The sequence below is a fragment of the Protomyctophum parallelum genome, assembly GCF_964188405.1.
Source record: "Protomyctophum parallelum genome assembly, chromosome: 22".
Taxonomy (NCBI): domain Eukaryota; kingdom Metazoa; phylum Chordata; class Actinopteri; order Myctophiformes; family Myctophidae; genus Protomyctophum; species Protomyctophum parallelum.
The window spans coordinates 17,012,809-17,063,278 of NC_139714.1; the positions used below are offsets into that span (position 1 = coordinate 17,012,809).

The 50,470-nt window shown below is 42.9% G+C and overlaps 1 protein-coding gene across 1 annotated transcript; it reads left to right on the forward strand.

Annotated features, from left to right (window-relative positions):
* The first annotated feature begins 4,527 nt into the window (after positions 1-4,527).
* On the forward strand, positions 4,528-46,945 carry ttll12 (tubulin tyrosine ligase-like family, member 12). Its single transcript, XM_083757509.1, has 14 exons — positions 4,528-4,699; positions 5,656-5,825; positions 6,500-6,698; positions 11,062-11,221; positions 17,507-17,640; positions 20,105-20,181; positions 24,223-24,339; positions 26,544-26,738; positions 34,186-34,297; positions 39,478-39,629; positions 40,806-40,887; positions 41,225-41,293; positions 43,167-43,305; positions 46,384-46,945. The coding sequence occupies exons 1-14, from the start codon at positions 4,544-4,546 to the stop codon at positions 46,533-46,535; spliced, it is 1,914 nt and encodes a 637-aa protein (XP_083613635.1). The 5' UTR covers positions 4,528-4,543; the 3' UTR covers positions 46,536-46,945.
* The last annotated feature ends 3,525 nt before the right edge of the window (positions 46,946-50,470 follow it).

Here is a 50,470-nt window from a genome sequence, read left to right on the forward strand (position 1 = left end):
TGTCTACACTAACTACTGCCCTAACAAAGATTTACAAAAAGTACGCACCCATACGCCGTTATATATTATATTATATACTATATATATCTCTATATATATATATAACTATAACATCAGTTGTATCTTTAACTCAGAAATTACAGAACACTATATATTATATTATATATTATATATCTCTATATATATATATATAATTATAATATTAGTGGTAGCTTTAACTCACACAGATCACACAGAACACAGTATATGGCTCAGGGGACTCCACACAGGTTTAGCCCCTGGCCTATATGCTTTAAACACTGGTTTTAACCTCAAGCTTTAAGCTCCTACACGGACAGAGTACTGCACAGTATGAAAGACTGAGAGACAATGCCAACGAGTGCATGTCACAGGTGCTGTTAAGTAGGGCTCCCAGGCTGGTCCTCTGAGAGCGGATTGGTTCCTGGTGACGAGGGGGTGGGTAGACAGAAGGGAGGTTGATGGTTCGTCTCCGCCTCCACGCCCCACAGCAGACCTGTGACTTGAAAGGACTAATCAGTACTCTATTCATAATGTACCCTACTCTTACTCGTTGTATCCTAAATAATATATATATATATACATATAACCACGTTATCATATACCATACACATATATATATATATACTTGAACACTATAATATATATATATATATATACATAACCACGTTATCATATACCATATACATATATATATAAACATAATCCCCGATTATGTAACAACAAGTATCCAGAGGGAGATTTATAATCAGAGTCAGACAAATAAATATATTAATCTGTGAATAATGTGGCTTGAAAACTCTGCATGCACCTTGTGAAACATCATATTGTCCCTTATATACTGCCTCAGCGACTGTTTCATGTGTTCTTATTGGTTTTCCAGCATGTTGACCTGGCTAGGTATATCTAGTTTCATCAAAACCCCTTCTCAATCTTCCCAAATGTGAATCTCGATTTTCCTCTGCAAGAATTGAGATCATTCTCTTTTTTTTCATGGAAATATTTGTCTTTAGTCTGTAGTTGCTGAACATTACAACATTCAAAATGTGGCACCTGGATCCAACTACTGTGGTTTTAAAGTTAAACAGACAACATCAAAGTGCTTGACTTAAACCTCTGTTAAAGACTCTCTCTTGTAGAAAGAACATAAAGAGTAACTCAAATGAATTGGCCAGCTGCACGATTCTGGCTCAAATGCATTATAAGATCGCATAGGTGCCTGAATCTAGATTGCAATCTTTTTTCGATTCATTTTGCAGCACTACTAGTAGGCTATGTCCCTCGTCCTTCCAATCTAGCGCAAACCTTAAAAAACAAAACCCAAGTCTCCACCTAAAATGTAGGCAAAGGCGGTGATCACACTGAAATGCTTCAGGGCAGGTGCAGATGCTTCATAAAAACACCTCGAAAACTAAGCAGACAAATAATACAGTGTGCACTGTACTGTACAGACAGACAGGCATCCAGTATTCTGTCCTGCTGGGCTTGGTGTATCAACACAGCAGCTTGAACACAACAATGCACTCCACCAAGTGCACCAACAGCTGTTTGAGCATCACACACACACACACACACACACACACACACACACACACACACACACACACACACACACACACACACACACACACACACACACACACACACACACACACACACACACACACACACACACACACACACACACACACACACACACACACTCTCACACTCTCACACGGTAAGTGTCCATTCTCTTCGTGGCCCGTCTTGATTCACTCCCGGAGGCAGCAGCCATGATGATTGTTCTCAGCTAGGTTTGTGGTGAGGTTTTGTGGTGGAGTCAGTGGGTCACGTGTTGTCTGCAGAGAGAATACACATTATACTTTTACATCTGGTTACACAGTACATTTCATCAGCTTTTTTTTAAAATCACCTTTTGATAACGGTCTTTAATTCAGTTCAGGCTGAGCATAGTGAAACGAGGTTGTATTGTGGTCAGACGTGTTGTGTCGCGAAAACAGCCGATTGACACCTGGGAGACGACATCAAAGGAGATCTACCTACAATGGTCCCTGCTGGACCCCGCCTGCGTCCTGGGGTCGGCTGCTTCAAATCACCAATGAAGAAGACAGTGCAGCGAGCGAGTGCAATGAGCATGAGCAGATCTCATCATCACCACTTGTCAACCTGTGTAGTGCTGCACGATTCTTGCTCAAATTTCCTCCAGAAGAATTGGGATCACGATTCTCATTTGTCAATTGGCAGGTTCTTTGCGATAGGTGCTGGGTAATTAATCACACCACCTGCCAATTGTGTGACCCAAACTTTTGTGTTTCCCTGGTCAATTGGTGATGACGTCTGCGGTAAACAGGACGTATTTGTAAAATCAGTTTATCGATTGTTCCGGCCCCCCTCGCCCGGAGAGAAAGATGTCCGTGTGCATCTCTTGAAAACGTGGAGATAATTGACTAAATACACGTTTTGTGCCAGAACTTTCACATGGATATAAAACTAGATGACCATATTTCACTCCACGTCTTTGGAATTATTTAATGGGTGAGTAAAAACGGAGCATTTATCACATTTATGCCGCACATGTTTCATTTCTACCAGGACCTGGTGCAAGCAATCTATGCCTGTGATACATGAAAATTTACGAAGTATAATTAAATGATCACAGGCATTCTAGGTCTACAGTGTGACACTGATGTATAAACAGGGCTTACGTGGTTAATAATACTCTCGGATGGCTGATGGGCATTGTTGAGGCATCCTTCAAATTATGTAATTATTTATATATTCATTCATTCAAATACATTGTGTGTGTGTTCAAATACATTGTGTGTGTGTGTGTGTTACTACGTACACTTTCAAGATGTTCAATAATAAATATTTAATACGACTATAGTTTATAGTCATTGATTGGATACTTAACATGTGAATGTACAGTACGGTAGTACCAGTTTCTAAATTTATATCTCTTTATATACATTTGTTATACTTCATTATACTCGCCATGCAACTCCTTACAACATGCAACTACTCGTACTCGCAACCGCATTAGCCCTAATGGCAATTGCAAGGAGTTGCATTGGTGCGGTTGGCCCAACTGTTTTGTTGCAAGGAGTTGCGACAGCATTTAGTGCGGTTTGGGCTTGAGTTGGGATGAGTGAGAGTCCCATCAGTGAAATGCTTAGCCGCAATTTGCAACTCTAGATTTTTTTACAATCTGTTGAATCTAGAGTTGCAACACCCTCCATCCACTTCCTATTCATGATTTTCGGTTTCTGATCTGCTGGTCTTAAATTACGTTAAACTCACCAACATGGCAGCTGTAGTCCAAGCTTGAATTATCCTCTTTCAATCTGCCGAGCTTGTTTTTCATAAAAATCCCCCGTAGACATGTTATGAGTTACTTTCTGTCCAAAATATTCCAAGAGTGACATTTCCGAGCCGCCATTTGTATTTTTGCAACGTGCAGTAAAACAAGATGTGAGGGGGAGCGCTTGTTTAATAGAATCTTACCTGCGCAGGTAAGACACCCAAAGAAGAGGCAGACACAGTGCGACGCCCCATCACACACAGCCTTCTATTAAACAAGCGCTCGCCCTCACATCTTGTTTTACGGCACGTTGCAAAAATACAAATGGCGGCTCGGAAATGTCACTCTTGGAATATTTTGGACAGAAAGTAACTCATAACATGTCTATGGGGGATTTTTATGAAAAACAAGCTCGGCAGATTGAAAGAGGATAATTCAAGCTTGGACTACAGCTGCCATGTTGGTGAGTTTAACGTAATTTAAGACCAGCAGATCAGAAACCGAAAATCATGAATAGGAAGTGGATGGAGGGTGTTGCAACTCTAGATTCAACAGATTGTAAAAAAAATCTAGAGTTGCAAATTGCGGCTATGAAATGCTGGCCATATGAGAAGGGAGCGGCTTTCTGGCCTTCAAGTTCTCCCCCTATAGCAGCTGGGTGAAACTGGGTGAAACAAGATTGATTGATTCAATACTTACTTTTGTGTTGTACCGTCCATGTACTTATTTGCAAACTGTTAATAAAGAAATCAATCAATCAGTCAGTCAGTCAGTCAGTCAGTCAGTAAGTCAATCCTTTTCTAGGACCAGTTGCAGACAGGTGCTGGTTTTAATTAGTTAGGGGTCCGTCATCTGCGGCAATCAATTTGGGGGTCCTTGGACCTTGACATGAAAATGTCTGAGAACCTTAAAACCATCCATGTATTGTATATTAACTAGATCATATATTCAATCCCCCACAGTGCAGTGCGCACACAGCTGTCAACCAGCCTAGAGTAATCTAGCGAGAGTGGCGACATATTATGCTATGGGCTATATAGTTCCAAACATTGGAACTATTCCATTGAGATCGCGTGAATGAGCACTTCCGCATTCCATTGTTACATATTAATGGGATTCAACGCTAGTGTGTCGACTCACCACTCTCTTCCTCTGAGCCACTAAACTCTGAGCCAGCCACACTTCCTGGCCACCACCATGCCACACGTGAGTTCATACAAGATGACAACAACACACTCAGAAACAGTTCTCAATGGAGACGAGGAGGAGGAGGACGAGGAGTTCACCGCGTTCCTCGCTGAGCACGTCGCGTCACTGCGGGCGTCCAGAGTGCCTCCGACGTACTGGAAGAGTCTCTACTATAAAATTGTCAACGAGGTATAATAATATAACGTGGATTCTATTCTGTGTTACTGTTGGCTAACTTGCTATCGTGTTGTGTTTATAAGTTTTCACTTGGAATATCCTGTTTTAGAGCGGATACGGAAACTACCTGTGTGTAGGGGTGGAAACGAACGGATATCGGTAGGCGGACTTTAGACCGGAGACGAGCACTGAACAGCGAATAGAGACACAACCAGACCAGGCTGGAAGAAGAGGCTGTTTGTTTGACACACTGTTGTTTTTGGCAGCACATTTTGATTTTAGTTTTAGTCATAGTCTTTTGAATAGTTTTCATTTAGTTTTAGTCACATTTTAGTCACCTGGAATGTGTTGGTGTTAGTCTAGTTTTAGTCGACTAAATGTCATAATATTTTAGTCGACTAAATCTACAGGTGATTTAGTCGACTAAAATGTATTTTGGCAGGTCTTGATGCCGTCGTAATGAGTGTTTTTACACTTGCTGAAAATAACTGATCTACAATCTGTTTTGCATGGTGAGCTTGGTTGCATGTGAGCATGCAACCAAGTGTAAAATGACTTATACTGGATCTCTTGTCCACTAGTCCCTTCCTAACATTTTAGTCTAGTTTTTATTTGTCGACGAAATTGTCAGTATATTTAGTCTTAGTTTTAGTCATCGTAGCTTCGTTTTCATTTAGTTTCCATCTGTTTTTGTCAGTGAAAATAGGTAGTCGACGAAAAAATAGTTAGTTAGTTAGTTTTAGTCGACGAAAACAACACTGGTTTGACAGCCCCGCCACATTGTGAATAAATGCATAGATGACATAACATGATGACAATGGGAACATAAATCACAATTTGTGCTCATCATCATGTAATCTCGGAATTCAACTTGTCTATATTAGTACAAATCCGGCAAAACACCACCTTGTAGACTAGTGACTTGCACGCAGCTATTAAATGGGTGAACTCGTATGTGTCCTAAATAGATATATGATGCCGGGGAGGTGTTTGGAATCATGCAAGTCCAACGAGGCAGTGGTCGTGAGGAGGAGGAGGAGATCACAGAGGAGAACCATGGTGGGTCTGTGCCTGTGGTGGTCTCCTGTAAAGTCGTGATCACACGAGAGAGTGGGCTAGACGCATCAGACCCAACCAGGTGAGGGCGCTAGTGTTCTAAAACACGCGCACACACACACACACACACACACACACACTTTTTGATTGATTGATTGAAATATTTATTAACAGTTTGCAGAATTACAGTACATTTCAAGCACAAACTCAATACAAAGACTGTTAGCTGTGAGTGGACGACCCAATTAAGCATTACACTTGTTTACAAGAGGGTCCACCATGTTCAATTCATCAAAACAATTAGAGACGTACAAATATAGACACTTCTATATAGACAAAGAACAGAACAGGAATTCATCATAAAGGAAGCAAAAAGGGAAAAGACACACACACACACACATACACACACACACACACACACACACACACACACACACACTCACTCACTCACTCACTCACTCACTCACTCACTCACTCACTCACTCACTCACTCACTCACTCACACACTCACACACTCGCCAGGCAGAGACTTGGACAGAGTTTGGGCTGTTTAGTTGGGCAACTACCTGGACTGGTCCTTTTTTTTTTTTAAACAAAAGACATTCGGGGCTTTAGTGAGCCTGTGGGCTGGCTATTTAATAATAATAATAAAGTAATACATTTGAAAGTTAAGCTAAGCAGTTAAACAAGTGGTCACAAATGAGAGCTACTGAACTGAAGTAGAGTTATGAGAGTTATGCTCTTCCACCTTCACAGTGTATTCCTGGTGGACCACGCATGGACCTATCGGGTGGAACATGCTCGCCAGCAGCTAGAGCAGATCCCCGGGCTTCTGCCCAGAATGGCTTCCCTCATGGGGATAGACTTCCACGGAGAGTTCCCCGACCCCGACACGGTGGAACTGGTGCTGGAAGACATGTGGAAGTACAGCCAGACCTACCACCTGGCCCAAGGGGTGAGAAAATCCATCAACCCATTTTGACCTGAGATCAGATTCATTCATGGTGAACCGATCAACCAGGTATGTTCGTACAAATACCTAGGAGTAGTAATAGACCATCTTTTGTCATGGAAAGATCAGATTGATTCAGTGTGTAAGAAAACAAAGCAAAGAATCTACTTCCTTCGCCGTCTAAGATCCTTCGGTGCTAGTAGATGGATTCTTCTTTTGTTTTTCACTTCTGTTATTATGAGTGTTCTCCAGTACTGTAGTACCACCTGGTATGGATGTCTGTCTGCAGCCCTAAAGTCACAACTGCTGCAACAACTGAACATTTGTTCAAAGATTGTTGGACAACAACTTCAGAAACTTTATACATCCACATATGATAACAACATCCTATGGTTAGCAAGGAATATCACCTCTAATACTAAGCATGTGTTGTATGGAGAATATAGGTTGCTACCTTCAGGAAGGAGATATGGTGTACCAGCATACAACAAGGTCAGACTAAAGAGGTCCTTTGTCCACCAGTCGACCTTGAGGCTTAATCAGGAGATGTAGTAGCCACAGGATAATCTAAGCGGTGGATATTGCTCATGTCTTTATTTATGTAAATTGTCTTGTTATTTGTGTTTTGTATTATGTGTTTCTGCATACTTGGCTGCTGTGTCGCAAGACAAATTTCAGTGTGAACTGAAAAGTACTATATCCTATATCATATCATATCTCCTCCTGCCTGCATCTGGGCTCTCTCAGGCAGAAACGATGAACCCGGAAGCAGCGGGACAAAAATCTGATATCTCCATAATAATTTCGAGTTGTAGTTCTTGTTAGGTTGAGTTTACATTAGAGTTGTAGTCCTGTTAGGTTGAGTTTACATTAGAGTTGTAGTCTTGTTAGGTTGAGTTTACATTAGAGTTGTAGTCTTGTTAGGTTGAGTTTACATTAGAGTTGTAGTCTTGTTAGGTTGAGTTTACATTAGAGTTGTAGTCTTGTTGGGTTGAGTTTACATTAGAGTTGTAGTCTTGTTAGGTTGAGTTTACATTAGAGTTGTAGTCCTGTTAGGTTGAGTAACTTGAGTTTACATGCGTGAATTCCGTTTGTGTCCCAGCATAGGCATGGTAATGCCCCGCCTGCCTGTGATTGGCCTATACTGTCCTCCGAGCTCCGTCCGATGTGGATATGCCTGGAAGTAGTATGGTATGATACAAGAGAACGCTAACTTGTACTTTTATTTTTGTAGAAGAGGCAAACTAAACTAAACTAATTGTTTATGCCGTTTGCTTTGAAGGAATAATTGATTGAACATGCACATGTTCTAAAATAAAGAGTTTGTGTTGAAACATTTTTGTACTATAAAAAGGTATATTTTCCCTTCATCTTTATCCTTTTTTAGTGTAATAGTATTAGTATTAGTATTAGATTAATACACGATAATCAACACTTACACTTTATTTACCCAAATCAAATCATAGTACAACATACGTAATCAATCAAAGCAAACGGCATAAACAATAAGTTTGCCTCTTCGACAAAAAAAAACGTACACGTTAGTTACAGGGCTGCATTCTGTCGTGTGTGCCAAGCTGTCGTTCTCTTTTTTTTTTTTTTTTATATTCTTTTGCGGCTTACGCCTTTTATTGATTTTTGAAGGGACAGACAGTAGGCTGATAGGAAACGGGAGAGAGATGGGGGGGATGACATGCAGTAAAGGCCGTGTCGGGCTCGGGAGTTGAACCCGCAGCTGTCGTTCTCTTGTTGTATTATTTATTTCTCAATCTTGATTGATTGATTGAAAAATGTATTAACAGTTTGCAGAATTACAGTACATTTTAAGCACAAACTCAATACAAACTAAGACTGTTAACTGTGAGTGGACGACCCAATTAAGCATTACACTTGTTTACAACAGGGTCCACCTTGTTCAATTCATCAAAACATTTAGAGACATACAAATAGACACTTCTATATAGTTAAAGAACAGAACAGGAATTCATCAAAAAGGAAGGGAAAAGATACATATACAGATTTTACAGGGGCCAGTTTCGAATTGCAGCCGTCCGTAGGTGCCCTTTGAGAGCGGTTTTAAAGGAGTCAAGGGATTCACATGTCTTAATGACTGTTGGTAGGGCGTTCCACATTTTGGTGGCATAGGAGCGAGTAGGTTACAGAGTAACCTTGCGTCTTGGAGCACAGTCAAGACAGGCAGTGTCAGTAGACCAATCACAGGCAGGCGGGGCGTTACTTACCATGCCTATGCTCGGACACAAACGGAATTCACGCTGTTTACATGTGTGCTGTGGCACAGCTTCAGTATGTCATAAGTCTCGCGTTGATCCAAATGCAAAATGTCCAGCAGGGGGAGTGGTTCTACCAGGCTAGTTATATTTAGCAGCTATAGAGCTGTCTCTGAAACACTACCAAATGTTTACTGAAAAGTTGACTCCAGTCGTTCCAAGCGCTTTGAGCACTTGGAAAAGCGCTATAAAAATGCATTTCATTAGTGTTGCAGTGGAATCAGTCAATGCAAAACCTACAACCCTGATTTGTGGACTGTGGTTTGATTGATTGATTGAAATATTTATTAACAGTTTGCAGAATTACAGTACATTTCAAGCACAAACTCAATACAAAGACTGTTAACTGTGAGTGGACGACCCAATTAAGCATTACACTTGTTCCACCATGTTCAATTCATCAATTGGTTGTTAGGCTATGTGCGATCCTCTGGCCCCTTTTCCACCAGTTGGTTCCCAATGTGAACCGGTTCAGTTCTTTTTGGTTTTTAGTCCATGAGCCAGAGCTCCAAAATTGGAACGTTAATTATGAATTGAGTAGGCAAAACCATACCTATATTAGATTGTTATCACCATGAAACTTCCCCAATTGAGTACTTACATGAAGGCAATGATTTATTATATTACAAATTTTACATTTTTAAATATGCAAATGCGGCATTATGTAGGAAAATATGCAAAATAATCAAAAATATGAAAAAGGTACTACTGTGGAAGGGTTATCATGTATTAATTTACTTGTATTGATCCAATAAACAATTTAATATAGCGTTTTCCCACACGTTTTCCCACACATTTTGGAGCTCTGGCTCATGGACTGAAAACCAAAAAGAACTGAACCGGTTCCCATTGGGAACCAACTGGTGGAAAGGGGTCTCTGTGGCCATGACATATTGTCACATTGTCTGTGGTGTTTGTGGCTAAAGGGTTTTGCTGAGTTCAGAATCTGTTAGCCAGGTTGGTGTATACAGGTTGGCTCAGGAGTTAGAGCTGGTCGTCCAATTCAGTATTTAAGTCCGAAGTCATTTTGTAGTGCTACGTTACGTCCGGGTCCAAGTGGCACCAGCTCCCGTCCGCATCCCATTGTAAATAGAATATCTAAAAACGCGTGAATCTTTTTAAATTGACGTTATTTTTCAGAAAGGAAGCCATAGAGGGTTAAAATGGGTCTTAATGCTTCCAACTCGAGTAGAATTATTAATGTTTTGTACAAGTGTCCATGACAACAAAGTGTGGAGACAATAAAGACTATTATTATCATTATTATTGAAGGTCCATTTGCTCGGTAAAATATTTCGGGGGATATTTACAATGTGTGCAGGCTTGAGTATGTTGAATCTAGTTTGCATTAATGAGGATTTAGTTGACACAATCAAATAAAATGGCGATAGTATTCCATGTGGGGCAGACGGCCTGTCACAGCCAGATTTTGGAGAGCAGCGCAGCTTTGTTGTTGCGAGGAAAGCGGTAAAATGAGACTTTCGTGGTTGTTTTCGTCTCAGATTTAGTCCGACGGAGCGTCACAGTATAACTCCATGGGGACACAAAAGCGACACAAAAGTAGGACCCGGAAGTATCTCAGGAGGGGGCGCTCATGTCACAGCTAAAATACTGAATGATCCCTGGGTCGGCAGTTCGAATCCCGGCTCCTCCTATCCACATGTCCAAGTGTCCTTGGGCAAGACACTGAACCCTACACTGCCTCCAGTGAGTCGGTCGGTGTGAGCTTGCCACCGTCGGTGTGTGAATGTGGGAAGTGAGGACGCTGGCGTCGACTGTTCGCCGCTTCACCTCCCAATGTATGAATGAATGAACCGTTGTAAAGCGCTTTGAGTACTTGGAAAAGCGCTATAAAAATGCAATTCATTATTTCATTACTGGCAGCCGTAGACTCCATTGGTGTAGACTCCAAAGTATTATTGTAGTACCAAGAAAGGCCAGAACAGACAGAGAGGGAATCGTCTCTCTTCGATATTGGTTCTATATGGTGTTGATAATGATCAAAAATAACTGAAATGCATAAATAACGTGAAAAGCCTGATTGACCTGAACTTCCTCCCCCTCCACCCCTCCACCAGTCGGCAGAGGAGAAGGTCCCGGTCTGGTACATCATGGATGAGTTCGGCTCCCAGGTACAGCACTCTGACCAGCCCAGCTGTGGCATGGCTCCCTTCTACTACACCCAGGGGGAGCTGGCCTACACCGTGCTCTGGCCCCTGGGCGACCTGCAGGAAGGAGGTAACTGAAATGTGTGTGTTTGTACGTGTGAAAACAACGGGCGGATGGACAAACGTAACTAGACCACACAAAAGTCTGTCTGTCCGTCCCATGTCGTGTGGCACACAAAGGGTGTGCACAGTGAGTGTTTGTGTTGACTTCAGCCTTTATCCAAGGCGCTTTACATAGATTTTGCATTAAATTCACCCATTCACACACACATTCATACACCGATGGTGGCGGAAACCATGCAAGGCACCAACCTGCACATCAGGAGCAATTAGGGGATCAGTGTCTTGCTCAAGGACACTTCGACACTAACTTTGGGGGAGCCCACAGGGATCGAACTGGCAACCTTGTGGTTACCATCCAGCCACTCTACCCCTGAGCCACCATGTGCGTGAGCACACAGGGGTCAGTGGGTCTGTGAGTGAACCAAATGCAACCCCACTCCTGCTAGATAGATAGACAGACATACAAACTCGGTCACTCATTGGAGTGGTTTGGCACCGCTCAAAAACAGTTCAACAGAAGGTCAGAGGAGATTTGGTGAGGGAGGGCATGGGTGGGGGATGTATGTGTGTGTGTGTGTGTGTGTGTGTGTGTGTGTGTGAAGAGAGAGGGTTAAACAGCTGGTCAAACCAGTTTGGATGATGCCGTCTCTGTGGAATTCCGTAAGATAATTAATGGCACTTATGCGTAGCTTTTCCTGGGTCTCAGACTGGAACTCCTTCTGTCACTGTCACTGTTCATTTTCTCCTGGCGCCTCTCTGTCGAACATAAAACCCCCGTTCTGGGATAGTGCATTGGCGTGGGACCGGACCGTGGGTTGGTGTTGCTGTTTCCTGGGATTTCTGAGATGTGGCCCCTCCTGTCTCTGAATGTCCTCCTTGACCCTCCCCCCCTTGAGTATAATGAGGGAGGGTTGTTATCAAACCTTTTTTATTGTTTGATCTGTTCTGTTGGCAGTTTGTCAGTGACGGTTTATGGCCTCCTATCAGTTGGTAAGGAGGGGTCCGGGCTTTACGAGCGGAAGCATGCACGGGGGAGGGCTGTACTGTGGAGGGGGAAAGCCTCTGATGTACGTACTGTAGTAGAGCCCAAATCTAAATCTGTGAATATACAAAGACCCTGATTGTTATTTCTTCCCTCTCTCCTTATCACAACTACAGTTCACATCCTTGTAATCTGTAGTGTAGTGTTGGGGTCAGTGAGGACTGAGGGTAGGCCCTTTGACCTCTCAACTCAACTTGATTCTTCCTTTTCTTTAGCACATCACACCAACATCTTTTTTTAGCACATCTACATTCAGTACAAGCTTTGAAGTAGGGAGTTCCTGGCGTCGAGGCCAGTGTCTTAACTGCTCAAGGTTTAAGGTTTCTTTATTTTGTCTCCCAAAGGAGAAATTTGTCTTGGACCCCGAGGACCCCGAGGACCCAAGCTATAAATAGTGGAACTGCGGTGGGATTCATAATCACGCCCCAATGACATATTTATGAGCGTAGATAATTGAGCAACACTTTGCTATCGTAATAATAATAATAATAAAGCTTTATTTGTATAGCACCTTTTAAGAACCAGTCACAAAGTGCTTTAACAGAGAGACATATATAAAGAGACATAGCAAGGAGGCACACAATAGAATAAAATACATTGTCAATAATGCACAAAATCACAACAACAACAGAAGAAATCAATTAAAGAAATCACAAATCACATGGGTAGGGGGTTGAATGCAGCTTTGAAAAAATGAAACCTTGAGTCGTAGCCTTGGAGAACATCCAAATGTAACTTATCCATTCTTTATCTCCCCATATTAGTTAGACGTGGTATTGAATGCGTCTGCTGCAGATCTCAGTGTGCCAAAAGCTGACTAGACTAGACAACACCTGCTGTTGACATGGTATCGGAACCTGTTTCAGAATGTCAGACGTGACGTTATTAGGAGGGTAACCGAAGATGTTGTTGACAAAGTCACAAATTGACACGTCGGAACCAGTAGATTTTAAACACATTATGGTGCTAGTAAAGTCCGGTAGAGTGTGTTGCTACTGTTGTTTTATGGTCGTTTGAGTTCATTAATTTGTCACGACTCACGAGTTGTCTACCTTTTCTGTAATCGTATAATGTTAAAACACTCAATTCAACCACTCTCTGCAGCTACTGTGCTTGATTCTGGTCTCTGTCTGGTGTCTTTGCCTGAAACCAAGATGGTGTGGTTAGGCGAGTGGTTCCCAAACGTATTCGTATCAAGGACCCCCAAATCAACATTTATTAGTCCCCCCATTTGAAAACATATACCAGTGACCCCGATAAGGGAGGATTTTTACGGCTCTAGCAGTGATTCCGAAACACATTAATTTTATGGACCCCCAAATTCACACACATTATGCTACGGACCCCTGATTTAATGTCATTTCTATCTCTGGGACCCCAATTTATATTGTAAAACCACTGTTAATTTAACTCAGTGTACAAATGTACCCCGGACCCCACTTTGGGAACCTGTGGGTTAGGTACTATCTCACGGTCTCCACTAACTCATACATGTTCTTTTGCTGCGTCGTGTGCGTTCGGTTGGCTGAACTCCTGCTCTGTTCATGTCAGCTGAGTCTCTCTACTCCTGTCTTTTGTGCAGGTTTTGGTTCTCCTCCATATTTTCTTTCTTAATTTTTGTTTCCCATCGTACCTGTCCGCCTGCTCCTGTCAGTAATATGATTGTTGATTGTTTATTTATTTTCGTGTCATGCACACCTTGTGCCCAACCCTCATGGGTTTATAAGACACCGTTTCACATTTGCAATTACGGCATGTTTTACATTACATAATTTATGCATTTTACAGCATGTTTTACATTACATAATTCATTATATTACACCTCAGATGTATACAGAGTACTCTGTCTTCTTTCCCAAGCTTGACAGATAAAATCTGCTACAACGAAAGTCCCTTTGGCAAAACATATCTCCATTTTTACATAGTAATTTAAATCTAGGAAATCCCCACATATAGAAGACATCTTATTAACCAAAATATCCCTTAAGTCGTCGTATTTAGGGCAGTGAAAACAAGTGAACTTCGTTTTCAATTTCATCTAGATCACAGAACAGACAATCTCTCTCATCTTCAGGGGTGGCATTAAACCTGCCAGTCTCCAGTGCTAATGGTAATGTTCCTGACCTTATTTGAGCACAAAGAGATCGTTGTCTTTTGTTTATACTTCACATAAGGTTCTACAGTGTATATGTCCTTTATAAGGCACATTTTGAGTGACTGCCTCTCTGCTGACTCCTGAAGAAGTGTGTGGTTAGGAAGTGGTTGTGAGTTGTGAGTCAGTGGACCGCATTCCTTTGGCAGTGCGTAATGCAGATCAGATCATAGCAACAGCATTGCCTCTAGCTCGGAGGCAATAATGTGGTTGCTATGGAAAAACCTTACCTTTCACCCAGTTAACAGCACTTAATATTCAGTTGCGCACTGTCTCTACAAGTTCACAAGGCCTCATGAGCATAGGCTATTCTTGGTGTGTGACAGATTAAGTGTTCACATCGAAAAGCAACACAGCAGACAATAATGTGTTGTTGTCTTCTGTTATTTGCCAGAAGCGATTACTTTACAAAGGATCTCAGACAGTCATTCAGAAATGGTGTTCATGAGCTGGTCACTGAGCTCTCATTGACTCCAGTGTTCATGAGCTGGTCACTGAGCTCTCATTGACTCCAGTGTTCATGAGCTGGTCACTGAGCTCTCATTGACTCCAGTGTTCATGAGCTGCTCACTGAGCTCTCAATGGGCCTGATTCTTCAACGCGCTTCCGCTTATATATTGACGTGACGCTAGCGGAAAGGCATTTACGTGGATTTCCCACATTAATTTGGAATTCATGGAAATGGCCGTGAACTTGACGCTGACTTTGGTTGATCGGAAATTCCGCTAAATCCTGCGGGACCTCTTTAGGTGGCGGAGAAATTTGCGGAAGCATACACTTGCACATAGATTTATTCAGAAGGCTTTAGTCTTCATGCTGAATCAATAAATTGTTCCCAAATCTCAGATAAAATATGTAGGCATGTGTCCCCAACATATTGGTCGATCAGCACATAAAAAAACGATATATATATATATATATAAAAGCCGAGTGCACTTGTATGCCTAAATGCATGCATTCTAGAGGCAAGTTAGCCTATAGAGTCCCATAAGGAAACTGCCCCTGCAAGCCCCGACACCTTTTTATTTATTTATTAGGATATTTCTATAGCATGCCATGCGCGATTGCGCTGCTCACTTGACAGCCTTCTCTAGGCTACTCGCAGTGCAACGCGTTGTAGATCTTGTAGATCGGCTCTCGCGGACTGCATGTTAAAAAACAAACTCACAATTATAATAAGAACATAGGCCTACACTTATCTGCATTTTGCACTGTACGAATCTAACGTTGTTTAGTGTGTATAGTGTATTGTTTAGTGAGTCAGTTCTCTTGACTGTCGGTGTGTGTGTGTGTGTGTGGGGCGGACAGCAGCATGCTGCCGCTGAACCGAGTCCAATCTGGGTGAAATTTCATTGGAAAATTAATATAACGGCGCGGTGAGCCCGGCCAGGACAGAACACGGCCCGGCCCGACTGGCATTCTATGCCGGTCTGACAGACAGACAGCAGTCACGACGGCTAATTAGCCCTATAAATCCACATTATGGCATCAGCGCGTGCAATTTGGTCAGTCAGTTTTAAGCCAGCTCACCTTAATTCATTATAATATGGGCAACGTTGTAGCTGTGTAGGCTGTAGGCTACTACATTGATCTCATCATGAGATCAATCAAGTTTGCCAAGTGTCCCGACTCCTGCAAATCATTTTAATATGAGGACATCATGAAATGAACCATGCACTTACATCTGACAAAGAGGATAGGCTACCCGCTGTATATGGTTGAAATTCTAAATAGCTATGCCTACATGTCCATGCTCAGAACAAATCCATTCTCCACATATGCATTCAGACAGCTGACAGTGAGATGATATTAATCTATTCCCTGAATGAATCAATGCAGCTCTGATTATTATCTCTTTACTTCTGCAGGTGCCTTTCTTTTTTTATAACCCTGCAGTGCATTCATCCTGTCAAAATTAACTACTCTACAAGCTCATCGCGCTGTTGTATAGAATTGAAATCCTCTGTGCAGGCTATGATGACGTATTTCGAGATTTCCTGTTGCCCTTATATGGTGTAGAATGGGCGTGGATGTTCCAACTAACCAGGCGACACCAGGCGAATCGCTTGGGAAAAATGCAGAAAGGATACACTCGGCGATCCGCACAAATGAAGTGATTACACCAGCTTCCCTGAATAACACGTCCTCTCAACGTAGGATGATCGGACGGATAAAAAATTTCGTTTTTGAAGAATCAGGCCCATTGACTCCAGTGTTCATGAGCTGGTCACAGAGCTCTCATTGTCTCCAGTGCATTCCACCAAACTTCCGGTGTAGTTTGGCTGCCATGGTGCGACGAATCTGCCGTCTGGAATGGAGTGATAGCGAAAATGACGTTGGTGACCTTACCTCCGGTTCTGTGCCTTTTTTGCACACACTACCCTCACTCCAGACCAGAGTGACCGTTCAAATAAAGATCTTTACACCTCGAGAAAACGACGAGTAAAACATCTGAAATTGTGCTTGTGAATATTTAGCATATTTTGCATTATTCATATTGTTGATAGGCTAGCTGCTAGCACATGCATACAGTTTGATGCTTTTCATGCTAAAAATCGACCTTGTTAAGATAAAAGAAAACATGACATAGATTTATCGGTGTGTAATCCTCACCCTCATGACACAAACTGAAAGAAATTTCTAAATAGCAGATCGTGAAAATGTGGCGCAAATCCTGACAGAAAACTGTCAAGATTTAGAAGACATTTTATAAATTTCGACGTCAGGCCTAAATGGGTTAAAGAAATGGTCTGAAGTAATGTCAGATGATGTGAACTTCAACTTCTTGTTTATGAAACAAGGATTGAATTGTATATAGTGGTTTTGTAGCAAGTGTGGAAATATTAGACCTTAATTGTAAAACTTTCAATTATTATACTTAAGCAAACCAGGAGACAATTTTCCACATATTTTGGACCAAATAGCCAATTTTACGTTGAGGAATTTGAGGTTCCCACTCTTCCTGATGGATATCGGGTTATATTTTGGGCCTGTGCCCAAATATAAAGGCCAATCGGTAGAACCCACAAAACAAACACGACTTGGAAAAATAAAATACCATGGATTAACGACTTCCCAATTATGTATTTTTGTTGCAGATGAAATAACACGGGATTACGCATACGGTGAGACGAAGCCTCTAGTCAGACAGTGCCGTCTGCTGCCCTGGGTCCCTGTTGACCTGGAAGGTGTCAGCACCGTGACCCCTGAACCAGATGACCTCTACTATGAGGTGAGTCCCAGCCACAAACACATTGCTCTCTCTCTTCTCCTTTTGTATATATTAAATAGGCCTATTCATGATTCTGCTTCAGTGCTTATAGAGAAGTAGCCTATGTTAGTTTGTTTTATGGAAACAGTTGTTTGTGTTGAATGTGCTAATTGCACAGAATTATTCAAAAGAGAGAAAATGGGCAAGGCATAAAATAATGCACATTGCACTTGTCGTTTCATACGTCATGTGGAAATAAGGTTAAACAAAAAATAAATATATATATATATATATATATATACACATCCCCCCCCCCCCGTATATCTAGGTGTGCCCTGAGATTTTTAGGCTATGAAAAGTGTTCCCTGGGACAAAAAAGGTTGGGAAACACTGGCCTAGTGCGCTAGTGTTTTCCAAACAGTGGGTCCAGTAGGATCCATTTTCGTGGGTAGCAACTAAATCAATTCATTTTATTTTTAGTTTCCTTATGATTCATTATTATTATTTTTAAAGGATTTTTAAAAGATTTCCCCCCCAAAAAAATCACACAGTTGAAAACAAACACTTTTCTAAAATAATTTCATGAATAAAATAAAAAAGAATCAAAGAATTTCCCTAAATTAGTAAACAAATCTTTAAGAAGTAGTGAAAATAGCAGATCCACATTAGCTCGCCATTTTCACTAGTTTGGGACCCAGGCAAACAACTTATTTCTCTTTGGGGTCTTTTGGGCTAAAACTAGTGCACTTTTGGCAAAAGGTCGGCTAGAATTGGCCTTACCAACGATAATATCTGGCCCGGCATATTCGTTTGTAAATATTTTTCAATATATGCCTGGCAGCCCCACATTTAGGCTATAATAACCAACCTGTACTGGAAGAACACTTAATATTTTACTTTATATATACTTTCATCCATGTGAAATTGTATAACATTGTTTCACAGTTTATCTAGACCTTGAACGATGCAAGCTTTCCTGTTCTATGAAAGAGCCCGGGTGTGTTATCTCTGTTTTGAAAAGGAGTAGGAGTAGGACTGTCTCCAGTTGAAATGAGCTTTTGTAATGTTTTTATGAACTAAAATGTTCTCACATTCAAGGTTGACTCTTCTTAGTAAGTCTTCGTAAAAAAGGTAATTTTATAAAACATATTTATGCCGAAATGTGCCTTTTTTGGTAGGGTCAAGAAAGACTATGGTCGAGAGAGCATCGGATATAGTGAGTGAGGGAGCATATAGCGTTGACTTGGTGAGACGAGAGAAGACAGAAGTGTGTGTGGTGTGCAGCTGCTAATGTTTTACCTGGTATTCTAGTCTAGTGTAGCACACCCTTTGAAGTGTCTGAATAGCTGGCCCTTTCTTAAAATGGCTCTCCTCCAAACAGACTGCTGCAGATTACTACAGACTGGCAGTCGAATGAAGTTTGGGAGATCAGATCAGTCGGTTGGAAGGTGTGAAAAGAAAAAGGTGGCTGACGCCACCTGAGAGAGAGACAGACGGCTACTATGGTGCTAAGTTAGCCTATGGCTTGATGTCTTTTTCCAACACAAGCCCGCTGCTGTCTGTCAGTCGAATTATTATCTGCCTTATCTACCTTTATCTGTTCTTCAAGCAGAAACTTAACTCGCACCTCCCTCACGCCTTGTCAGATCCCATGGCCTATGTCTTTTTCCTCTTCACACATGCGTGTTTAAAGACCCAAATTAACCCGGGGTCTGATCATGTAGATAATGGTATATTTGGACCGTAACCGATTAAGACCTGGGGCCAATTCTACAAATGTTTTCTGAGAAACGTATGTTGCTATCAGTGGTGCTCAAACATTTTCATGCCAAGGACCCCAGAATTATTACCGGACCCCCTCAAATTCTAACATAATGTGTCTGGGTAGCTCAGTCAGTAGAGCTCTCGCCTTTGGACCACAAGTTCATGGGTTTCATCCCGGGCAGCGCCAACTCAGCATATGAGTCGTGTGGAAGCTGATGGTAGGTGTGGCGCTCCACCTCAGAAATCACCCCATCCAATGAGGGGTCTAGCACATTGTAACGGGGATGGACTCCATCTCCTAGGGGTCTAGCACATTGTAACAGGGACAGACTCCGTCTCCTAGGGGTCTAGCACATTGTAACGGGGACAGACTCCGTCTCCTAGGGGTCTAGCACATTGTAACGGGGACAGACTCCATCTCCTAGGGGTCTAGCACATTGTAACGGGGATAGACTCCATCTCCTAGGGGTCTAGCACATTGTAACGGGGATAGACTCCATCTCTTAGGGGTCTAGCACATTGTAACGGGGACAGACTCCATCTCCTAGGGGTCTAGCACATTGTAACGGGGATAGACTCCTGTGTGTTACCGGCTGATGCCGACAATAAGCCACTCACAACCTGCTTCTTATTCTTCGACATAATGCTTGTACGCCTTTCTCAACACTGTTCTTATAACTGGTCTGTTGAACTCTGCCCCCCCCCCCCCCCTCTCCTCTAGATCATATCACAGGAGAACAAAGAACAGTTACCTTTGGATATCCAACCCTACACTGTCCCCAGTGACAAAATCCTGAAGTAAGTCTTCTTCGATAGCGCTTTGTTCCTTGTCTGCTGTGGTGGACAGGTATAACAGGTATGATCTGTGTACCTGTTTGATGGGAGAGAATGATGTAGGGTTGAAACCCACTGTCATAAATGAGGGTCAACCTAGGAGAAACCACTATAGACGAATCCAGGAACGGGTCTCATGGTCGCAGCTTACGTATTTCCTGTAGGCGGACTCGACGTAGCTGCGGGGTTTAAACCCTCACCAGGCGCACCTCTTCTACTACAGTGAACGGCAGAGTGACTGATGTTAGTCTGCCTCAAATGTTACTCTTTTACCTGCTTTTTACTAAACACTAACATAGTTTATGGCTGCTCCAACAGTAGTGGCAACATTAAAAAAACTAAAAAAACTGAGCCATAGAGTAATGGTTGAGACAAAGCAGTGAAAGGTCCTGAAAGATACATAACGTCAGTCTTACCCAATACCCAATATTTCTGTTTTATGAACACAAGGCTGCTGTACTTTATACCTCATACTTTAAATGCTTAGTATGAGGTATAAAATACAGCAGCGACCATGAGTCCCGTTCCTGGATTCGTCTATAGTACAAAGGGAAATTGAGGGGTGATTGTCGGGTCACAGTTCATGACCTTTGACCCTGAGGGTAGAGCCGACCGGCTCGAAACAGCCCTTTTTTAATGGTGGTAGTAAACCCATTACCATTGGTGCATCTTCAGTGCGGTCTCTATTTTTATAGCACGAATCACGTCGGAGCATCTGTCGCAACACGTGAGCTCGTATGTCGGTTATTTTCAGCGAGAGGTTTGGTGTAGAGGGGGAAAAAGAGGAGGCCACAATGAAGCATAATGGGGTTAAAGGCATAATGTGGCATACAGGAAGGCATACAGCATAATTAATAAAACAATTACAGGGGACTGCTAATGACTGCTAATGGCCACTGAAGACATTAGACAATTTAGGCATTTAGCAGTCACTCTTAATCTTTACATTAAGCAAGAACAAAAAGCATGGGAATACATCACATAAAAAGCATTTATCATGAAACATGTGTAAGCTAAGAACGTAACAGTGGAATATCTATATAATGAAACTACATATAAACTATACATCTATACTACTATGCTATACATCTGTACTATGACGTGCTATGACTACATGCAATGCAATTATAGTGCTGTCTACATAACATGCTATAAGTCTGTATCAAATGCTATCCAAGTCTACAGAAATGCTATCTAAGGTGGTAGGGTAAGTGCTATGGGCCATGATGGAGTCTGAAAAGGTGGGTTTTCAGACTACGGCGGTAAGATTGGGAGTGATGCTGCAGTTCTGACTGCGATGGGAAGTGCATTCCACAGTTTTGGAGCCAGAAGGGAGAAGAGTTTGGGACGTGTGGAGCGTTGTCCCAGTGCTAATGTACAGACGCCATGTTTCTGTTCTCCAAGTAGGGGAAAGGTCCCTCTTATTACTCTTGTGTGGGACAGAGAACACCATACAATTTGAACTTTGGTTCTATCACAAGTATTTCATAATCGCCTGATATCACCCAAATGTTCTTTCTTTTGCGCGATAATACTCACAGTAATATAATCCGTGGTGACGATAGAAAAAGTGTTTCGGTGGCGTGGGGTGAGGAGAGGATATGATCATGTACGTATATAATAGTGTACGTGACTGAAAACCCAAATCTGCTACTTTCACGGAACCTATTTTTGCCGAATGTTCACCGAGTATGACGTGCTCGGAATGTGTGTGTGTGTGTGTTGTTCACCCTGATTGGTCAGATGGTGTCCATGCAGAGTGCACTAGTGCAAAAGGTGACAAACATTTCAGAATCAGAATCAGAATCAAACTTTATTGTCACATCACATTACAAGTAACATGGGTGAAATTCTTGTTTGTGCAGCAGCTCATCATTGCAGTTAAAAAGAAAGAAAGTGCATAGTACATGACTAAACTACATGGTACAATATGTATGCATGTATAAAAAAGAATTAAGTAAAGTGATGTAGCCTAGTAGTATATATATATATATATATATATATAGTATTCTCTACTAAAAGGAGACCAGTTCAAACTGTCCGGCGTCACCAGTCCTAGTTCTTGTTCAGCAGTCTAATTGTTGACAAGTAGAAACTGTTCAAGAGTCTGGTGGTGTCAGTCCATCAAACATCATCACATTGTGTAAGCATCATGGTTTAACAACGTTTTAAATGTATTTTGTTATTTAACTTCTGGCCGTACATCACTATAAAGTATAAACCTTCTCAGCAGTCCTCTCTACTACCCTATCACCATCTGGGTTTATGACTTATCTTTCTTGTCTTAATCCATTTTGGGGCGGGAACCCCTTTTGGTGTTAGCATTATGCTATGCTTTAGCTATTGAAAAATAGCAGATCTACAAGCTCATAGCGTACGAGCTTGTAGGTCTGCTATTTTTGAAAAATCGAAGAACGACTGACATAGAAACATAGCTTTTTCAGAAAACTGTCAGGATGTAGAAGACATTTTTAAAGTTCTAAACATGGCGTCTGATGTTGGGAATGTTTGTCTCTTTTGATGGTCGACCAGAACGCCCCCTGTTATTGGCAGAGCTCCTCCTCCTCGTGTGTGTGTGTGTGTGTGTGTGTGTGTGTGTGTGTGTGTGTGTGTGTGTGTGTGTGTGTGTGTGTGTGTGTGTGTGTGTGTGTGTGTGTGTGTGTGTGTGTGTGTGTGTGTGTGTGTGTGTGTGTGTGTGTGTGTGCGTGCGCGCAGAAATACACTCTCTGCCCTCAGCCCTGCTCTGCCTCTTTCTGTGTGTGTTTTTGAAGAATCGTGAAAAGTGTCATGAAAGTGTTTGAGAACGACTGACATAGAAAAACTGCTTTTTCAAGAAAACAGTCAGGATTTAGAAGACATTTGCAGAATCGTTCCCAGGTCAAAATGGGTTAAGCAATATATCATATGTACTTTTCTCCAGGAGGTCCAGATGTACTGCATGATTGTAAGAAGTACCTCAAGGACTCATTTTTTTTCCGGTCTTTTGGCATCACACAGGAAGATTGTGTTACAGTTATATTATTACAGAAGATGGGTTGCATCACAGGAACTGTCATAGTCTTGTAATGCTTGCCCATTTTAGGTCGGCAAATAAACTGTAGATGTGACTGCACATTTATTTGTAGATTTCCAGGGGGGGAAATGCACACTATGAAGCGCTTTTGAGAAAGGCGCTACAGTATATAAATTAATGCACAATTTTCCATTTGTGTTTTGACAGAAAAGTGAGGCAGCAGTGTTTTGTCTTGTTCACATGTGGGAGGTTTTAATTGACTGAAATTAACCCATTTTGGGGCGGGAACTGATAGGGAATATATTGATTCTCTTAGATCTGTGTAGGTCTGTTCACAAACACTTTAAGGATTAGTTCATATATACACTTTAAATTTGCTTTGACATGTTTAATCTTCTAAGCATCAGCGTGTTTACAATAGGAGAGAAGGTGTGTGACCCAGCATTCCTGTTCGCACATAGCAGGGCTGAGTCACTCCCTTTTCTGCTCTGTTGGACACCCAAGGCCACGAGAGGCTTTGCCCGTCTACTAAATCTCTGGTTGAAGCCTGGTGACTCACTGGCCAGTCTGGACAGTGAGATCCACCTCGCATTTTTCCTCATGTTATGACGATCTCTCCTTCTGAGTGGTCGTGATCTCATCAAAGTCGACTTTCTACTTTTATTCAATAAACGACTACTCATGAGGCCAAACCTGCTGTCGGATACAACTTTATTTCACCCTGTGCCAAATAATTCCCCAACAGAACCCATTTTGGTGTTAGCATTATGTTATGCTTTAGCTGTTGAAAAATAGCAGATCTACAAGCTCGTAGCGCACCACTCGGTGGCGCGCTATGAGCTTGTAGATCTGCTATTTTTGAAAAATCGAAGAACGACTGACATAGAAACATGGCTTTTTTCAGAAAACTACAGGATGTAGAAGACATTTTTAGAATCTGATCTCGGGTCAGAATGGGTTTTAATGAACAGAATGTCTTTATTTGCCTCCAGAGTCTTTACAGACATGAGACAAGTCCGAGACAACCTGACGCATCCCCGTTTCCAGATGGCCGACACAGAGGAGGACGCAGACATCCTTTGGACCTACACTCACATCAGGGACTACAGGTGCATAACGGACACGACACACACACACTTGCATGACAGTTTCTGGACACTCTGGACACTCAAAAGTAGGCATGTAATGATATACACCTGGGAAAAACTGAATCCATCCTCTTCGGATCAAATAGTAAACTCAGCAAGGCAGATGGCTTCTTGGTTAGAGTGGGTGACAATATTATCACACGAAAAGATGAAATTACCTACCTAGGTTCCATCCTGGAGGCCAATCTTTCCGGTGATAAAATGGCCACCAACGTAATCAAAAAAGTCAATCAAAGAACAAGATTCCTTTACAGGATCTCCTCACTGGTCAGCAAAAACACCTTGAAGACCTTAACAGGAGCCCTTGTACAAGGTTTCTTTGACTATGCATCCACCTCTTGGTACCACAGCACCTCAAAGGCCCTTAAAACAAGGCTCCAGACCTCTCAAAACAAACTGGTCAGGCTCCTACTTGGCCTCACCCCCCGAACCCACCTCACCCCTGCCCACTTTGACAGGCTGGGATGGCTTAGGGTCGACGACAGAGTACAGCATCTTGCAATGGGTCTGGTCCACAAGATTCGATACACCACCAAGATACCCATGTACCTGTCTAAATACTTCCTTAATGTAAACGAAGTCCACACCCACAACACCAGAGGGAGTGCAACAAACCATGTACAACCCAGATTCGGCACAAACAAGGGACTAAATTCTTTTCGCTCCTATGCCACCAAAATGTGGAACGCCCTACCAACAGTCATTAAGACATGTGAATCCCTTGACTCCTTCAAAACCGCTCTCAAAGGGCACCTACGGATGGCTGCAATTCGAAACTGGCCTCTGTAAAATCTGAATCCCCCCCACCCCCCCACCCCATTTTCCCTCACTGTATATAGTATCTTTTCCCTTTTTTGCTTCCCATATGATGAATTCCTGTTCTGTTCTTTACCTACAGAGAAATGTCTATTTGTATGTCTCTAAATGTTTGTATGTCTTTAAATGTTTTGATGAATTGAACAATGTGGACCCTGTTGTAAACAAGTGTAATGCTTAATTGGGTCGTCCACTCACAGTTGACAGTCTTTGTATTGAGTTTGTGCTTAAAATGTACTGTAAATTCTACAAACTGTTAATAAAGATTTCAATCAATCAATCAATCAATCAATCAATCAATCAATCAATCAATCAATCAATCAATCAATCAATCATATATCGTATATCGATATTAATCCTGACTATTATGGAAAAAAAAAAGAAACATATTTTTTCCCCTTTTTTTTAGGGGGGCTATTGTGTGATGTCAAATGTGATGTGTCATATTGTGTGGTGTGTCATATTCCATCATATTCAAGTGCTTTTGGAGAGAAATGAGAGCACTGTAGAGGGGAGCTGTGTGTGTCTGTGACTGTAGATGGGAGCTGTGTGTGTCTGTGACTGTAGAGGGGAGCTGTGTGTGTCTGACTGTGCCCAGGTGATGATGGTCGTTGATGCTCATCAAGGAAGGCAATTATGTTTCTGCACTGTCAAAAGTAATGCTACTTCTTTTGCAATGTAGTTAAATAAAAAATCTCAGGGGGGAAGATAAATTATATAAAATAAAAAAACGGTAATCTTTCTTTAAAATATATATTCTTTTTAATATCGTGAAAAATCGTATCGTGATACGAATCGTATCGTGAGTTGAGTGAATCGTTACATGCCTACTCGAAAGCATTGCAGACTATTTCAGACTATGCTAAAACAGGTTTCTGAGGGGCACTGGACATTTCTAGGCTTTCTCTTGGCGTGTTGGTTCGGGTTAGTGGTGGTTGTTGGTCGCCAGGTGCCAGGAGATGCTTAGCCACACTGCCATATGCAGTTCATTATTTTGGGCGTTTGGGGACCCTTGATCTACTGTGAGTGGGGAGTGTTGGCTGATGAATGAATATCAACATGCTAATGCATCCTAATACTGGGGGGTCAAATTATGACAGGCAATTCCTCTTGTCAAAATATGACCCCCCCCCCCCAGTCAAAAAACACTTTGTTTGAAATAGACACTCATGCTTTCCAAGGTGTGATTTGGGGTGCTAAGGATGAATAAAAAATGAATATCAACATCTTAAAACCAAAATGTTGAATTGTGGGGTTTGAGCTCACATGCCCTTTTGATGTAAATCATAAGGGGGGGTAACTACCTGAAATAAATCCCAGCTGAAAGGAGGTTTGTCGTTCCCCAACAGGAAGATGAGCGAGGAGCGTCCTCACGTCATGACCAACCAGTTTCCCTGTGAGACCATCGTCACCGTGAAGGACTGCCTGGCCGCCGTCTCCAGGAGGGCGCGGGGAGGCCGGGGGGCGGAGTGGCTGCCCGAGACATTCAACCTCCAGACGGAGATGCCCCAATTCATCAGGCGTTATCGACAAAGACAGGAGAGGTTAGATTCTCTTTGGAGTTTCTTTTGTTTGTTGCTTTTGTTGTATTTGCTTTTTACTCTTTTTGAGTGGTGCAACCACTCCTATAGACAGCTCTGTGTGTGGCTGTGTCCCTGGGTCTGTCCCTGTGTCCCTGGGTCTGTCCCTGTGTCCCTGGGTCTGTCCCTGGGTCCCTGGGTCTGTCCCTGTGTCTGTCCCTGGGTCCCTGGCTGTGTCCCTGGCTGTGTCCCTGGGTCCCTGGCTGTGTCCCTGGGTCTGTCCCTGGCTGTGTCCCTGGCTGTGTCCCTGGGTCCCTGGCTGTGTCCCTGGGTCTGTCCCTGGGTCTGTCCCTGGGTCCCTGGCTGTGTCCCTGGGTCTGTCCCTGGGTCCCTGGCTGTGTCCCTGGGTCCCTGGGTCTGTCCCTGGGTCCCTGGCTGTGTCCCTGGGTCTGTCCCTGTGTCCCTGGGTCTGTCCCTGTGTCCCTGGCTGTGTCCGAGCACGGAAATAGTGTTATAGTGTTTGTTCACCACCAAGTGTCACTGTTGCACAGCCTAACACACAAGCCAGGGAGGAGGGCTAGTACAGTACAGTACAGTACAGTACAGTACAGTACAGTACACATTTCTGTGGTGTCACTGTCGTAAGCATCTGACTCTCATACCAGTGGGAGGAGGTAGAGCAGGGGTGGGCAACTGGCGGCCCGGGGGCCACATTGCGGCCCCCACCTTCACTGAATGCGGCCCCGCATGTTAATATCAGAATACTGATATTGATATATAGTATTGATTTCAGCTGTTACAATTCCAACCTCGCTTTAATTACGATTAATGTTGATTAATGTCAGCATCTGGATGGTCGTGTGAAAGAATACAGTGAAGGGATTGACATTTGACATAGGCTATGCATTGCAAGAGGGGGGAGGGTGAAAGAAGAGGAGACTGAGGAGGATGGCGTTCAGAGACGTGAGAGACAGTTTGTTATGTTTGGAGCTCCCGTTCCAAGGTCTGTTGTGTCCTCTGGCTTTGTTTTGGACTCTTATCTCCTGTCCTTGGTGGAGGTGGCCCTGATCGGTGACGCAGGAAGCATGTTTTACCACATGAATTGTCTAGTTTGTAGATGGTCCGATTCCCTCCACAACATCCAGCATGTTGTGGTGGGAGTAAATTAGCTCCACAGCTGCACACTCGACTGTTTTGGCAGTCGTGTGGGGGGGGGGGGGGTCCCAACATTTGTAAAATATTTTCTCTCATAATGTGCTGATCTATAAGGTTGATCTGAAGTTGTTGGTGTATTTCCAACACAGACGAAATGGCCAGTTGATGCGAGCTTTGTTTGACACAACACCATTCCAATCCTGCAACAACACCATTCCAATCCTGCGTCTGGATAACAGATGTGCTTATGCCACGCAGCAGCGCAGCTCTCCCTCTCTCTAACAGGAGAGAGGGTTATGGAGAGAGGTTTGGGAATGAGGGTCAAATAAGGCCTAACCTGTGTACTATTCTGTATTTAGCAAGGTGCCTATGCTTAAAAGTACATAGGGTGTATAGGATACAGTCCATAGGATACAGTCCATTGAACAGGGCATAGTGTATACAGTCCATTGAACATTAGGGGTACATGTGGAATTACAGTATATAGTGCCCATTATAGTACAGGCTGAATATGTATACAGTTCAAACCCGGGGGTCTCTCATACCTCAATTATTCCCCAACAAAGTATGTCAAACCCTTATACCAAAAGTAGATTGATTGATTGATTGCAAATGTTATTAACAGTTTGTAGAATTGGTACAGTTCAACAAGTACAGGTCAATTCAAAAACTGCTACGAGGATAAAACCAGAAGAAGCACTAAGACCTGTTTACATCAGGGTCCTTCATTTTCAATTCATCAGAACATTTAAAGACGTACAAATATACACTTCTATGCAACAAAATAATTCATTAAAAAAGAAAGTCGCCTGTAAGTGCTCCTTGAGAGCGGTTTGGAAGGAGTCTAGGGATTCACATTTCTTCGTGGCTGTTGGTAGGGCGTTCGACATTTTAGTGCCATAGGAGTGACCTAAATTTAACCCCTTGTTTGCGGTGTAGGGAATCTTGTAGACTCAACTCTCCACCCTAAGCCATTCCAAATGAGTGGGTGTGAGTTGGGTTCTGGGAGTTAGGCCAAGTAGTAGCCTTGTTTTGGGATGTCTGGAGCCTTGTTTTTAGGGCCTTTGAGGTGCTGCAGTAGCAGATCCACAAGGTCACTAACTCACTCGTCACTACTCATTGAGCTTAAATCAACTCGACAAATCTCTGAATTATTTATAGCTAAACTAAATGTTGTTAAATGGCAAATCGATCGCACAGCTCGGCTCCTGTGGATTGTTCCATGTCATTTAACGAGACACAGCTGTATTGTTTTCACAGTTTTATTTTTTATATATATATTTTTATCCCACGATTTTGTAACCCATTTTTCACCCCTGTGTCAATCATCTAATGTGATCCTGGGCTCTACACACCATCCACCAACCTAGTCCCCATATATGGGGGACAAGGGGAGAGCAACGGACTTGAACTCATGCTTCCTTCATGCCTGAGTGTCCAAGTTGCTCCTTTACACCTGACAGGGGGGAGTTTCCCTGGTTGGACGTAGCGCGTGGAAGGAACACGTTATTCCAACCAGTTCCTTTCCCCTCCATCAGGCGCCCCGGCTGGCCAGGGGGAGGCAGTTTAGTGACCAGGATTACTGCATGTTTTTTGTGAGGGTACCTAACCTAGGGGACACGGGGAGAACATGCAAACTCCACACAGAAAGGCCCTTTCGCCAACCCCGAAAGCGGGAGGAGGAAACACGCCGCCAGCACCCACAGCGTCCCGAGCGGGAATCGAACACAGGACCTTCTAGCTGTGAGGCGACAGCACTACCAACTGTGCCACCGTGCCCTGTTCTTTCACAGTTTTTTGATTGATTGATTGAAATATCTATTAACAGTTTGCAGAATTACAGTACATGTCAAGCACAAACTCAATACAAAGACTGTTAACTGTGAGTGGACGGCCCAATTAAGCATTACACTTGTTTACAAGAGGGTCCTGTCCTGTCATTTCCACCTGTTTGTACCCACTAACACTGATAAAGGTTGGTAGACTGCTGCTGTGGATCATAAACATAATTTAAAAAATATATATCCTAATGTTGCGGGGCAGATGAACAGATGCAGTCTACCATTCATTGTCAATGGAAGCCAGCGACGTGAAGCTACGAAGCAGCCATGACGCGTGAAGCTGCCGCAAATGATGACGTTTTTGCATCTTCTTCTTTATGTGTATTATCTGAATCGGGCACCCGGTATATTCAGGAACTTCTCCACTGTCCTCAAGTTGAGCGAGCCTTTCCCTTAACCCATTCTGAGCGGGAACCCCTTTTGGTGTTAGCATTATGTTGTGCTTTAGCTATTGAAAAATAGCAGATCTACAAGCTCATCATTACGAGCTTGTAGGTCTGCTATTTTTGAAAAATCGAAGAACGACTGACATAGAAACATAGCTTTTTCAGAAAACTGTCAGGATGTAGAAGACATTTTTAGAATCTGATCTCGGGTCAGAATGGATTGAAGTGAAACGACTGTCCCGTTGCATCATCGCTGTGGACTTGGCGTTACTTCAGCCAATGCCTTTGTTGCCTAACGCTGGTCACGCCGGTGCTGTATGATATGGAGAGAGTGTGCACACACTACTGCAACATTTCACCCGACTGACCTAAGGAACTGTCATGGAACTTTTTAAGCGACAAGGTGAAATAAAGTCAGGTCTGAGAGCTGTTTGGCCTCATGAATGGTTTTTTATTAAAACAGAAGATTTAAGTCGACTGATGAGAACGCAAGTACCTCTTATGGAGACAGTTGCGTATAACATGAGGAGGAAAAGCAAGTACAGTCATATATATAGATTGGACAGAACAAGAGAAGAGGTGTGTCTCTCTGATAAAGTGGTAAATATCCCGACTGTATGCCAGGAGCAACCAGCTTGTAGCAGAGATAGACGTGGCCTTCGACTGTGGCAATTAGTAGGAAAAGGAGTGAAACATGGACACCGGGGCCTGATACGTAGGTACAGAGAACCCTGATGTACAGTATGTTCACTGCCTCCCCTACGAATCCTTACGCTCAATCGAGCGTACACGTCCTGTAGATAAAAGTTTCAAGGTTTAAACATTCCAGTGAAATTAAAGTCATTATTTTTCCCTGACAGAACGAGTACACCAACGTTTTATGTTAGAAATGTTTAGCATGTAGAAACTGCCGGCCATGCCCACCCGTCATCACAAATGGCATGGGCCGTTTTTAGCCCCAATGACAGTTTTTTTTTGCAAAACTAATGTTTGAAAAGGATTCTGCATCATGAAAACCCCCTAGTTTGACACATCACATGCTACATAAAGCATGATGACATTTCGAATATTTTGCCTTCTATAGGCCAATTATGAAAATTGCTCTATTATGCAAGTTAGCATCCGGCAGTTTCTACATGCTGGGGGACCCATACTCAACATTTATAACATAAAACCTTGGTGTACTCAACATGTCCACAATGGGGCTCTATGGGCTGGCTATACTAGACTAAATAAGAACTGAGAACTGACAAAGTCAAGTCAGTGAAGTATACAAATGAAGGGTTTAGTGAAGTGCCCGTGGACAAAGTACAAAACCAACGTGGCAGACTAAAAATCCCCCCGAAGTGCGACACAGATCTGTGTCGCTTTTTTGTACCCTCGTGCAGATGTACATACGTGCTTGGTCAGCATACAAGAGAACAGAAGGGGAAGTAGTAGACACTAGGGGGGCGTAACGCATGTGGAGGAACACACTATCCTCCCCCCTGACCACAATCTGCCTTAAATTGACCAGCGGTTGACTCTGTGTTTACCCTGAGCCACAGGGGGCATTACTACACGCAGTTGGAAGTTGTGCTATCTGGTTGATAAGAGCAAAAAAGGGAGAGGTCTTCCCTTAAAGCCAAAATAGTTTAAAACCGTTAAAGCAGCTGTTTAATAACCACATTTTACATTCAAAAAGAGTAGATCTACAAGGTCATAGCACGGCACGAAGTGACACGCTGTGAGTTTGTAGATCTGCTCTTTTTTTATATCTTGAAAATGTGTGCAAATCTTTGAATATCTATATTTTTAAAGCGAACATTCTTAACTCAAATATTTCTTGCTTCTGGGAGGGGGGGCCCTGGAACAGACACTTCCCATCTCTTAAAGGACAACTTTAGTTTTTTTCAACCAAGTTTCATGTTTTAGGTTATTAGAGAATGTAAAAGATGATTTTTCATTTGCTGCTTTCTTTCGTTTTAGGGATTTTAGCTGTTTTTGACAGGTGAGCGGGGGCATTAGACTATAGTAAATAATAAAAAAAGAAATCGCTATAAAATGTAAAGAACATATTTAGCCCTGTGCTCGAATGCCCCCAGCCCCTGTCAAAAACAGCTAAAATCCCTAAAACGAAAAAAGCAGCAAATGGAGAGAAAAAAAATTACACTCATCTTTTACTTTATCTAATAACAACCTAAAACATGAACCTTGGTTGAAAAAAACGAAAGTTGTCCTTTAAAGGTATATTCAGTGATTTCACTTAATTCAAATATCACTTATTTTTTTGTTTTGTTGTGATAATCCTCCCTACTATAGAGTGTGCTGACCATATAAGGAGTTCCTCCCTGTCCCCAGTTAACCCCTGGGGGTCAAAAAACCTTAGGTTTCGTTTTTGACTCTCTATCCTGATTGGACGAAAGGCTTAGGTCCCAGCCAAAAACGAAACCTAAGGTTTTTTGAGTGAAATCACTGAATATACCTTTAAGTCATATTTATCGATGTGTCATTGTGAATAGTAGACGGTACACAGCGAGTCAGCACTGTCTGCTTGAATGATGAAACACGTGGATGATGATGACACATGGTGTTGATTATCTTCTATCTATGCTAGTGTGAGAAATACAGGTTTGGAAGGTATTTGTTGCATCTGCCTCAGGACTTAATGGGTTTAAATATAGACTCATAGAAGCAATCAAACACAGGATGTACTGATACTGTCCACACCACACCCACATAACTGGTGTCTCCTGTTCAGCTTGTCTTGAATTTCACCATTTTGGGGGGTACTTTCCACCAGGCCATCTCTGACGAGGTTCCCTTTTCACTATTTTAGGAGAACTAACGCAAACCATTACACAGACTGTCACTTCTCCTTCACATGAAGTACATGTTCACACTACCCCTTTTTCCCCTCACTGTATACGTTTCTTTTCCCTTTTTACCTCCTTTATGATGAAATCCTGTTCTGTTCTTTGACTATATAGAAGTGTCTATTTGAACGTCTCTAAATGTTTTGATGAATTGAACATGGTGGACCCTCTTGTAAACAAGTGTAATGCTTAATTGGGCCGTCCACTCACAGTTAACAGTCTTTGTATTGAGTTTGTGCTTGAAATTACTGTAATTCTGCAAACGGTTAATACATATTTAAATCAATAAATCAAACCATAGTACATGTTGTTCTCATATCCAATTTGGTTATGAACCAGAAAGCAGAAAAATGCTGCCTTATTTGTTCCACTTGGGAAAGTATTTCAGTATGTTCACCAATAATGACATGCTTAAAATAGGCATGTGCAGGTTGAAAGTGATTTAGTGAATGTTTTTTAACTCGTATCTTTGCTTCTGGGGAGTCCCAGGAACAACATATTTTCAGATGGGGGTTGGCGGCCAAATATATATATCATTCTAGGAGTTTTTTTCATTTCAGAAAACTGTTTTGAAGTCGGATCAAGTCTTGTCTACACACGCCAGCATTTCTTCTATTTATTTATGCATAAGCGAGTGAGCCAAAGTAGCCTCTATTCTACAAGCTCTCTCAATGCGTCGCAAACGCATTTCAAAGTGGTCAAACTAGCATTATGTGCAGAAACATTCCATAAAACCCTATATATGGTCTCAGATATTTCATATAAAAGCAAACTTTAACCCATTTTAGGCAGGAACCCCTTTTGGTGTTAGCATTATGTTATGCTTTAGCTATTAAAAAATAGCAGATCTACAAGCTTGTAGGTCTGCTATTTTTGAAAAATCGAAGAACGACTGACATAGAAACATAGCTTTTTCAGAAAACTGTCAGGATGTAGAAGACATTTTTATAATCTGATCTCGGGTCAGAATGGATTTCTCAGGTGAAAATGGGTTAATTGACATATTGTGTCAATTGTTCAGGAAACGACGCTAGTAGTAGTGTGGGACTGTGGCGGAACACTGTTTTCAGTCGTAACATTTAATTTAGCTTTAATCCATGACTTCTCATTTATTTGTTCCTGTTCTCTGCTCTCCTGTACTCTTGAATTCTCACGTCTGTAACTCTTCTCCAGGGGAGAGGACAACTGTACTGTACTGTACTCTTGAACTCTCTTGTCTGTAATTCTCCTCCAGGGGAGAGGACAACCACTGGATCTGCAAACCCTGGAACCTAGCACGGGGACTAGATACACACATCACAAACAACCTCAACTACATCATCAGACAGAGAGAGAGCATACCGAAGGTACACACACACACACACACACACACACACACACACACAAGTGTGCGCGCAGCAGTGCACGCATTCATGCTTGCGAGCCCACTTAGGCCTGACTCACACCTTTACAACAGATTGTTGTATAGCTGATGCATGAGACTTGTTTACAGATGCAAGCTCGCAATGGATTTCCAATGGGAGTCACATGGTTTGATACAACATTGTTGTTGTATGAGGGGGAGGGGGCGCAGTCGAAACACAGCCGAAAGCCGTACAACAAAAATGTTGTGTCAAACCATGTGACTTCCATTGGAAATGCATTGGGGTGGCCATGACACTTACCCTTTGTTTACATCTAGCATGCATCAATGTTGTATGCTAGATGCGAAGGTGTGAGTGAGGCCTTACAGCATTTTGCCAATGTGTAATAATGTTGTCAATGGCCACATGCCCATGTTCTGTCATTCTCAGGATTCAATATTTTGAATGTTTACAATGTATGAAAGAAAACAAAATCGAAGTCCCACACACTGTCTTCTTCACTTACAGCAGTAGTTTATTAGGCTACAACGTTTCAGTCTATTATGACCATGAGGTATCTGTACAGTTTATTAGGCTACAACGTTTCAGTATCTGTACAGTTTATTAGGCTACAACGTTTCAGTCTATTATGACCATCAGGTATCTGTACAGTTTATTAGACTACAACGTTTCAGTCTATTATGACCATCAGGTATCTGTACAGTTTATTAGACTACAACGTTTCAGTCTATTATGACCATCAGGTATCTGTACAGTTTATTAGACTACAACGTTTCAGTCTATTATGACCATCGGGTATCTGTACAGTTTATTAGACTACAACGTTTCAGTCTATTATGACCATCAGGTATCTGTACAGTTTTATTTCCCTCATGTTGCACTGGTTTCCTGCGCCTACACACCTGTCCCAGTAGGTGTGCAAAAGGACTTTTCTCTATAAATGTTACAATGTATACCATATACAGTGTACACTGTTTGTTATGCTTTAGCTATTGAAAAATAGCAGATCTACAAGCTCATAGCGCGCAACTTGTAGGTCTGCTAATTTTGAAAAATCGAAGAACCACTGACATAGAAACATAGCTTTTTCAGAAAACTGTCAGGATGTAGAAGACATTTTTTTAATCTGATCTCGGGTCAAAATGGGTTAATTCACACATACTGTACATACATTCATACATAAGAGGGAAAGACCTGTTTTCGAGAGTATGCCAGTGAGTTCTAGCAGCACGATCCCCATTTATACAGTCTGTGAGTGGGTGTGGGAATGTGTCATTCACCCCCCTGGGTACACGCATAACATCCCATGATGAAACACACGCTCACTTCACATGCTGAGTGACATTCTGCCGCAAGTCTTTGTTGTCTAAAAGGGGACACTCCCCTTTAAGGGGATCTAGTATCTAGTGAACACATGCTCACTTCACATGCTGAGGGACATTCTGCCGCAAGTCTTTGTTGTCTAAAAGGGGACACTCCCCTTTAAGGGGATCTAGTATCTAGTGAACACATGCTCACTTCACATGCTGAGGGACATTCTGCCGCAAGTCTTTGTTGTCTAAAAGGGGACACTCCCCTTTAAGGGGATCTAGTATCTAGTGAACACATGCTCACTTCACATGCTGAGGGACATTCTGCCGCAAGTCTTTGTTGTCTAAAAGGGGACACTCCCCTTTAAGGGGATCTAGTATCTAGTGAACACATGCTCACTTCACATGCTGAGGGACATTCTGCCAGGGTTCCCACGGTCAGGGAAATGAACCATTTCCAGCCCTGGGAAAGTTTTGGAATGAATCAAATGTATTTTTGGAAAATGATATGGACATACATTGGCTATTGATTTTGTTTATATTTGACGAGTGCCCGCGGCCGTACCTAACAGCCGTGCGCACCCCCAGACCCCAGTACAGTGTGTACGCTACTCCACACAGCTGGTTGAGGGTGTTAATTTATTTATCTGCCTATTTACCTAAGTATTAATACCTTAGAGTACAAGTACCATTGCTCTTTGTGTCATGGCCTGAATGTACAATAATAAAATTAATTATTACTTGTGACCAACCTATCTTTGTGAATTACATTAATATGAAACAAACCAACGATTCTTTAGTTTAGAGACCACCACCCTATAGAGCTAAACCTAGAATCGTGATATCATACTTTAAGACAGAGTTCTCGTTACTGCAATGCACGCATACACAGACACAATTGCTTGCTCTCAAGCAAATTCCTCTCTCTCTCAAAGTCCAGTGTCCCCTGCTAACATCAGTTAGCAGGCAGGCTTGGTCTAAAAATACCCTGATGTACTTGGTCAGACTGTGCAGGATGCAGCTTAATGGCAACGACAGTCAATCATCATGCGGTATTCTTATTTTCAACCAAGGCAACACTACTACACTTCCCTATAACCAGGGACGGAGAGGTTTCCCTACTGTGTCATGTAAATACCTATTTACACCAGTTACTCACCAACAGGGTAAACTCAGAGGAAACGGCGGAGGAAAAATACCAAAAATCTTTAAATGGAAAAATGCATGAGAGTCAGACAAAACTGTTTAAGTAGAGGTAACAGTTGTTTAATATCCATAATAGTTCATTACAGAAAAATAGCACAGAGGCACAAAGCCCCGAAAGTAAAAAAGAGTATACAATACAAAAATCTGTATTAAGTTGTCAGCTCGGGTGAACCAAGGAAGAGAGAGCTCTCTCCCTTTATCATAAACATTTATACTGTTGATGCATGCAACTTTCCCCGCCCGTCCGGACGTGTCGTCTCTATAGTCACATTTCAATACACCCCTTAAGCATAAATTTGTGCTAAACATTACAGTTCCTACATACTACCATATTTGGGCCTTTAATAGTGGTTTATCATATGCTGTAGGTACATCTCTATATGCCCTCTCTCTGCTGTATGGAGAGGGGCCTTTGACTTCCTGTCAGGTCTAACTGCCTCGCTCGGCTGTCTATGCACTCACTCCCTGTCTCATACAACACAGGCAGCGTCCATTACACTTTCACATTAACCAACATAAATCCATCCAGTCGGCGCAGGAGGGTCGACCGTAGCGTGAGAAGGCCCCCGTCCATGGTTCGGCCACTCAGCTTGCTGGGGCGGTTGTGGCGGTACTCTCAATGGCGCCAGCGCGGCTGGATGAGTTGTAGGGGAAGATTTAAGGATCCCTTCATCGTAGGCCCATCTCGGTCCACTTTGGGGACGATATACTGCTCCGTCCATACTCCCACGGGTCATCTCATGAGTTGGGTAGCGTGGGGGTCCCTGCGACCCTCTCCTCCCTCGGTAAGATCCTCGGTACCGATGACTGCCTCCTCTGCTCCACTCTTGTCTCCTATGGGGGGGAGGAGGCGGGGGTGGCTTGTGGGTTCGCTTCGATGTGGCACACGGGGTCATCTCTGAAGTCAGGGCAGGGCCGCCCTGGCTCTCAACAATATTATATATAAAAAGTCCCATAACATTACTCAAGTCGAAATATGTAACACGTTATACATAAAATGTATATACGTAAAATGCAGTGCTGCGCTGCACGAGTTGCGCTAAGAAGAGTATGTCCTAATGTATACAGGATGTCATGTGACGACAAATAACCGATAATAGAGATTAATTGTTAAAAAATGTGTGAGAACCCTGTACTGGGTTTACCTTTTTCAGAGCAGACTGTACAACATTGACAATACATAATAAAGTCATTCAACTGTACAAAGGATACGGATATGTCATAAACATAATTTGTGGTATGTGCTGATGCATTTGTATCAAGTTCACTTGATATTTTCAATTCAAAGAGCTTTATTTGCATGAGAAAACATATACATTGCCAAAGCAAAAAAGTGGAACAATACAATCAAAACAAAATGTATGTATGCACAGAGGTCACTTGATGCTATCTCTCACACCTCTTCACACAGATAACAATGTTTACAAAAGCTGGTGTGTGTGTGAACAGCGTAGGCGGTTTACACACGGAATTCCGAAGCCCGCTACAGAGGATATGCGCGTGACATAATCACATTCATCAAACCCGGAATGTACTGTATGCGGGAACACCTACTGAGTGGCAAAACACTACTTTCTTTCTGGCCTTGACAGCCCATACATCCAAACAGAGAAGTCATATCTGATTGCATTAAACCATATTAAAAAACGTTAAACTCACTTTACCACTCACTCTATTCCGACCCTCTGCCATTTAGACGCACTCATTACTAACACTGTCCCTAACCCTAACCTAATTAAAATTAAACACCACATTTCCACAAGGCTTAAACCATACTAATCCATTACAGGGAACAGGGTAGTAAACAAACCATTGAATCCTAAACCTCTAAATTGCTCTCAATTATAGCAGAGCCAGGACAATAGCAGAAACACAAAGACATTTAGATTCTAAATCAAAAAGACAATGATCTGATGGTCTGAGGGTGATCACAAAGGTAATCACACTTTAAACATTGACCTCCAGACACCAAAGATGGCGAAAGCAACCATTCTTTGTTCTGTACTCATGCAATAGTATGTTACAAATTACTAAAGTCCTTAAACCAGAAACCTAACCGCACACGGAAGTCACTACGCAACCCTGTTCCCACTGTATTATCAACGGTCCATTGTGTGACCTGCCAAGTAGTATATCACTGTGGATTGTTAAAAGACAATGGTTGCAAATAGCCTGCATCCTTTGATTGATTGATGATTGATTGATTGAATACTTTATTGGCAGACACAGAGATTAAAATAGGGTGCATTTTGCATCCCAAAACGCAGGTTATAGTTAGATTATATGGGCAGATTGCACATTGTTGCATGGGTTAGGGTTAGGGCTGCACTGTTATATAATATGTGTTGGCGGTATTCCCAGACATTCTTCTTCTTAATATAGTCCAGATGCATCCTTAAAACTGTCACATTGCAACAGACTGTTGCAATGAAGTGTTGAACAGTGTTTGAAGTGTTGAAAGTTCTGCTTATTATAAGCGACTTTGGGCTACACTTTGGTGCCGCACTATGAACTTGTAGATCTACTACTTTTCAACAGCTGAAGTTTAAAAAGTGGTTTAAAGTGGGTTTTAAAAGCTATAAGGTGACACAGATGCGTCCCCGGGTCTGAACGGGTCAGTCACATCACATTGTGTTTCCTCTCCAGGTGGTGTGCAAGTACCTCGAAGACCCGGTTCTGTTTGAGCGAGAGGAAGTGGGTCTGGTGAAGTTTGACATCCGCTACATGCTGATGCTGCGCTCGGTGCAGCCGCTGCGTCTCTACGCCTACAACGTCTTCTGGCTGCGCTTCTCCAACAAGTTAGTCACATTTATTTTTTTATATATTTTTTTTATCCCACGATTTTGTAACCCATTTTTCACCCCTGTGTCAATCATCTAATGTGATCCTGGGCTCTACACACCCTCCACCAACCTAGTCCCCATATATGGGGGACAAGGGGAGAGCAACGGACTTGAACTCATGCTTCCTTCATGCCTGAGTGTCCAAGTTGCTCCTTTGCACCTGACAGGGGGGAGTTTCCCTGGTTGGACGTAGCGCGTGGAAGGAACACGTTATTCCAACCAGTTCCTTTCCCCTCCATCAGGCAGTTTAGTGACCAGGATTACTGCATGTTTTTTGTGAGGGTATACCTACCCTAGGGGACACGGGGAGAACATGCAAACTCCACACAGAAAGGCCCTTTCGCCAACCCCGCCTCGGGTATGGGCACTGATGACTTGGAAGAGGAAACACACCGCCAGTGCCCACAGTGTCCAGAGCGGGAATCGAACCCAGGACCTTCTAGCTGTGAGGCGACAGCACTACCAACTGTGCCACCGTGCCTTAGTCACATTTATTATCGGTTCCTCCGCCTCAGTAAGAGCACATCATGTGCTTTATGCATGTAATGCCTGGCGTATGAGTCGCATGGTTAATTATTGTACTCACAACTTTGTCGCAGTGCTGATGTTGACGGCACATTCCGATTTAGTTTGGTCATAAATAAGGCTTTGAATGAAAAGAGGATGGAGAAAGAAGAGGACGTTTTAGTCGTCTGAAAATTTTTGGTTTTAGTCGACCAAATATAAGATTTTTGTCGTGTAAGTCTGCGGTTGATTTAGTCAGAAAAAACATATTTGGCAGGCCTTGATGGCGTCATAATGACTGATTTTATGACTTGGTTGTCTATGACTTGACATGTTAGGCAGGGACTAGTGGAGAAGAGATCCAGTAGAACTAAACTTCTGGTTCCCTTCTCCACTAGTCCCACCCCTGACATTTTAGTCAAATTTTTATTTGTTTGACGAAGTTGTTGATATATTATATTTAGTCTTAGTTTTGGTAAATAGCTGAATTTTTTTCTCGTTTTCGTCAGTGAAACATTTGTTGTCATGGCTTTAGTCGACGAAATCAACACTGGTGTGTGAGACATTATTAATATTAATATGAGACATGGTTATTGTGATTCATACTGTGTTGACCTTCCATACCAGGCCTTTCTCCTTGGACCACTTTGATGATTATGAAAAGCACTTCACCGTCATGAACTATGCAGAGGGAGTGGAACTGAAACAGGTGATCCTTCCTTACTACTGTACCTCCTACTGTTCTCTCACACACACACACACACACACTAGGGATGCCGTTGATTAATCGATTTTCCGATTAATTGTCAGTCTCCGAAATCGATTTTAATATTTCATAATAAAAAATTGAAAATAATAAAATAAAGTGGATTTCATTTTCCCATAAAGTGCTCTGTGCTCAAAGTGCAATTAAAAAAAGCAAACATTTCGGTCTTAAGACCTTCGTCAGTGCTATATCTATCTATGCCTGCTTCAGACACCATGAATGTGTGTATAATATAAAGGTCAAGTATCCACTCATTCTGTATTCATGTGTGTGTGTAAAGGTCCACTACGATGAGTACGTCCCTATGTTTGAGAAGCAGTACCCCCAGTATCCATGGAAAGAGGTGGAGGTAAGCCTGGGTTTCAGAGCCCCACGTGGCACACTGTTTCAGAGCCCCACGTGGCACACTGTTTCAGAGCCCCACGTGGCACACTGTTTCAGAGCCCCACGTGGCACACTGTTTCAGAGCCCCACGTGGCACACTGTTTCAGAGCCCCACGTGGCACACTGTTTCAGAGCCCCACGTGGCACACTGTTCCAGATCCCCACGTGGCACACTGTTTCAGATCCCCACGTGGCACACTGTTTCAGAGCCCCACGTGGCACACTGTTTCAGAGCCCCACGTGGCACACTGTTTCAGAGCCCCACGTGGCACACTGTTTCAGAGCCCCACGTGGCACACTGTTTCAGAGCCCCACGTGGCACACTGTTTCAGATCCCCACGTGGCACACTGTTTCAGAGCCCCACGTGGCACACTGTTTCAGAGCCCCACGTGGCACACTGTTTCAGATCCCCACGTGGCACACTGTTTCAGAGCCCCACGTGGCACACTGTTTCAGAGCCCCACGTGGCACACTGTTTCAGAGCCCCACGTGGCACACTGTTTCAGAGCCCCATGTGGCACACTGTTTCAGAGCCCCACGTGGCACACTGTTTCAGAGCCCCACGTGGCACACTGTTTCAGATCCCCACGTGGCACACTGTTTCAGAGCCCCACGTGGCACACTGTTTCAGAGCCCCACGTGGCACACTGTTTGAAATTAACCCGGGCCATTCTGACCTGAGATCAGATTCTAAAAATGCCTTCTACATCAGTTCAGTTTTCTGAAAAAGCTATGTTTCTACGTCAGTGGTTCTTTGATTTTTCAAAAATAGCAGACCTACAAGCAGTGGCGTGCTATGAGCTTGTAGATCTGCTATTTTTCAATAGCTAAAGCATAACCTAATGCTAACACCAAAAGGGGTTCCTGCCCAGAATGGGTTTTGGCCTGACCTCGAAATTAAAAAAAGATCTTCTATATCCTCCAGTTTTCTGAACTAAATATTTTCACGATTTTTCAAAAATAGCAGACCTACAAGCTCGTAGCGCGCCACTCGGTGGCGCGCTATGAGCTTGTAGATCTGCTTTTTTTCAAAAGCTAAATTATAACATGATGTTTAACCCATTTTGACCTGAGTTAAAAACATTCACTTTGAAAGAATATATAAATTCAAAGATTTGCGCCACATTTTTACAAGCTTGTAGATCTGCTATTTTTCAATAGCTAAATTATAACATGATGTTTAAAACACCAAAAGGGGTTCCAGCCCAAATTGGGTTAAGGTCAACCGCACCAATGCAACTCCTTGCATGTTGTAGTTGCATGTTGCAAAAGGAGATGCCATGGCGAATCATTGGTGTGGAGCGGACAAACTAACCTTTGCCCTGGCTTTTAAGAGGGTGACGTGTGAATGCATCTTCCCAGGCTATGCCAGCAATTTATGCTAATGTATCCTACTCTAGTGTAGCACACCCTTTGAAGTGTCTGAATAGCTGGCCCTTTCTTAAAACGGCTCTCCTCCAAACAGACTACTGCAGATTACTACAGACTGGCAGTCGAATTAAGTTTGGGACATCAGATCAGTCTGTTGGAAGGTGTGAAAAGAAAAAGGTGGCTGATCGCCGACAGCAACAGACGGCTACTATGGTGCTAAGTTAGCCTGATGTCTGGCTTGATGTCTTTTTCCAACACAAGCCTGCTACTGTCCGTCAGTCGAATTATTATCTGCCTTATCTACCTTTATCTGTTCTTCAAGCGGAAACTTAACTCGCACCTCCCTCACGCCTCTATGTCAGTCGAAGAACGACTGACATAGAAACATAGCTTTTTCAGAAAACTGTCAGGATGTAGAAGACATTTTTAGAATCTGATCTCAGGTCTCCCTTTCCCTCTCTCTCAGGCGGAGCTGTTCAAAGCGTTTGCGGAGCTCTTCCAGGTCGCCACATCCCGACCGGCTCCGTTTGGCATCTGTGCCTATCCCTCGTCCCGGGCCATCTACGCCGTGGACCTCATGCTGAAGTGGGGCACCGGAGACAATGGTGAGTCCTGGTGACCCCTATATCCCTACTTGCTGTATATGAAACCTGTGTCTGTTTTAGTTTTTGGTTTTTACCCATATTCCGCCCCAATTTAGTTGTTACTATAGACCTGTGCCCGTCGAGCACCGGCCTACTTGGGAACAATGAAAAATCGGGGAATGCATAACCACCATAGAGTATTAAAAGGATAAAGACTGATCTGGTGCGAAGCTCCGCCCCCTCCGCTATTCATGTCAGTGGAAGTTGCTCAGTGGCGTTTTGAAGCACCCGGAGGGACCGTCTATTTCCGCCTTTTTGGGCGCATTTCCGCATCAATGCGGAAGTGCAATCGAGCGCTCAATGTTAAAGCCCAGCTGCACGGGGTTTCCTCGTCATGAATCCACGGTTGCGCCTGCAGTCCTTCCTCTTACCACTAGGGCCCAGCGCTTCAACGTTGGAGTGCCTAGCTGGCCCCTTGGTAACCACCCTTAGTATAAAATATCCGTTGTCATAGCACCCGTTTTATCGTCTGTCTATCTGTATCCCTTTTGTGGCCATACATCTGTAACAGGGCACTGCGTCCATGGAGCAGTGCCCTGTTGGCCCCTCTGTGGGTTTGTCTATATTGTGCAACATACCTTCTCTTCAGAGTTCAGACCTCCCCCTCCGACATGTACTTCTCTTCACACCTCCCCCTTACACCTTACATCTACTACACATCGATGGACAATGGACTACACTACACTAACAAATTACTTACACATGAATAAATTACAATGTATTACATGTTAAATGCAACAAGATTACAAGGCTTTGAATGTGATGTTGATGCAATGTAGGATAACATGAAATAATCCAAGATATATATAATATAATGGAAGATATAAAACTCATTTATGATTGTATGTGAATACATGAAGTATAGTCATGAGATTTGGACTGACCTCATGCTTCCTTCAATGCATGAGGAGTCCAAGTTGCTTCTTTTCACCTGACAGGGGGAAGTTTCCCCGGTTGGACGTAGTGTGTGTGTGTGTGTGTGTGGAAGGAACATGTTATTCTAACCAGTTTCTTTCCCCTCCATCGTGGCGCCCTGGCTGACCAAGGGGGATCTTTTTTTTGTATTAATTGGTTGAGAACAGTTTTAGAGATGACCTTAACATTCCATATGGACACAGGAGATATCTCCACCAGGAACAGACAGTCTCCAAGTTGTCGGCAGCTGACTTACACAGCTTGACTCAATGTAGGCGTAAAGCCCTGTCCTTGAACTCTAAGAACTTTGTGATTTACGTCTCTGAAACGTCATCAATTATGGAAGGTAGCAGGAGCTTGGCTTCACCTGTCATCGCCTCAGGCAGGAGTTTCATACATTCCAATTTGTGAGACATGCAAGGCCTTTTTAGGACACAACCTTATCTGCCCCAATGTTGCAGCAGTTTGTGCATAACAGGTTGAAGGCGCACTGTGTGTGTGTGTGTGTGTGTGTGTGTGTGTGTGTGTGTGTGTGTGTGTGTGTGTGTGTGTGTGTGTGTGTGTGTGTGTGTGTGTGTGTGTGTGTGTGTGTGTGTGTGTGTGTGTGTGTGTGTGTGTGTGTGTGTGTGTGTGTGTGTGTGTGTGTGTGTGTGTGAATACTAATGCATATCCGTGTCCATTATACTGTACACTGGTGCTGGTGTGAACTTTGACCCAGTCCCCATGGGTGAAAGTTCACACGAGCACCTCACCAAGGTCAACTGGCTGGTGCCTGGAGGCTATAGGGATAATGGAATTATCTCTGTATATCTATCTATATTAACCGCTTTTGTCGGTGTGATCCAGTGCCCTTGCGTCTCACACACTGCTCTTAGCAAGCAGTAAACAAAAGTCATCAACGCTCGTAAAAGGCCAACAGACATAACTGAACAGTGAATCACGCAGTCTGGTCTTGACATGTTCACGCCCTTCCGGGCCGACTTCTCTTCCCCGAACGTGGCCAATTGTGTTTATATATTAACGCTTGGCGAGGCAGGATGCACCGTGGTGGATCTGAACTGCAGCCTCACTCCCAACCTTCCGCCGTAGTCTGAAAACCCAACTCTTCAGACTCCACCATGGCCCATAGCACTTTATGTAGACTTAGATAGTATTTTAAATATAGCACTTTATGTAGACTTAGATAGTATTTTAAATATAGCACTTTATGTAGACTTGGATAGTAGTTTAAATATAGCACTTTATGTAGACTTAGAATGATAGTATTTTAAACAGACTTATAGCATGTTACGTAGACAGCACTAGAATAGCATTTTATGTAGTCATAGCACTTTATAGTACACATGTATAATATATAATATAGTATAGTATGTATAGTTGACATAGATACTCCACTGTTACATTCTTAGCTTACGCATGTTTCATGATAACTACTTTTTATATATGTGATGTATGCCATGCTTTTTGTTATTGTTTAATGTAAATCGCTCTGGATTAAGAGCGTTTGATAAATGCCTAAATTGTAAATTGTAATCTGAACCACTAGTCTGAGTAGGCTCTGTGGTGCTGGAAAGGTACCGTTCATTTAATTTACCCCCCTGTGCCACCCATTAATCTGAACCCATAGGCTGAGTAGGCTCCATGGTGCTGGAAAGGTCATTTAATTTACCCCCCTGTGCTTCCCATTGATCCCCAAACCAACTCTGGTTTTAACAATAGTTGATCTGCATTGTTTGCCTTTGCATTGTTTCCTAAACTATCAAGATACTAGAATTAGGCAATTAGGCAATGTTTTTTCAAATTGTCACACCGTTGTATAGAGGGTATGCGCATGCTTAAAGTGAATGGCACATCGAGTGGCAAAGCAACAGGCAAAGTGAGTTTAACGTTGTTTAATGCAATCCGATATGACTTTTCTGTTTGGATGTATTGGCTGTCATGACAAGGCCAGGAAGTCGTTTTTTGCCACTCAGTAGGCGTTCCATAACTTCCGGGTTTGATGATGATGTCACGCGCATACCCTCTATTAGTCTTATTCACAAAGTTGTCTGCATGGTAAACATTATTCACCATTTACAGGTTAACTACTTTCTCTAACCCGTGTGCGTTTTGATCTGTCACCAGGTGAACGGGTCATGAAGCCTCAGATCCTGGAGGTGAACTTCAGTCCAGACTGCACCCGGGCCTGCCTCTACCACCCGTCCTTCTACAACCACATGTTCCAGACGCTGTTCCTGGACCAGGCGGAAGACTGCCCAGTCACCAGGATTCTATGATCTGTGACATCATCACATTACTAGCCAGTACAGACAGAGTGCGTGTCGAGTCTCTCTCTCTCTCTCTCTCTCCCCCCCCCCCCCCCCCCCTCCCCCTCTATTTAGTTCCCATTCCCCATGTGAGCTATCCCCCGCCCCACTACTAGCCCCAATGTACATACATGAAGGAGTGGAGGCCTTTTGCATTCGTCTTTATAGTAGGTAATCCTCCTCTTTGTAATGGATTATTTGCCATTGTAGTAGTTAATTAAATTAACATTTCTTTTTGTAGGCCCTAAACCTAAGCCTCCCTAAGCCTAAGGGCCGATTCATACTCCTATTTTACCGCTGTTTCGGCGCTGTAGTGCCAATGATTTCGTCTCGTCAGAAATTTTCAGTAGCACCGAAGAGCCGAATTTAGGACGGTACCCCTCCCCACCCCCGCCCCCCCCCCCGAACCTCAAATGACGTCACATTGTAGGCTCTACAGAGCTGAACCCACTTTTATTCAGCTCTAAAATGGGAGTATGAATCGGCCCTTAGGAAGACAGACAGACAGACAGACAGACAGAGCACATTCAGTTCACTTCATTTCCTCCCTGTACAATGAAAGCGTGTGCTCTCACAAAGACTAATAAATAATAATAATAATAAAACCGCCTAAAATATGTGACACAAGAAATGGGTTTTGATTATCACTTGGAATGTCAGGATATCATTTTACAGAAACCGGAGCTGTTTGGGCAGAGAGAGTGGCAGACTGGGGTGGTGGTCCCACTGTTTTAAAAGGGGGATCAGAGAGTGTGCCAATTACAGAGGTATCACATTACTCTGCCTTCCTGGGAAAATGTACGCCAAAGTGCTGGAAAGGAGGCTCCGGCCGATAGTCAACCCCCAGATTCAGGAGGAGCAATGTTGATTTTGTCCTGGCCGTGGGACAACTGACCAGATCTACACTCTTACAGGGATCCTGGAGAAGGCCTGGGAGTACTGTATCATGCATATCCGGTCTACATGTGTTTTGTGGATTTGGAGGTTCTGTGGGAGTATGGGGTGAGGGGGACCTTGTTGAGGGCCATCCAATCTCTGTACACCCACAGCGAGAGCTGTGTCCGTGTGCTCGGGAGTAAGTCTGATTCGTTTCCGGTGAGTGTTGGTAATTTGAAATCATTGCACAACTCAATGTGCATATACCACCGTTGGGGTCTGCAACTGAACGTGTTATCTTATTTCCTGTTGGCTGTAACTGCTGGTTCCACCGAAGTGCAGTTTCTCGTTGGGCAGGAAGAGACACAGGAAGTATAGCAGCAGGGCCCCTCATCTACCCGTCTAACCAAACTCTCGCCCTGCATATCAATATGAACTTTGTGACCTCTACATGTATCCTGTGTATTCATGTAACCTATAAGTGACTGCCACTTTAGGACCTCACATGACTGCTACGGAAACAGTCAGATATACAGTATATATATTGTCTTCTGTTAATACACTCGGAACATATTGAACCTCAGATGCTCGTTTGTTCTGAGATCCTGGCAATTCTCCATATGCAGACCGTGGCCATCTTACCATATAAGTTAATGGCAAGGTGCTACCTAGGTGCAACTTCCCAATGGCAGCCCATTCATCCAAACAGAAAAGTCCTCTCTGATTGTATTACACAATGTCAAACTCACCAACATTGCAGCTGTACGGAAAGCTTGAATTATTCTCTTTCTATCCTCAAAGTGTTTGTTTCATAAAAATCCACTGTATACATGTTATGAGCTACTTAGTTTGTGTCCTTGCAGGTGATTCTTTTTCTAAGTGCTGGAGTTTGGAAGTGCTCGTTAGATATCACTCAACCGTCCTGTGTACCACCTGTTTTGAATTAGCACATAATGCAAGAAGCAGCAGGACATTGCTTTACTGAAAACGAGTGCTTCCAAACTCTGATGGAAACATGGCCGCGGTCTGCAAATGGTCAATAAACACCTTCTTTGGCTATCTCGCATGGATCTTGCTGTGCAGATGGCAGCAAATCATTACACTTCTTATAGCCAAGCAGCTGCCATTATAATGGTCAACATTCAACATTCCATTGCATCAAATAACCAGTTCCCAGAGTGCAGCAGCAAAATGGCTCCTGATCGTTAGCCGCACCTGCAAAGGTTTAAATGAGCATTCAGTCAAACACACACCAGAGAGAAGAAAGAAGCTCCACCATCTACTTGCAGGTTCAAGCCAAAAGATGCCAACGGTCGGTGAATTGTTTAAATGCTTGCTTTTTTAAATGCTGCTGAATGTTTTAAGTTGCTAAAAGGATACATTGCAGCATTGCTTTTCTTGTGTGTCTGTACGTGGCAGACACCTCGCCTGAATGCCGTCAATTTCATCTGGCATCTATGTGGAGTTGCATTGGCGTGTGGGCATCCATCATTTTATTAGCTAAATAATTATTTACTTATCTATTTGCAGCAGCCTATTAATACCACTGGTTCCCAAACACTGGGTGAGGACCCATTTTTATGGATCCCTTTTTGTTTTCAACATTTTGTAATTCATTATTTAAAAACATTTCCAAAAGGCCTTTTCATGAATTCAAAACAAATCCAATGATTTCCCCCCCCCCCCCAGTAATTTATTTCAGAAATTCAATAAATAGCTAAACAAATGTTTAAGAAGTATTGAAAACAGATGGTATACAAGCTCATACATTGTATATCTGCTATTTTCAATAAGTTTGCATCATTGGGCAAACATGTAATTTCTCTGTTGGGTATTGAGCTAAAATGTTTGGGAACCACTGCTTTTGACTCTTTTCCTCTGAGAGGCCTGTCTGTGTTGACCCACTCGTGACACTGGACACTCTGTCCTGTCTGTTGTTGACACACTGGACACTTCCCCAAAAGACTCTGTCCAGTCTTTTGGGGAAGTCTCCTTCCCAAACTACAGATTTTTTTGGATAACATTTGGAAGAATGCCATGGAGCACTTACAATACTGTACCCGTCTGTATGGAATGCTTGCATATAGAGACAGGGTTGTAGGATGCAGTCACACATTAGATTATTAGGTTTTGGGGTTTGCCTAAAGGTGCACTATAGGTAACATTTAGCCTATTTTTAGGGCCTGTGTCCAGCTTTGAGGGTTTGTGTAAACACACACATTGAATGCCTGCAGCCCTGCAGCTAGTGTCGAAGTGTCCTTGAGCAAGACACTGAACCCCCAATTGCTCCTGATGTGCTGGTTGGTGCCTTGCATGGTTTCCACCACCATCAGTGTGTGAATGGGTTAATCTAATGCGAATGTAAAGCTCTATGTAAAGCGCCTTGGATAAAGTTTACTGTAAACTATAGGATATTATTATTATACCTGTACTTGATGCTTATGTATTGTTGCCGTGTGCAGTGTGCTGTGTGCGTTGGTATTCGGGTCGTGTGACTTGTCTGGTGAGACAGGGCCATAGTTGTGAGGCGGGGCCATAGTTGTCAATGGGACACTGTCTGTGACATATGCACATTGTTATAACTCAACTAACCATAGCATGATGCCAGTATGTCGGACTAATTGCACACACACGCATGCACGCACACACACACACACACACACATACAATGCACGCACACACACACACACACACGTTATATTCAGAACTATATAAGGACTGAGGACTTCTTCTTTTCAAACGATTCTACAAAACTCAAACATTGAGACAAAGGTGATTATGCAAATTCTTATTTGGAATGAGATTATGTGTGATAAGAGTGCCCCTCAGCTCAGGGTGTGATTTTATTTTATTTTTTATCTCTGTATGCGTATTTCAGTCCTCATTTCCCTCTAATCAGTCACTATATTGTGCTGGTGTGTTTCCTTAAAGAAAGACGCCTCCCTGATGTATTTGGTTTGTTGTTTTCCTGTGAGGGGAAGTAAAGGGGAGTTCAGCCAGTTGGTTTGGATGCCAGTTCAGAGCTTGGG

Coding starts and splice junctions, on each gene's coding strand:
- ttll12 (XM_083757509.1), top strand. CDS start 4,544: ATGACAACAACACACTCAGAAACAGTTCTCAATGGAGACGAGGAGGAG. Junction 17,641..20,104: donor CAGATGACCTCTACTATGAG/GTGAGTCCCAGC, acceptor CCTCTCCTCTAG/ATCATATCACAGGAGAACAA. Junction 26,739..34,185: donor TATCGACAAAGACAGGAGAG/GTTAGATTCTCT, acceptor ATTCTCCTCCAG/GGGAGAGGACAACCACTGGA.